Below are 72,089 nucleotides of genomic sequence, written 5' to 3' on the forward strand. Positions count from 1 at the left end.
AAAGATCCTGGAGATAAGCAACCCATCTTTTCAAAGAATTACAATTTTAATAGCACCTTGGACACTTCCACAACCCTAGTTGGAAGAACTTAGCAGGGGTTGGAGAAAAGAGCCAGGGTAAAATGTTAGCCAACTAGGTCACCCTATTTCAGGAAGAGCCCAGGAGTTCATAGAAAGTCCTCTTACTACCATAGGGACTTCAGTTGGTAAAGACCACATTTAGCAGACTTAAGGATTATAATGATGATGATGATAACTAATATTTATTTAGTACCTACTATGTGCTAGGTACTATGCTAAATACTTTACATTTATTATCTTAGTTGATCCTAAGACAGTTCTAAGTGATAAGGATATGATTATCCTTATTTTACAGTTGAGGAAACTGAAGCAAACAGAGGGTAAATGACTTGCCTAGAGCCATACACCTTTCAAGTGTCTTTGAACCATCCCATACATTTTCTCCCAAAGAAAATACCCAGAGAAAATCTGGGTCAATCAAGGTTAGATCCTAAAAGGCAGGAATTGAGGATTCACATCTTCTCAGCAGTCCAGACAGTATATTTCTTGGGATAATAAAGGTTCCTTTGATCTCCCTTTTGGTAAATGCAGCTGTGAACTGAATGAAGTGTCCTCAAGACTGGCTGAAAGGCAGAAGACTGTTGGTGCGCTTCAGGAAGAAAGTGACTCCTCCCAGGAGACATTATGAGGGGATTTTGGGTAATCTAATTCCTTAAATTCTTTTAAGGATTTTTTCAACTGAGGGCTGACTAGGCCTCTAAAGCAATAAGTAATAGCTTACGCTCCCTTATAAAAACTGAATGAAATAAATGCAATGGGTCCAGGGTAAACTGAATTGATGACCAGGGCTGGAGAAATTGAACCATTACATAGTCATGCAATTTAGGGTTAGGTAGGTAGTCAGTGGAATAACAAACAGCAAGGATCTCTCCTGGCTCTTTCAAGTTTGTCCCATTCTGGATAACTAAAGATTGAATGCTGAGAGTGGGATTGTTGTTAATTGTCCTTTATTCTCAAATAGAACCAATGGCATCATGAGAATGAAGTCTCAACTTGCAAGTGAATTAGATTTAAGTGAGGCAGAGCTTTGTAAAGTCATCAGTTTCACTCTCTCCCCCATAGTTGTGGAAGTCCAGGGGCAGGACATAGGTCAAGATGCTTGGGGATGACCCCTTAAGTATGGGACCAGAAGAATGGAGATAGAGTCTGGAAATACATAAGGTTAATGTCGTGGATCAAAGAAAATGGATTTAGAGAAAAGTGAAATACTGAGCATAAATAGCAAGTACCTGACTCAGGGGTATTATGCTCAGTTCCTCCCTAGGTCTCAGGGGTTACCTCTTAATCATGCCAAAAATGGAGAAAGCAGCAGAGCTCTGGAGAAATAAGTTTCCCTCTCTAATCACCATAGATGTGGCTCCTATCCATGGATTTGAAGGCCAGGGGAAAGGTATTGTCTGACTTCAAGGATGCTCAGACCATCACCAATACAATAAGGCTATACCACCCCTAAAAGGAATACTGCAAAATCACTACATCTTCACCCGTTCTCAAGCAATGAGACACATTACTTGAGAAAGACATGAGAAGTAAGAGCATGCAAATAAGAGCTGACATCACAGTAACAAATCTGTGTTACTATCTGGGTTTGTATATACATATGTGTCTGAATTTCAACAGTCATGTTTAGGTAAAAATGTGCGAGAGTGGGACCTCATAGAGATTACAAGGATGTTTGGAATTGCTTGTGTATGCTCAGGAGAAAATATGCACTTGTGGATTCATATAACTGTACTTCTAGACTTCTAGGTTTTATGAGGGCAAAGATCAGGTTTGTTTATCTTATGCTTCTTTCCCAGTGCTCTGATTAGATTTTAAACAAGTATTTCTTGAACATACTTGGAAGAAAGAGATAAGAAAAACTACCCAAGTGTATGAGCTACCCAGGTACTGAGGTCCCAGAGACCATATTTGCTCAGTTGACCTCATTGATATAATAAATCTCACATTTCTATAGTACTTTATTATTAGGGTAAGTGGGTTTTCTAGGTTGGACAGCTGGGCAACCTATTCATTCCCCTGTTTATAGGTATCACCTATAAATAAAGGTGTTGCTTTTACAGGAATCTACTTGCTTTTTTTCTTTCCATTCAGCTACCATTTGCCTCAGGTGCTCCTCAATCTGGGGGACTTTTATTCTCTGGTTAAGTGTGATCATTGGACAAGCAAGCCAAATTTCATGCCTTTTGTGTCTCCTTCCAGACAGGCCTATGGGATCCAGTGTACGCTCTTCCTGGCAGAGGAAGAAGATAGGGCAGGGTAATTCACCTAAGCATTCCCTACAATGGCCTTACCCTGACTAGCTAACAGTGTTAGAATGAACCAAAACCCAGCCATCAAGTATCTGAGGCAGACTTTGAAATCAAGTCTCTCGGTCCAGTAGTGTGTCTATTAAGCCACCAGACCAAAGTTGTGCTGATTAATCTCCAAATCACCTTGCCCCTCTCTCAGCAGTTTCAGTCCCCAGAGCCCTGAACTAAAGAATTTAGGAAGATAGAACTTTTGGAAATTTCAATATATTTTGATATTATGCAAAAGAATATACAAATGAACACCTCTTTTACAATCAGCATATGAAATGTTAGTGTGTGTGTGTTATCAGACTGCAGTATTAGTTATTTACTTCATGTTCTATTTGAATTAAATATTGGAAGTTTTAGTATGATGTAACACTTCATTTCATTTTGGTTGCTGGAAATGGGGGATTAATTCAAAGAATTTAACTCTATGATTAGTCATTGAATACTATAGACTTGGAAGTAGCTATCTAGAGCCATATTAGGGGCTCAAGGTATTCCTAATGGCTAAGGCAAAATGGGCGCATGCACCCACATACCTACATAAGAACTACATACCTTGAGGCATACATGTACACAAATTCATAGCAGCCAGACAGGTATCATGGTGTGATGGAAAGAATACCAGCTTTGGAGTCAGGAAACCTGAATGTAAACCTGGCCATAACAGGATCCTATCACATTGGGCAAATCATTATTTTTTGAGCTTCAGTTGCCTCAACTGTAAAATGGAGGGGTTGGGGGATAGCTAGAAGGTGCAGTGGATAGAGTGCCAGCCCTGAAGTCAGAAAGACTTGAGTCCAAATCGGGCCTCAGACACAATACATCCTAGCTGTATGATTCTGGGCAAGTCACTTAACCCCAATTGCCTTAGGAAAAAAATGGAGGGGTTGATACTACTGAGCATGAACCCTAAGGAGGTCAGAGACAAAAAAGAAAGGATTACCTTTTTATCTTTTTATCTTGTGGGTAGAAAAAAAAATCTTGAAACAAAGTGTATGCCTATTAATTGGGAAATGGATGAGCTTTGACATGAGAATGTCAAATTATTATTATTATTATGCTGTAAGAAATAATAAATATGAGGAATTCAGAGAAACATGGGAAAACTTATAAGAATAAAGAAAAAAGCAAGCAAAACCAGAACAACCAGAATACAACACAATGACTACAATAATGTAATCAAAAACAATACTAAAAGGCAGTTTAACTCAAATTAATGGAAATAACAAATTTTGGGCTTAGAAAACAGAATGTACAAGCTTCCCTCCTCTGCTCAGAAAGATAGGAATAGAGTATTGCATATCCACCTATTACTCAGTTTTGCTTTTTTTCTTTGTCATACAAAATTCAGTGAGGGAGGAGGAGAGAAGAGGTATTGGGAAATAACTGTGGTGTAGAAAATAGAAGGCATCCATTTAAGTTTCCCCCCCTCCCAGAATGATCTGGATGATCTCTAAGGTGTCTTCTATTTCTAGTATTCTGTGATTCTCTACCTATGGAAAGAAATGGTCCTCGGGAAGTTCTGGTTCTGTACCAATGAGTTCTAGGAACAGGGCTTGAAGACACACACTAGAGGGTTCTTCCAAGGTTGGGACCCTGTCCAGCAAAACCAGAAAGACAAAGGCCCTGTCACATGTATTTTTGCAGTAAGGCTTAAATCGATTTTGAGCAGCAGGATTCAACCCTCTTCCATGGATATAAAAGCAATGTACCAAGTTAAACCATTCCCTCCTAGTGCTGGAACTCAAATGGGGCTTTGGTTGCAGCAGGGCCACCCCCTTGTGGTAACAAGTGGTCATTGAAACAAGGAGGTGGACCTTGGGAAGATGAGGACCACTGTGGCTGAGTCTGGATGTTACTATTGGCTCCCAAGATGCTAAACTGTTTTTCTCACATTTTCACCTGTAGCATCGTTGTCACATCCCTACTTTCCTAAGGTTACAGAGAGAGACAGAGATCACTTGGGAATGGGGGAGCCAAAAAGAATTGAAAACCTGAGGTTGACAGTTGTAAACCTGCTCAGCAAAATTGCTCTTCTTGTGAGGTCTGAAGGAAACACATCAGGAAAGCGTTTGGAAAGCAATGGAACTGAGAGGATAATGCCCGCAGATACAGCCAACTCTTATGGTCTTAGGACAGATGCACCAGTGTGTAGAATATTATGGAGAATACAGGATTCTCTTCTTCTCTTGATATTTCCTGTGACTTTCTACTTTCTGTCATGTCTCTACTCAGCAGCCCTCCTAAAAAGTTTAGGAGGAATAGGGAAAAGGATGATTTTTATTCCCTGAGATCAGCTCCAACAAACTGTTTAGTTGAATAGAGAAATTTAAAACCATTGACCAACAATAGATGTGAAGATTTCAATTATACTCATCCCCCAGTGATAACCCATAAACAGGGACAAGCTGAATGGCAAAAAGTGACAAGAAAGAAAAAGGAAGAAGGGGGTAAGACAGGAAATTAGCTCTCTAACCCTATCTTTTACTACTAGCATTCCTATATCTGTAAATCCTTAGTCCTAAAAATCTAAAATATACATTTCTGCTCCTGGCCACAACTTTTCTCATCATCACTTGGACCTCCACCTGAAATGCCCCTCCTACCTCCTCTTTATCTAATTCCTGTCCCTACATCCCAAACTCAAAACAAAAACAAAGGAACTGCCCCCAGGGAGCCTACATTCTAACAAATAGGGCATTATATATTACATATATATAGATAAGTAGAATAAAAGGTTTAAAAATGATAAAAGATACATCAAGCAAAGAATATGCTCTAAGAATAGTTGAGGAAAAGAGCATCAAAGTCTCAAGGATGGGGAATCAGGTTGTCCTTAGTAGCAATCTTCAAGGGAAGATTGGACAACTACTTATTAGGAATGTTGTACAGAAAGTTGGACTAGATATTTTCTAAGGTTCTATGTGATTCCAAGATTCTGCCTACATAGGACATAGCAAGCACTTGGTAAATGTGGATGGAAAGGTTAATGAGATGCCAAAGAAAGCCAGCTGCCTTTCTTTTTACTTTCCCTGTATTAGGATCAATCCTTCTCTTACCCAGTAATTCTTCTGTCAGAACCTCCCCCTTTACAAAGGAATAAGGAGACTTTAAGGGAAGAATAGAGAGAAAAGGGTTTCCTCTGTTCAAGATTGTGGTGATGGAACACTCCAACATGTGTCTTCCATTCATCAATCCATCCGCCTAATCTAATCATAGGAAATATGAAACCTCATAAACTCCTCATATATCTCTCTTATAAAAGCTCCATGAAGGAAAACTGAGGTAGGGAGAGGGGGATGAGTGGAGTTAGAGAGAAAAAGGCAGGAGCGGCTGAGTCTGGAACCCAGGTTTCCAAAGCTTTCTCCTTCTATCATGCTAACTTCATGCTGGAGTATCTGTCATATCTCCCCAACTAGATTGAAAATTCCTCAAGGACACAGACCATATCTTCTGTCTGATGATTCTTTGTGTCCCCAGGCTTTTTTAAGTGTTAAGAAAAAAAAGAGGACAATCAAAGAAAGGGAAAGATTCTTAAATTTCAGTGTAGATGAAACAATGCTTAATATATAAAGGAGACATAACAGAAATACTCAGCTCTTGTTTTGTGATGAAGGTCATGGGGACTGTGAGACCTCATAAATCCTGAATAGCTCCTTCCTGTTTTTTACATGTTCCATGAAGTAGGGAGGAGGGAGGAAAGAGATAGCATCATGAAGTAAGGAAATCAGGGGGACAGAATAGAGGGACAAAGAAACAGAGACAAAGTTGAACTTTTGCAGGAGGACCAGTGCAAAGAATGTGAATTTAATGGAATGAAAGGAGAGGGGCCTTTTTTTTAACCTTTCTATCCATTCCACCCTATTCTTTCCCCAAAAAGGATCCCCTCCCTTAAGTAGTTGAAGACTTAATTTGCACTCAGTTCTTTCCTCTCCCATAAGACACAAACTTGGGAATAGGAGACCTCCAGCCCAGAAGGAATAGTACAAAACATCCCCAGGAGTTTTTTTGTCTGTGATTCTGGGATGAGATGGAATTGGGTATGGTTAGAAAGTTCCTTCCTCTCAAAAAGGTACGGCAATTTTGTCTGCTCCTCTCTGCAGCCATATCAAGGACAGGGCAAGGAGCTGAATGTACGGAAAACCAGCAGTGTCACAGACTCAGTTGGTCTCTAGCAGTGGGACTCAAGTTCTGTGAGCCTGAGGAGTGCTGCCCGAGTAGTGGAGGGAGTGGGGGGTGCTGTACACAGCCGCTGGGGCAGGTCTTCTTCTGGGCAGATGAGCTGGCGGAGTCTCTGGAAGACAAAAGCAGAGGACATGAAAGGGTCTAACACTAGGGTGAGACACCCTGCCTCTCCCCTATATCAGATTCAGTCCTCTCATCTCATAAACTCTTCTCCCAGAGTCTTCTCCAGATCTAATCACATACTCTGGCTTTGCCCCTTGCCGTGCCCAACAAGTCTGCTGCCATATTCTTTAAACCCACCCTCAGCTTTACTTCCTAACTTGCCTAACTTGTTTTGTTGGAAATGTAATCTCAGGAATCAACAGTGTGTCATGGCAGTACCCAGTAAATAAATGTAAATTTATTCTATTTGGAAGGGACATTGACATGCATACAAAGAAGAAGATGAGAAAAAGAACTAGAAAGTGAAGAATTGTGTATATTTAGGAAGAAGAAGCTAGGGAAGAGAACAGGGTGATGTATAATCACTACCTTCAAATATCTAAGTGACTCTTTTCTAGGACAAGTAGATTTTTTTTTTTGCCTGTCTCCACAATAATTGGAAGTTATGGGAAGGTAGACTTTAGGTCCTCATAAGGAAGAACTTCCTAGCCATTAGAAATATCCAAAACTGAAATAGGTTGCATGAGTGGGGACAATAATTTCTTTTTCATTGAAAGTAATCAAGAATGAGTTGGATAATCTGTCAAGGATGTTGAAGAGAGAGGATTCGTATTTCTGATCTAGGTTGGATCAGATGATCTCTAAGATTTCTTCTAATTATTAGCCTATGATCCCTTAATACCAGCATTGATCCCTTAATACCAGCAATACCAACTCTAGCCACAAAACTTCCAGTTTCTATAAGTCCTACCCTAAGCTTCTTAGAGTACACCTTGCCTACCTCCCCTTGCCCTACCCCTACCTACCTCTCTCAGGGAGCCTTTGAGAGTTGTCAGTTTGTAACCACTCCAGGCAGGGATGCAGACCATGGAGGACAATGCCAGGAGCCAGCCCAGAGCATCTCCCCACCATGGGTAAGTATACTTCTTATTGTAGGTCAGTGGGGTGTACTTGGCCAGAGAAAAAAGGAAAGTGGCCTAAAATAAGGAATGGGAAAGGAAAGAGGTCAGTGGAGGGAGAGTCCCTGGATCTTTGGGATCCCCACCATCTCCAACTTCCTACCTCCATCACAACCATTCTATAAAGCTTGTATGGTAGGAAAAGTACTCCCCCTGCTTGTCAATTCATTCTCTGTTAATCAATGGCTCTCCCAACCCCACCACTTTCTGTATTCTGTTTTTATTCTATTTTCTGTTTTTATTTTACTTTAATTTTACTTTCTTCTGGAAATATTTTCTGATTAATTCTTTTTTGACTAAAATTACACTAGTATTCCATAATCCACTTAACTTGTAATATCCATTGTTGATGCTATATTTATTTGAACTTATTTAAGTGCTAATGTTGATCATGAGTCACTCTTATATGTGATTTTCTTAAGGGATTCTCTATTATTTTCTCAAGGATCTTTCTCTGTATCTCCCAACAGTTCAAGGCTCCACCACAGGGGATGCTAGACACATACTATTAGCAGAAATGTAGCAGCCATATATATATAATTAATCTTCCAGCCTCAGATATATGACTTTTCATATCCTCAGCTCCTTCCTCTTACATATGTCAGGAACTCTTTGATGAGCCAACATGGAGGGAGAATTAGGATCTATACTGTAAAATGTTTTGAAATCATCATAAAAGTAACTTCGTGGAAGGAATGATGTCCCCTCCAGAAACTATTTCTACTTCTTGAGCCCTCTCCCCTGCAACCTGACCAACTTCCTCTGAGGTTTTCTTACTGTGCATACAGCTGGAGTGAGGAATATCCAACAATATTTGATAACAGGCCATGGCCGATAGCCAATCATGTCTTCAATATTATCATAGAATCTCTCAGCTCCTACGAGAAGGTGGGAGGGACAAAAGGGTGAAAAGGGAGAATTAATTCATTTTTTGCCTTTGCACTCAGAGGCATAAGGGGAGGGGCCTTCAGGATAGCAGTTGCAGGGCCCAAAATATGGGCAATGCAAAGGTAGAATAAAGTTATTATAGTAAGGGGTAATGGGTCTAATCCAAAGCAGAAACAACATTATTTAGATTTCTAACATAACTTTCTGACTTCCATGGTGGTTAAAGGGAACAGATGAGGGAGTCTCGTTAGATATCTTTCCTCAGAGAATTTTGAGGAAAGAACAGAGAACTGTATATTTAGGATGGTATAGAAGCTAGAGTGATCCCTGGAATGGCCCTTCCAACCCTGAAAAGTCCAGACATTAATGATCTTGCTGGAAAGATTCTGGAAAAAGCTGATTAGCAGCATTTCCCTTGAGATCTGAGTTTCTCCTCTGATAGGGAACTCTTAAGTATCACTTACCATATACCCAGGCCACACACAGTGTCTCAAAAATGGCTACAAATAAGAGGCACATGCCGCTGGCCGCATAGTAGTCAAACAGCTGAAACACATACATTCCACCCTGGCAAAGAAGAAAGAGAGGGAAGGGACTTCTGTGGGATCTGTCCATCTCCACACCCACGGGACAACCCCTAACGCAGGCTATTTAAGTCCAGAGGCATAAAAACTGAGCCACTCTTCTCTTTCAGTGGACTCAGGTTAGGAGAGGTCACTGCTACCATCATATAGTCATTTAGCCAGGGTAAGATTACAGCTGAAAGCGTCTGAAAATTTGCCCAGATATCCTAAGGGCCAACTGGTTCTTTTCTTTCTGAAGGGCAGTAGACATATAGGAAATCCCTTTTCATTATCAGAGGATCATAGATTTAGAGTTGGAATGTACCTTAGAGGCCTCCCATTAAGTGGTACTAAGACTCATCTATTTTCTACTTCCTTAGATCATCACATAGAATAAAGCAGTCCCTTCTTCCCTTAAAGTTTGATTTGGGTAAAGAGAGTATGACTTAGCTTCAGGACCAGCTCTGAGTCCTAAAGCCTCCTATCTCCAGGATAGGGAGGTGAACTATCTCCAGCCAGATTCCATGCCGGATCTGACATTCAGCCCCTCCTTCTTCCAGGATCACCCAAACCAACACCTTTCACTACATTTCTCAGGACACTACTCCTAGAATAGCCTATGGTGGAACCTACTTTGATTTCTCGGAGAAAGATAAGGGAGCAACAGCACCCTAAGTTCCCTGGAAAGACCCAATACTTTAAGAATTTGGTGAGGATTGCCCTACCCTGGCTCTGATCTGATGTATCCCACCCTGGAGCTCCACTGGCCTCTCACCTCAGTGAGCATGATCAGCCCGATGAGGTAGGAAAGGACAGAAATCACCAGGATAAGAGTTTCCCGTCGGTTCTTCTTTCGAAGTATGTTGGGGTACATGTCCACCAAGGCCGTCACCAGGCTCTCCACACACACAAACTGGATGGGAGAGCCAAAGAATTAGGGAGGAGGATCCAAAGATAAGTTTCATCAGCCCACTCTCTCCCCAGATTAGCCAGCTTCTCAAACAGAACTCCCAGTCCTCTTCACATAAGCTGGCCTTGTGCTTCAGTAAGTCCTGGACTCCTGTCCAATGATGCTAGTGCTATTGGAAAGGGAAGCTGCTCTCCTGTCATTATCTCTTCCATTCTCCCCATTCGAGTTTCTACAGAAGATTCTCTCCTCCCATGCCTTCTCCCACCCACCCATTTACCCACATGTTCTCTTCCTCTCTCCCTCCACTCTCCATCTCTCTCCCCTTCTCTCTCCCCCTCTCTCTCCTCCCTCTCTCCCTCCCTTCTTCTCTCTGTCTCTCTCCCTCTCTCCCTTCCTTCTTCTCCTTCTCCTTCTCCTTCTCCTTCTTCTTCTTCTTCTTCTCTCTCTCTCTCTGTTTCTCTGTCTCTCTGTTTCTCTCTCTTTCTGCATGTGTCTGTCTGTCTCTTTCCTATCTATGTGCCTGTTTATCTCTTTCTCACATGCACCTGTTAGTCTTCAAGTAGGAGGTGATGAACTATACCTGACTATCCAGCCCAAGCAGCACAACCATGAGGAAGAAACAGCACGCCCAAAGTGGAGAGAAGGGCAGCATCACCACAGCCCTGGGGTAAGCGATGAATGCCAATCCAGGGCCTATAACAACAAGTAAAATAAAAGAATTTGGTCCTGGACAGAGGATGCTCCACTCCAAAAACATTCCTTTTTAAAGCAGATCTGGATGTGCACAAAACCTGAACCCTCCAAATTTGAACCATCCCAAGAAGGAAGCAATATGGCTTAGTCTGATTTGAAAGCAAAAGCTCTGGGTTTGAATAATAAATCTGCCACAGGTGTGACCTTTTATAATTCACTTCCCTTGGTCCCAGTTTTCCAATCTGTCAAATGAAGGGATTGGACCCTATAGTCGACTCTAATTCTGAAATCCTAAAATCCTAATTCTCTGCCTGGCCACTACACTCCCAAGGGATCAACTCCCACTTTCCCCAGATTCTACCCCTACAACTAAAATACCAGTTAGAGGATGAAGAATAACAGAGCTAAAGGGGGGATTTTTTAGTGATTATATTTTTAATCTAACCTCCCTCATTTGACAGATAAGGAAAATTGAGACCCAGACAGATGAAGTATACTTAGAGCTGTGACAACACAATAGCTGCCAATGGCAATACTAGGACTACTCAGGACTACTTCACATAAGCTGGCCTTGTGACTAGGACTACTTTTGACTCCTAGGCCACTGCTCTTTCTATTACACTATATGACCTTTCTAAGTATCATTAGCCCCACCTATACATCATTTCTACACATCTGATTCTCAAATCTATTTGTCCAGCACTAACCTGTCTCTGATCTCACATCGTCAATGACTATCTCATGGCAGATACAAAGCTGAATTAATTATCTTTCTCCTAAATCTTCCCCTGTTCCAAACTAATACTGTCAAGGGGAAAACCATCTATTCAGTCACCCAGGCTTGCATCCAGGAGGTCCTCCTAGACTCCTCCATCTACCCTGCCAATCATTTCAAGTTTTATCATTTCTACCTTCACAATGGCCCCCTCTCTTTTCTGACATTGCATCCTTTTTTGTCTAGTTTATATGTCTAGCATTTAGCATGATATCTGGCACATAAAGGGTACTTAATAAATGCTCATTGACTGCACACTTCCCCAGGCTGCCCTTTGGTCTCCCTAAACCTCAAACTGATATTCCTCAACTTGACTACAGTTTCCCCAATCTGGCAGTGTTTTGGACATTTTTGAGACTTCCATAGGAAAGTTCCAGCTGGCAACTCTTCCTGAATAGGGATAAGTATGCTGATGGAATCAGGGCTAGCCCTACTTCAATATCTAGGCGTTCTCTCTGCCCCATCCGGGGCAATGCTACTCACCTGACTCGGCCACCTCAGAGATGGGTACCCCCTGCTCCTGAGACATAAAGCCCAGAATGGAGAAAATAGCAAAACCAGCCACAAAGCTGGTGCCACTGTTCAGGAAGCACAGTGAGATGCAGTCCCTGGAGGAAAGGAAGAGACAGAAGTGGGACAAACACAGCTAATCAGCTTCCTGAAAAAGTCCAACACCCAATTACATTCAAATGTCAAGGAACCTATAATCACTCTGAGGGCAGGGGTTTACCCAGTCTTGGTTTATTTAGAGGAGAGGGAGCTATTGGGAGGGCCTTGCATATGTTAGCTACTTAAGAGTTTGTTGAAGTGAATCAAAGGAATCAATTATTAAAAATAGTCCCTTCAATATCCAAGTGTTTCCCTGGTCCCCAAAACTGGAATTATTATCTCTCCCCACAACTCTTGAAATGCTTTGCACCCTCCAATGTGCTTGGATTCCATTTTAAATCAGTTATTTGAGCACAGATTGTGTACTACATGGAAAAGAATTCATAACCTAATGGCCAACCAGTTGTTGATGAGCTAGAGTTAGAGTTCTTAACTATTTTTGTGTCTTTAAACTGGTAAATCCTATGAACCCTTTCTCAGAATAATGTTTTTAAATGCATACAATAAAATATATGGAATTACAAAATAAACCAATTGTGTTGAAATATGGCTATAAAATCTTTTTTTTTTCAAAAAAGTTCACAGACCCCAAATTAAAAATCTCAGACATGAATATGAGACATCTGTAAGAGAGGATTGATAGAAGACAATATAAGTCAGATAGAATGAGAAATGGATGAGCTACCATCTTCACTAATTAATGGTTTGACCACATTCTTGGTTTCTTAGATCCATCAAAGTAAGAAAAGAGATTATAGAATTTAGATGGAAAAGACCTCAAAAGTCATCTAATCCAAAGCCCTCATTGCGTAGGTGAGGAAAATGAGTTTCAAAGGTGATAAGAAGCAGAGTAAAAATAGGAAATGAGACCCTTTGATTCAAAATCCAAGGCTTTGTCCCCATTGTGTACCTATAGAATTTCCCTACTGGACTATAATCTAGAGATCGGGGTCATATCTTTATTGACCTTTGCATCCTCTGGAACCTAGCACAACACCTTGCTTACTTAATAATTGTTAATTAGATTGAACCGGAACCTTAGGAAAAAGAGCTAGTTTTGATTTGCCCAAGGCCTTAAGATATTGTCTAGCTATTCCTTCTTCATTTCTCGCCTCCTTGGGCTGTCCTTACTGAGCTAGTAACATCCATGAGTTAGTCCAGTCCGACCTAAATCTCTGGCCTGTTCTCCCTGTGACCACTCCCACGTCTCTTCCATGAATTCAATAGTACATGTCCTACCTCCATATCATCACACAAGCCTTTTCCTGGGCCCAGAAAGAATTCCTTCTCAATATCTTCTTCTCAGAGCACTTATTTACCCTCAAGGCTGAACTTGGGTACTATCTTCTCTAAGAACCTTTTCTTGATCCCTCAGTTTTCCTTAGTTTTCATGTATCTCCTCATTAAAATACAAGTTCCCTTGTGGTAAAGACTGTTTTGTATCCTCAGCAACTATTAAATATTTTACACAAGCTCAAACACAGATTTAAAGCTAGAAGGAATGTCAACTGGTTCAACTTATTTTAAGGATGAAGAAACCAGAGAATTAAGTGAATTGCCCAAAATTGCAGGAATAATAAAGATGCGATTTTAATAGTGAGTGCTTCATAATATCTTAAATTTCAATTCAATCAGCTTTGTGTTTTGATCTAGTACATAATGGATGCTTTTTTAATTTAAAAAAATCACAAAGTTATTCCCTCCATACTAATGTTCTTTGCTAGCAAATGCACACTGGATGCCCAAGGTCAGCCAGCTAGTATAAGAAGCCGAGCTTTTGATGTTTTTTTTTTAACTCCAAGTTCTATTTCATGGATTATTCAAAACTGAAGATCAAAATGCACTTCAATTTAAGTTTAGAACAAATCATATGATTATTTAGATAATAATTCATTTTACTTCAACTAATATTAAAACTTATTTGCTTTAACAAATAGATACTGTGATAAAAGGTGATACAGAGGTATGAGTATGCTAATAAATATTTAACAACCAGATATCCAAAAAACAAAGATTATATAGATAAAACTTTTAAGTTAATTTCAATTATTAAAATTTTTCTATTATTTTCTCTAAGTCTAGATAATCAACAAAACAATAAATCATGCCCTGATTTGTAGTATTTGCCAATTTTGAAAGTAGAAATTTCACTCTGAAAATTTACTAATAATAAAATTAATTAAATTAAATTAATAATAAAACGAACCATTGGAAGCTAGCTTCATTACATCTCTATAGCAGGTATTGAGGGATAGACAGAGAACTGTCTCAATATTATCCTCTATAGCTGACTTACAAAGCCAGTGACTTAGACTTAATTGCTGTTAACAACTCTATAGGGCAGCTAAGTGGTACAATAGATAGAGCACCAAGTTCAGATCTGATCTCAGACACTTACTAGTTGTGTGACTTTGGACACATCACTTTAACCCTGTTTTCCTCAGTTTCTTCATCTGACATGGAAAAGGAAATGGCAGACCCCTCCAGTATCCCAGCCAAAAAAACACCAAATGGGGTCATCAAAAGTCAGAAAAGAGCAAAATGAATGAACAACAAAAGCAATTCTGCCCAAGTCTTTGCCCATAAGTCTTTGTTCAGGAACCTCACATCCCACTGACCCCTGCAAGCTAGGCTGCTCTTCCATTGTTGTGGTTTCACAGATCTTAATGGCTACCTTCCCCTGAAGAGGATTTCTTTCACCTCACCACACATCCAGAACACATAGGAGAAAGACTGGGAAAATTTACTAAATTGATAGATTCTTCCAAATTTTTCTTGGCATAATACCTTGCTAGAAAGACAATTCTGTTACTGTGGGCAATGTAGTGGCTAGAGAAAGGCTTCAGAATCAGAAAAACATGGTTTCAAGGCTTGATGTACACTGACCATTTGAACCTAGACAAATCTCTCATTGCCTCCAGGCATCCCTCAGTTGTAAACTGCCCAATAGTTACTGATCTGTAACAGGCAAAGGGGTTTCCACACTGAGGAATTTCCCTAAACCATGAAATCATAGGCACAGAGTCAAAATGTATCAGTACCCAAAATGTGTAAAGTACTGAACACTGAATTCAGGTTTTAAATAGCCAGTCACTGTTCAACTCAACAAATTGTTGACTTCTCTCTAAAATCTTGCTGTTCTGCATAGATAACTGGGTTCAACAAAACTGTTTTAAAGTAGTTCACTTAATTTTGGAAGCATAATTTGTTTTATCTGTGTTGATTAGTAAATTAAAAGGGTTTGCAGTCATTTTATTCTTTAAATTATCTTTCATTATTTCTTCTTATCTTTCATTATCATTTGGTTAGGTAAATGGCACTGTCAGAGACACAAAAATGAGTTATACCTAGTCCCTACCCTCAGGAAGCTTATAATCTAATCATAGGAATAATTCAACAATAACTTTAACATGTGTTCAACCATATTAGGCCATGATGATATTTGATAGAAGTAAAATAGAGGAGGGTTAGAAACTAAGGGAGAGAGAGAAAATCTCATTTCATTCACGATAGGGGAATGGAGAGCAACAGGGGTAATAGAAAGACAAAATACATCTAGAGACTCACTTCCCAAGTTACCTGTAACAGTTGTTGTGGTACTTGTTGTAGCTGCCCAAAGCTGTCAGACACCCCAGACAGATGGCATAGGAGAAGAAGATTTGGGTACCTGCATCCATCCATACCTGCAATGAAAGGGCCAGCACAGCTAAGCAATAACTACTAGATAAGAAATTTGGCTCTAAAACTACACATAGAGATATTATTGAGCTTTAATGATGTAAATAAAATACTAGTAGGATGAGAAACTAGCAGATAAGGAATAGAAACCCCGAGGAGTCTGCTTATAATGAATCCTTGACTCTGTTTTCTAGAAACAATGTGTTGGACAGGACCCAAAAATGATCAGAATTTCCTGAACACTCAGGTAGGGAGAAAGGAAAGACTTGAGTGGGGTATTCCCAAGAATTAATCCACAGTCCTAAGTGTTGAGTTTTCTGAGTTCTCCTAATTTAGGCTTTTAGGGAAGGAATAAGAGGAAATCTCCAAGCAAAAAGAAATGTCATCATATAATCATAAGAGTTAGACATGCCTTCCTCCCTTCTTTACACAGTTAGACTATGGCTATGGAACATTGCATATACTGTAGAACTCAATTCGACTGTTGGCTTTGCTAAACTTAAAAAAAAAAAACATTCTTTGTGACAAAGCTTACTTGTTAGGGAAGAGGGGAGGAGAAACAACTAAGTTTCAAAATACAAATAATATAAAAAAATTATAATTAGAGAGAATTGAGATCATTGTAGTTGTCTCTCTCAATTCCCGGTTCCTGAAAAAATGCCATACCTTATCCCCAACCACATTTTGTTCGACCATGGCTAGCCTAATTGGAAAAGGTTTGAGGCAGAAGCTCTGGGGATATTGCTCCTAAAAATAACCTCTCATTTCTGCAGCATTTAAAGTTGATAACTATGTACTTTCTTCACAACAAGTGTTTATTCGAGTGTTATTATCCTCTTCTTACAGAAGATGAAAGCAATCATTATCATCCTCATCATCATCACTAACATTTAGTGTTTTAAGCTTTATAATGTGTTTTTTTTAATAACTATTCTGTCATTTAAGCCTCACAACAGCCCTGTGAGGTAGATGCTATTATTATCCCCATTTACAAATGAGAAAATTAGGACAGGGGAAAGTTAAAATGATTTACCCAGACATATCACTAAAAAGTGACAGAATCAAGATGTCAGACTCTAAGTATCATGTTTCCTCACTTCCCAGTTACTTGCAGCATCACTAGTGTATTAATATCATCCAACACCCACCCACCCTCCCTTCCATATTCCCATATGAAAATAAAGGGAAGTAATCCTCAAACAGAGAGGGTCAAGGGAATGGACAAGATTTTTTGATGTAAAGGGCTTTACTCTTTGAATGTAGAGGAGGTGGGGGAGTTGAGGAAAGAGAGCTGGGAGATACAGGGAAGGAAGACAGGAATAGCCCTCTAGATAAACACTGGGTATTATTGTTACTGTTATTATCTCAGCTGGCTGGCACAGCCTGTGCATGTTATGATTCAGCTTTAACAGCTAGAAAAACATCCCCAAGAGTGTGTAGGTCCTGAAAAACAGGACTAAGCAATCCTACAGCCTTGCAGGAGACTGGGGTCCTGTTGCTATGTGGACCCTCCCCCAGGCATTTCCTGACTTCAGAGGATTTGAGTTCTCAATCTGAATGTTTCCTTACACCATGACAGTCTAGGCCTATTACCCTATTACAAAAAAACATTCAAACTGTTGACTCAAATGACTGAAGCATATCATTTGACCACAGAGCATATTCACATTGACCTAGACCTCGTTCTTTACACCCATCTTGACACCCCTTAGGTCCTGAATCACTGTAAAGTTCCCCAAATATCTCTATTCCTCTCCATCCATCAGTAATTCTTCTTCTTGTTTCTTTCCCACATTAAAGCTGCCCAATCTTTGCTTTTTTCCCATTTCCTTTCCATTATGTAATTTTAAGCATCATCCACTGGCTTGCTACCTTCTTCTCTCCCCAACACCCAATAAAATTTTCCTTAAACCTCCCAGGATGACATTTTAAAAAATTTCTTGGGTTCTACCCAGCCTTTATTTTTGTACCATTGTAATACTTGATAGGTAGCATCAGTGGGTACTCCTGGGTATCCTACTTTAGTCTCATCCCTGTGGAAATGGGCCCCAAAAGAGCCAAAAAAGGTGATGAGATGATGATGGCTCTAGTCTATTGTGCCTATTGTGCTCACCCTGAAGGTCCTTCATTGGTTCATGCGGGGTTCTCAGGGCCAGAAGTTGCTGCTAGGGAAGAGAAAGATCAAAGACTGGAGTTACAGATGGGCAGGGAGTCAGGATTGAAAAGGAGCTAGAACCACCATGGTTATGATTTCTACATAGATGGTGGGGTGGAGACTAATGGAATGGAAAGGTACAGTAAATAGAGGAAAGATTTCAATGAGGGTAGGGTAAGAAAAGGGATCTTTGGATTGATTTTGAATGGCAAAAGAAAAAAAATGAGAATGAATAGAAAAGAAATCTTGGCCACAGTGAAGCTCTCAGGTAAATTTGAAACGCCTTCAAACCGAGCTTGATGTTAAAGGTTTAAAAAGTGGAACAAGGAAAGTTTAAGTATAAGTGGCCTTAGAAATGCCAGAAACACACTGCATGTTCCTTCATGATGCTTTGAAATACTTTTATTTTCTAAAAACCTTTCCACAAGATTTAAGGATTCATCCCAGAATAACTGTTTTGGCTCAGGAAAACAAGCCTGACCACAGATCTCTGGCATTGATATCAGAATCTTGGGCAGATTTCCAGGGACTTAAGAAGACATTGCCATTCCCTCCCCAGACCTAAAAGTTCAGTATGAGATTTTCCGACTAGATACCAGGGAGATTCCTGACTACCTTCTGAAATAGTCTGAACGCTGGCTGTCTAGAAGCAGCTCCCAGGGGAGGAAAGAACCAAGAAAAATCATGCTGTTTCATTTCCCCACACATGCAAAGGTCTAAGATGAGACAAGTTATTAGGGAACAAGAGACCCAGGAGGAGAGCCAGAGTTCAGAGTTCAAGGCTCAGATCCAGCCCCTGTGACAAGGGGCCCCCTCACTGTGTGCTTGGCAAGCCATCAACCCTCTGCACAGCTGCCTCGTGATAAGCCTGCCCAAACACAGGAGAAGAACAGTGGTCAGAGCAGGGGATTAGGAAACCACAGGGCAAACTGTTCACTCCCCACTCACCTCCCCCCCCCCAACATACACAGGCTCCTCATTTCCACGGGAAGATATTGGTTTTCTGAAGCAAAAACCTTGCCAGATAGTAGTCACCTTGAGCAGAAGTGGAAATTCTACAGTGAAACTTCATGGAATAGCCTTTGAGTTTAGGAGACACAGGAGGAAGGGACACCTAATTATTATTGGTACTTTACATTACATATTCCAGTTGAGTCTCAAAATGCCTCAGTGAAGCAGCCAGCATAAGTATGATTATCGGCATTTTACAGATGAAGAAACAGTCTTATAACACTTAAGGGACTTGGAAATGGTGGAGGCAGGATTCCAATTCAGGTCCTCTGACTCCAAAATGCAGTGATCTATTAGATTAGAGGCAGACAGATAACTCAATTGGTAGAACATTGGATCCAGACTCAAGAAAATCTGAGTTCAAATCCAGCCTCAGACATTTACTGACTGTGGGATCTTGTGTTAACCTCTGTTTGGCTTAAACCATTGGAGAAGGAAATGGCAAACCTCTCCAGCATCTTTGCCAAGAAAACAACACAGACAGTATTGGTATGTTGTGGTCCACGAGGTCACAAATAGTTGGACATGACTAAATGACTGAATAACAATATTAGATTTCAGAAAAGTTACCTGAAAGAAAGGATAGAAATCCTTCAAAGAAGTGTATGGTTCTGAAGTAATTTGTAATTTTTGAACAAGGAAATCTTGTTTCTTTTCTTTGCAAAAGACAATCTCACTCTTTAGGCCATGTGGGACATAATTCATAGCTGATATAAAATTCCTCTTGTTTTTACAATAGCTTTACTTTTTTCCAACAAACCTGCCTCTAGAACTGCTTGCAAAGAGCAAAAAGAAATGTTAGGGTAAAGCACTATAATGGGAGTCTGGACAGTTAGATAACTTTGAGTAAGTCATTTATTTACTCCCCAAAGACTCTGAAATCTATGAAATGAGGGGTCTGTACTAGGTCATCTCTAAGGGATTTTCCAGCTCTAACATTCTATGATTCTAGGAGTTTCCCCATGTCCATGCTTACTTATTTTGCCAAACAAGGGAATAAACAAGATAACAGTGTAAGTGAGCTGAGCAAAACAATAGAATGATCGAGGTACCAGATAATTAGGTCCAGAAAAAAAGAAAAGTCAGTTTTATCTGAGACTAATAGTTATTTACTAGTATAAAAAAAGCTGAGTGTCAATGCAACAACCTATCTAATTATCCAAGACTGAATGAATTTAGGAAAACAGTTAAGACCCCAATGTTAAGTGCTGCTCTCTACCAGAGGAGTTAGCAATTGACTTATCTTTGAAGGCCACCAGTGCATCCAGAAACCAAGAGACATGATATCTAGTCATGACTTTATATCTCAGAGGAGCTCAGATTTCCATTCCTTTGGGTCTCACTTTTCCCCAGTTGTAAAATGTGAGAAAAGATTCCTTGAGATTTCCATTTCAAAATTATGTTAGGAGGATAACATGAAATAGAGAATGTGAAAGTACATGTGGATTCTAGGGGAGGGAGTTGGGGAAAGGAGGGGAAAAGTTGGAACAGAAGGTTTTGCAAGGGTCAATGCTGAAAAAATTACCCATGCATATATCTTGTAAATAAAAAGCTATAATAAAAAATTAAATTAAATTAAAAAAGAAAGAAAGTGCATGTGGATTAGTGGGCCTCACCATTTGCCTTGCTACTAAACTCTTGGATTTCCTAGATTGGAAACTCTTGGATTTCCACTTCCCCTACAGCTCAAATTTTATGTTTTCTCCCTTGAAAACAGGGATTATCTAACTTTTGCTATTTGTATCCTTATCATTTAACACAGCAGGTTATAGGGCCAAGTGGTTTTAGGATGCTGTAACTGAGCATTTGGTAGGGCTTGACAATCTTGCGTCTCCCTCAAAGGCTTGTAATTGGTTACTACCAGCTTATCTAAATAGTAATGCTCAGTCACAGCATCCTAAAACCCACTTGGCCCCACCATCTGCTCTGCTACTATGTCTTCCAGATACGCAGGTACCGTGATCAGACCTGATTATATAGCTAAGAATCCTCATACTTTGCCATCTACCCAACTGCTGACTCTTAGAACTTCTGACCTGTCTTTCAGATGACCTCTTCTGGGCATGTTGCCTCTCTCATTAATGAATGAGTTCCTTAAGAAAAAGGACTTTTGCATTTTTTAAAAATACATTTGTATTCCCAACATTTAGCACAATGCTTGCCACATAGTAATTACTTAAATGTTCTTTCATCCTTTCAAATTATAGAATCTGGAGCAGTTAGATGGTGCAGTGGATAGATTACAGGGTTCAAATCCAGCCTCAGACACTTAACACTTACTTGCAAAATTGCTTAATACCGGAACAAATTGCTTAACCCCTATTGCCCTCGACAAAAAAAATAATCACATCAAATTATAGAATTATAAGATTTGGAAGTGAGGAGAACTTAGAGATCACATAATCCATCCTTTTTATTCCATAGATGACAACAATAAAGAAGCAAAATCATTTGCCCAAAATCATATAGGTCATACAGGGAATTGACAGAAGTCTCTAATTCCAAATGCAAAGAATCATATACATTGCCAGAAGGATGTCTATGAACCAATAGATATTTTGGGCCATCACGATGCATGAGAACCATCTATTAAGATCCAGAAGGGTTCTGATTTGCCTCAGTGAGGAAGATAGGTAGCCTGACAAGATCAGAGATCCTTAAAGTATTATCATTAGTATTTCCTCTCCTGTTTCCATCTCCTTTCCTCTGAGAAGAAAAGGGGACAGAGGAGATGCCATTCTTTTTACCTGTGTAGGTTACATGATCTCAGCTCCCTGGTTGAGTGTTTGAAAGTGAAGATAAGAGACTACAAGTGCTAGGTTGCCAGCTGGAAATGTCACACTCCCAGGGAGGTGCCAACTAGATTCAATTATGGCTCTGGTATGGACACCCTACAAGGAGGTATTCTTTCTGCCTGTTACAAAGACTTGTCTATGAATTGAGGTCAAACAGTAACTACAGATTCAGAACTGAGCTTGGGTCACAGACTGGGTGCTAGACTGGAAAAGCTTGAATTAAATCTCTTAGGAAAAAATGGCCTCTCTCTACTTACATCCTTGATTCCACCCCTCCTCTCTCCCCTGAGGACTTTCACCTTTGATCTCTCTATTATCTCAAATAATTCCCTCCCAGGTTCCCAACATCCTCCTGCTAAATGAAGCAGCAGTCATGCAAACTTGAAATCTAGTCATCTTCGATTCTTCACTCTTCTTTGTTCCACCTTACTAATCGGTTGGCAAGATCTAGTGATTTTAATTCTCTAATATTTCTCACAGTCACTCTCTTCTCTACAACTACAAACCTAGAATCCTAGCTTGCCAACAAATGATGTGGATGTTGATGAAGGGGAGGAAGAAGAGGAGAAGGAAGAGGAGAATGTTAGTTAACATTAACATAGCATTTTAAGGTTTGCATCACCTTATCATATATTATCTCATTTTATCCTCACACTAAATCTGGAAGGTAGGTTCTATAAGGCAGGAAGAGGTCAAGTAATTTGCCCAGGTCACACAGCTAGTATATGGCTGAGATAAGATTCAAATTCAGGCCTTCTTGTCTACAGGTCTGTCTAATTCTATTTACAAAACCCCTAGCCACTTCTAATTCAGACTCTCAGCAACTCTTCTCTAGACCATTATAATAGCTTCCTAATTGGTTTCCCTGACTCAAGTCTCTCTCCTTTTTCCAATTCATCCTCCATGCCAAATTGCTATTCCTATAGCATAGATCTATCTATATCGCTTCCCTGCTCACAGTCTCTGGGATAAATCTCAATCTGGCAATTAAAGACCTTTACAATCTGGTTTCAACCCATCTCTCTAGCCTTGTACATTCCTATCCTTCACACATTCTTCATTCTAGCCAAATTGGACTAATTGGACTGCTCGACACTGCCTCAATAACCCATCTCAATATTTCCAAACTGGAATTCATTTTATCCTTTAAATTCATCCTTCCTATAATTTTTCTGTTTCTATTAAGGACATCCCCATTCTTCTGGTCATTTATGTTTGCAATATTCAAATCATCCTTGACCATCCCCCTCATTCAATAAGATGCCAAGAATGATCAATTCTACTACTCCAGCATTTCTTGACCTCTTCTCTCTATACACATTAGACCCCTCTAGTTCAAGCCCATATTACTTCTTACTCATACTATGTTAATAATCTCTTTATTAGTATCCTAGCTACCATGATCTTCACTTTCTAATCCATTTTCCTCATGATTGCCAAAGCAGTGTTCCTAAAGCATAGGTTCTCATAATGCCATTCTCTTACTCAAAAATTTTTAGTGGTTCCTTATTGCTTCTAGAATGTAATACTGGTTGTTCATGAGGATTTCCTGATACTTTAGGCTTCTACAATTTTTCTCCTACTTTTCTAGCCTTATTTAATATTTCTCCCTTTCACCAAAGGACCTATTAGCTGTTCCCCAAATTTATCATTCCTTTTCCTGTTTCCTTCTCATAGGCTGTCTAGCATTCCAAGAAGGCATTCTTCTTCATTCTTATCTTTTTGAACCCTCACCTTCCTTCAGATCTCAGGTGGGTGCCAAGTACTCAATGAAGCCTTATTGATTGCCTCAAATATTAGTGTAGTCTTCCTACTCAAATTAGGGTGTTACCTCCTTGAAAACAGATTCTGTTTTTTGTTTTGTTTCTTTGTGTACTAAGTGCCTAACATAACTCCTTGAACATAGTGAGTGCTTCATAAATTTTTTCTTGAATTGAATTGAAATGTCTACCCCAAACCATCATTCTGATATTCTCAAATGATGGTTCATGTTCATTGCACAGCACACAGCTACTTGGGAAGGTGATGAGATGTGGGCAGCAGGAAAAAAGAATAAGGATAATTTCCTGCATATTTAATTAATCACAGCCCACCCCCAACTTAAATCCAATTCACTTGCAAGTCATGACATCTACTTCTTGATATCATGGTCTTTTTCAAAAATGAAGAACAATCAACCTGTGAGCACTAGTAGCTGTTCCACTGGGGACCCAATTGGCCAGTTTCAATTGAACAATGCAGCTCCTTCCTTCCTTCCTTCCTTCCTTCCTTTCTTCTTTCCTTCCTTCTCTTCCTCCTTCCTTGCCTTCCTTCCCTCCTTCCTTCCTTCTCTCTTTCCTTCCTTCCTTCCTTCTCTCCCTCCTTCCTTCCCTCCTTCCTTCCCTCCTTCCTTCCTTCCCTCCTTCCTTCCTTCCTTCCCTCCTTGCTTCCTTCCTTCTCTCCCTTTTCTCCTTCTGTTTACATGCCCTTACCAATGGGTACTCTGCTCAAAGGAATACAAATTTTGATCACTGAAACCTAACAAGATATCTTGGGGTTTATTTCTTTTTTATGGGTCATGCCTTAAATCCAAATCACTTTTACTAGCATTGATTGGCCAACAATAGGTCCCAGGTCAAGCCCCACTTGGTCTTTGTTCAGATTCTGATGGCTGGGAGTATAAACAGCAATTATATATGTTTTGGCCAGAAACCCTCAGGATCTTCTCTCCCAGATTGGTTTTGTTTTATTTTATTTGACTAGTAAAAGAAGCCATTCTCTTCCTCATTTCTTACCTATCCTTAATCATTGAATGTATGTTGCCTCAAACCAACTCAGTCCCTTATCCAGGCAACTTCAAAGTATAAAACATTGAGGATGAAAATTAGACCTAGGAGCCTTTTCTCTGCCTCCCTGATAAAAATGAGGAAGCAGGAAAAAAGGGGACAAGACACCAACTTGGACACAGCTACAAGTAGGGGGTTAGAGGGCAGCATCTGACTTTTGGCACTCTCCATCTGCTTTATAAACACCCCACCCCTGACATCAGAACAGCAAATAAAATCTATTGAAAAAAATAAGAAGGCCACAGAGATCTGAACTGAATCCTTTCTCAGCCCCCCTCTTGCTCGGACCCTTTAATCTCCTTTGGAGGTACTTTTGTCCACTAAGGCTGCCTTCCCTCTGTCCCACCCTGCACCCTGTAGGGAAAGACAGGCATGAGTGGTATTTATTACAGAATAATACTTCTTGTGCCAGAGAGAACTAAAAGCAGCCTCTAATTTTGAGGTTACAAGATTAGGAATTGCCAGTCTAAGGGGAAAGTGGTTGAGGGCGGGGGCCCAGCAAGAAGGGGGTGATGAGGAGAACAAGACCCCTAGGACATAGGAATGGGTCAAATGGGCAGAGGAAAATAGCTCTGAGAATGGGAAGTAGAGGAGAAAGGAAAAAGGAGGAAGATGTCAAATCAAAAGAGAAAAATGGCATAAGGGGAGGGGAAGAGGAAGCAGCTGTCAAAGAGCAAAGTCATGGTTTCCAAGGCATTTATAGAACCAATGTTAATCCAAGCCCCAAAGCTCTCTGTCAGCTATGAGTCAGACAAGGGAAGCTTCCAGACACTACTTCCTACACCATTTAAGATCCAAGAAAGTAATTGGAAAGGAATCTCCAAGAATAGACAGATAACCTTTGAATGGTCCAGAATGGGCATGGAGATTCCTGCACCTGAATACCCTTACCCTGCATGATTTCCCTTCCTTAGGGCTCCTTACCTGGGGATCCCAGAGACGAGTGAGATTTGGGTACAGGTAGAACTGGATCCCCTGGGCAGCACCAGGTAGAGTCACCCCTCGGATTAACAGGACCACCAGCATGAGGTATGGAAACGTGGCTGTGAAGTATACTACCTGGAACAAGGGAAGGCATCAGTTTGGAGGCGTTAAAATGAGGAGGTTTTCAAGCAAAGATACAGGAAGGCATCAAGCTAAGGAGGAAGGAAAGTGAGGGCCGGATATTTGGAGATAAGGGGCAAGGAAATCTCCCCCATGGGAAAGGTCAAAGAGGTTTCCCCCTCAGCTGTTCCCTCTCTACATACCTCACAGCTGCTCAGATCAATCTCCCCTCCTCTCTCCTGCTACCTTTCCTCCACATTTTGCTCCCTTCCTAGAAAGGATTCAGACATCCACCAGCTATCCTCTATAATTCTTCTATCCACCTCCATTCATTCATCCTTTTTCTCCTAAAATTCACTGTGTTTTGCTAGACAACATGGAGTACACAAAGACATAACACAAAATTGCAAATAAGGCCACCATCAAAATTCCTCCTAAATCCTGAACTAACTGGAACTGGTGATGTTACCTCCCTTCTTCTGCAGCAAAGACAGCAAAGACTGTCTTCAGGATAGTCAAGCAATCGGATGGGGAAAAGACCTAGCTGGGTCCCCTAAGTGGAAAGTTATTTGATAGGCTCAAAATAGCCAGTGATACCTCATTCATTCAGCAGAAAGTTACTCTCAATTTTAAAGTTGTTCCCAGAAGAGGAGGGGGCTGGTTAGTATCTCTACTGGGGATTTTACCAGGAAAATGTTTCAGGTAGTGGGAAGTCTGCTAGGCACAGAGTGGAATAGAATTTTGATCTTTCCCCTTCCCACCCTGTGATCCTAGGAAACTCAGCTTCTCTAAAGCTCAGTTTCTTCATCTATAAGAAGGGACTCTCTTCCTGCTGGGCCCCAGTCATTATCTCTTGTCTTAAAATTATTGTGAGAATCAGTTGAGATAGTGAATATAAAGTGCTTTGTAAACCTTAAAGTTGGCTATTATTATTAAGAGGGGGGAAGGATGTAAACTGTGTACAAATTGTACTTAAACAGCCTATTTGATATATTCTCAAGCTGTCTGCAAATTAGAATTTCTTTGTAATTTCTTTTTTATTTTCTTCTAATTCTAATTATCAAAGACCTTATTTTCTTCTACCAAAAGTATGTAGGACAGAGTGGAAAGAGTCATAGACCTCAGAGGAAGGGAGATGTCAAGGGTAAGAGTTAGCTGGGCTTTTTAGCTTCTAAATCTAGGGCTCTTAAACTTTCTTCTGTCACAAGACCCTTTGGCAGTCTGATACCCTTTTTCAAAATAACACTTTTAAATAACTGAAGGAAATGCTAAATTTCAGCTAGAATTTAGTTAATTACAACAATTTTATATTTAAATACCTTATTTAAACAATAGCTTACATATTTATATAATTTGTATAGATAAAATTATAGTTTATATAGATTATATATTATCTAGATTACAAATTTACATAGTTTATATAAATAGGTTATATAGATTACATATTTAGATAGTTTGTACAAATTAAACTATAACTTATATAGATTATACAGCTAATTATATAGATGTATATTTAATTAGTTTATATAAAGTAAATTATAGCTTATGCATATTATATATTTTAAATCATTTATATAAACTATAGCTTACACAAATTATACAGCTAATTATCTAGATTAGATATTTATGTAGGTTATATAGAATATACTATAGTTCATGTAGATTATATATTTAAATAATTTGTACAAAGTAAACTAAAGCTGATATAAATTATGTAGTGAATCATAGATTTTATATATATAGTTTAAACTGATTAAGCTATAGATTATAGAGATTGTACAGTTAATTATATAGATTACATATTTACATAGTTTATAAAGAGTAAACTACATTTATGTAGATCATACAGTTAATCATATAATGATTAGCTAATTATATAAAGCTATAATTTTCCCCATACAATTAATCAGACATCTTGAAATCTATCTGTAGATCTGAGGTTGAGGACCCCTACTCTAAAGTATAGCCTGTTAAATACCTGGTGACTGTAACATTCAGGGAAGATGATGAATCCTAAAGTTAAAAAATATGGGAACTCCTCGGATGCCTACTTTGCCTGTAGATTTGACTCCTTTCCAAATGCAGAAGTAGCAGATAATCCAGGCGAGCAGAAGGCACAGGGCCAGCTCCCAGCGCAGGCTCCCCAGGTGCTGGATCCCTTCGGAGATTTTCAGGACCCGCCTCCTGTGGAGAGAAAAATTGAAGCTGGCTCCAGTTTGGGATGACCCATAAAGTTTTGCAAACCCCATCTTCAGAACAACAGCTCAATTACATGAACTCTATCTAACCCAAGGATTCATCACCGAGGTCACCAGCTGTGGTCCCCCAGACAGCCACAGGGGAGTCTCCTTTGCCCAGATGAAAGGCAGGGAACTGGAAGGTCAAGAGGGACAAATGCAAACTTCACCATAGCAAAAGCCCAAGGGAGCACTGGGAGAGAAAGGGGGTTGTTATTGGCTTAAGCTAGGAAGAAGAGTCTAAAATTTTATTCTCCAACCATGTGTTAGGATGTTCTGAATGCATCCCCTTCTCACCTCCAACCCTTGGAGTCCCTTGCTTCCTTCAAAGCTTGTGCATCTTATATGGGGCTTTTCCTGACCCCTCCAGCTGCTAGGATCTTCAAACTAGTTTATTTTTGTATACTTATATTCATACTTCTTATCTCCAACACACACACACACACACACACACACACACACACACACACACACACAGAGGCACATAAATCTAGATCTAAGAAGGACTTCAGAAGCTATCTAGTGCAACTACTTTCTTTACAGAAGAGGAAACTGAGACCCAAAAACCCAAGCTCATACAAAGAGCGAGTTTTAGAGATAAGAACTGAACACAAATCCTCTGCCTCCTAAACCAGTGCTTTTCCCACCTTTCCCACACTGGTGTAAAGTAAGCTCCTTGAGGGCAAAAACTAATTTTGGGGGGCATGTATCCCCAGTGCCTAGCACATAGTAGGAGCTTAATTAGTGTTTATTTAGGAATCAGATTGATTTTAAACAAATGGAGAGAGAGAGCTGAAAGTAGAGGCATATAAAATAGGCAGCTGCTTAAAGTCTAGGATGAGAAGAAAAGGGTTGAATAACATCTAAATTTATGTATTTTATGCCAGAAAATCCTACTTTCTGTGATATTTCAGTATTTATTTTCTGGTGTCAAGTTGCATATGTTATGAGTAGGATCGTGATTTTCAAACCTTGTTTAGGATATACATACTTTGTTCTGGCTTGGCTGAACATGTCGTGGGTGCATTTCATGAAGCGGGTGCTTTTCTGCTTAAGAAAGAGAGTGCACATAACCCACAGTATATGTGTTCGGGTCCATGAAGTCAAAGGATCAGTCTAAGAAATGGAGGGGAACTTGGAGGCCTAATCTTATCCTCTTGTTTATAGATGAGAGCACTGGAGCCAAGAAGGGAAATAACCTGCCCAAGTTTACATGGGCCATTAAATGGAAGAATTGAGATTTGAACATAGGTGCTTTGATTCCAAATCCAGCACTTCTTTCCCCTACCCCATTCATGCCTCTGTGTATGTATGTGTGTGTGTACATTTGTGTATGTGGTGTATTAATAGTAAGAATGAACAAACACAAAAAGGGGTAACAGGGCAGGCAATATCTCTCAGCCAATCATAAAAAAGCCTGAGAAATGCTGTACTAAGGGACACAGCCCCTTGATCCATGTTAACCATAATGGGAAAAAATTAACTGAGAATTAAAGAGGAATCACTCTTTCATGATTGACACCATGGGGCAGCTAGATGGTGCAGTGGATAGAACACTGAACTGAGAGTCACAAAGACTCATCTTCATGAGTTCAAATCTGGCCTCAAACACTTGAGCTGTGTGACGCAGAACAAGTCACTTAACCCTGTTTTCTTCAGGTTCCTCATCTGTCGGATGAGCTGGAGGGGGAAATGGCAGACCACTCCAATACCTTTGCCAAGAAACATCCCCAAAAGGTCATGAAGAGTCAGACATGGCTGAAATGGCTGAACAACAGTTGACACCATGACTGTTTCTTCCCGGATCCCTCTTTCCAACAAAGCTAAGGTTTCACTTACTCCCAAAACTCAATGACAGGAGAGGTAGCATTCTCAGCTGTCACATTCAGGGAGCCATTGGTCCTCTGGAACTCCACACAGTGCTCTGCCCAAGAAACATGTAGGAAGGAAGAAGAAACATTAGGCAGGTGCTAGGCAAAGCTAGAAAGACTGAGGAGAAAATTAGGGAAGAGGAGAAGCACTAGGGGGAAATGGAGCTAATAAATATAGGAGCTCCAAGCTGAATTTATGACCACCTTGCCCCCTTCTGCACCACAATCCCCAAGGCACTTCCTCTCCATAGACATTCACAGATAGTTTCATGGCAGCCATGGAGATGGCAGCTGCTTCCCTATGTTTGTGGACTTCTCACTTGAGATAGTCAGATGGAGTTAAGAAAAACATTTCCTTGACTTAGACCCAAAACGTTTCACCTCATGAGGACACAGCCTCATGGACAATGAACAATCCAACAAAGCAGCACCTAGAAAACCTTGAGGGGTTACATGGTACTAGGAATGCCAATTTCCTAAAGGGAAATAGCTATTAATAAAGAGAAATCTCTAGTTATGATGGCAACATTGGTGTTCTGAGTAATACCAGATAAACTGAGAGAGCTGTCCACCAGGAGTCTTCTGGAAGAATCACCAAGTTTTGTCAGTAAAAAGGATCCCCAATTAGTCCAAAAGCACAGAAGCCTGAACAAGAACTTGGCTACATCAACATATGGCCCATAAATCTCCCTAGTGAGAAACTCTGTGGATAAACTCACTAATACATCTATCAAATCAATAGGCACTTATTGAATACCTACTATGTGCCAGGCAGTGGGCTCATAGAGTAACTGCAGCAAAGCAATTACTGCCATTTAATGAAGGAGCTGTCATGGATGACTTCAACATTTATGCTGGTAGCCATGTAGTTGGCTCAGGATTGGAAAACTGAAAAGAAATGGTTTTATCTGCTGGCTTTAGCATCGCCACAAAATTATAAGCTCTATATGCTTCCTTCTGAATACAGCAGGGTTGGAAGTAGAAGGAGAATCACCAGTATGACCAAGATTAATTAACCATCTCACTGATTTCATCCTTGCTGAACAACTATAATTAAGAGAAGTCTAGGCAATGATATCAGGTTCTATCCTGAGGACAGACCTTAGTTTGATTGTGCTTCAAAATTGGTGATTCTAAGATTAGGTTAAATGCATTTGATTGACTCTCAGCCTCAAAGCAGCCAAGCTCATACACCAAACTGCCTGAGGAAAGCCACAAGCAACCACACTCTTAGGAGATAAAGAGCTGAAGAATATTCGATTTCTGTTTCCATACATAAGCCAAAGGACAAAACAAGTGTACTATGAGGATCAAAGAGAATATTTTGAGGGAAGTGCTTTGTAACCATGAAGAGCTATTTGTTTTCTACCAGTCTATTAGCTTTTTGATGAGCCAAGGAAAAATATATTCCCAAATCACATAATATTAGAGCTAGAAAGGACTTCAACATCTGGTTCTGTACCTGAAAGGAATTTCTATTATGCCATGTATAGAAAATGGTTATCCATTTTTGCTTTTTATAAGAGGTCTAGAATAGCCTTTGTTGACATCATGCTTTGCTTGTTGGACTTACAAGTATGATGGAAAGAAGAGGAGAAAGACATGGGATCAGGAGATTCAAACAGCTGTCATTTAACAGCTCCAGGACTTGGGGCAAGTTATAGAACTGCAAAATTTCTAGTTGCAAAGGACCTCAGAGGATGCCACCCAATCCAACATGGATTTAGACAGAACTTCCTTCTCCAATGTCCTCAACAAATAGCCATCCAACCTTTCTTTGAATCTACTACTCCTTCAGGGAGACCATTTAAAAAAATCTAGGGGACCTGAATTCAAATCCAACTTCCCACTTACTAGCTCATGTGACCCTGAGCAAGTCACTTAACCCCAACTGCCTCCAAAAAAAAATAATAACTCTAATGGTAAGGAAATTTTTCCTGTGATCCAACCAAAATCTGTCTCTTTGCAACTTTCACCCATTGTTCCCAGTTCTGCTCTCTGAGGTCAAATTGAATGACAGTCCCTCAATAGGTTAAAGCCCTTTTCTACATGACAATCCCTCAAATATTTGAACACAGCTAAATAATCCCAGTTCCTTGTGATTCTCATAGAGAAGGGAAGTAACATAATATATAATGTATTTAAAGTATTTTGCAAACTTTAAAATGCTACATAAAGGTCAACTATTATTACCCTTATAATTATTATCATCAAACTGATCTCATATGGCATAATCTCCAATCCCCCATGACCCTCCTCTGGACCCTCCTAAAATTTGGCAACTCGAACTAAATACAATATTTACATGCAGTCTCTGATCAGAGAACAGGGAATCTATTACTTTCCATATTTTGGATTTTGTTCCTTCTTCAATGCAACACTCTTTTGGCTTCCATATCATGTTTTTTATTCTATTTGGCCTCTAAGGGAAGAATTGGGGGCATTGGGCAGAAATCACAGAGATTCCAATTTAGAACGATGTAAGGAAAAACTTTTTGACAGATGGAGCTGTCCAAAAATGGCTCAAGCTGTCCCAGCAGATAATTAGTTTCTTCTCCCTTGGCAAAGGCCAGATGACCATAATGTTTGAAGAGAAGAGTACTTCCCATTTTTTTGTTGAGGCCGTTATTTTTGCTTTGGAATCTGCTTTAGTAAAAGCCAATTTAGGAGATGGAATTCTATAACTTTTAGTCTTCTTGTATTGTACTCCTGAAGAAGGAATCTCTATTCAAAAAACTGATACTGGCTCAGTATTACAACGAAGCCCACCATGTTTGAAAATGGAGCAACTATGAGGCCTGAAGAAATAACCTCAACTATCCCATGACTTAATGAGTGCTTTCAGAATAAATATGAATTATTTTACCTAATAAGTGGGTAGGGAATAAATAAAAAGGGACCATTGACATTGTTATCTTTCATTTCTTACTTCCAGGAGGAGATAATGAACTTAGAGACATCATCCCTGTGGGTCTATAAAGTCTCTAGATTGATACTTTCATATTACTTTATTCTAATAGTTTCCCTTCCAAGAAGGCAGTGATGCTGTCACGAGTCCATGGACATTTCATAATTATTGACTTTTGATAAGTGTAAAAGAGGAAATCAAAGAGAATGACTGGGAAGTCAAACTTGAATGTAATTTTGCATTCTCAACCTCATCCATGAGTTCTACATATTGTTAGTTTCTCTGGCACAAAAATCTTGACCTAGCTATGTAGTAGGGCTAGATGAAGACAATTTTGGAGCTATGAAAGTTTCATAACCTATGTGGCCTTCAGGAAGGTGGTATTGCCTGAGGATGCCTCAGGAAAGCTAAAATTTTGTTTTTAAAAACAATTCCTTTATAAATAACAAGACCTATGCTGTCTCATTTATGATCCAGAGAAGGGACTTAATTTTCTTAAATTTAAAAGAAAAAGAATTTTATACAAGGGATTCTTGTTCAAGTATAAACTTGATGAGAGGACTATTGGGATTCCTTCCAGAACTGAGATTCTGTGATACTCTGGAAATAACCATTATTAATTATATTGATATTTTGGTTATAAAGAGTAATACTTTACTTATCCAGCAACTTTAACTCTCTAAAACAAGACTGAAAACTGCACAGTAAATAAAAGGAGCATCTGAACAATCAAAGAGAAATCAAAAATGTTCTTGTCCTCAGGTTTTCATTCAAATCTTAGTTACTCCTACTTAAAACAATTCTAACAAGCCTATTTGGTTTCTCATGTCACAGCTGCTTAGGACAAGTAAGTACTATTGAAGAATCATTGAAGGCACAAAAACTAAAAGCAACCAGAAAAGAAGGTTGCAGGAGAAGAGATAGAAAAACTATAAAAATCAGAAACAAGACTTTAAAATAAATTTCAGTTTGGATCCATTTCATATGATAACAAATTTATCTAAAGAGCCCCCAAAGACAGAGCATAGTAGAATTCACATTCAAAATGAAGCTCAGTTATAAAGAAAATGTTAAATGATGTTAATTATATTTTTCAAGGAGAAATGAAAAATGTAATAATTGAGGTAATTAGATGACTAGAGTTAGTCAGTGAATAGAGTGTTGGACCGAAAGTCAGAAAGATCTGAGTTTAAAATTCCATAGACTTGGGATATAAAAAGTCCTTTACATCCAGAAAGAGAACTATGGAAACTGAATGCAGATCAAAGCACACCACTTTCAGCTTTTTAAAAATTTGCTTTTTCTTTCTCATGGTTTTTCTCTTTTGTTCTTATTTTCTTTCACAACATGACAAATATGGAAATACATTTAAAACGATTCTATATATATAATCTATCTCAGATCTCTTGCTATCTTGGAGAAGGGGAAGCTAAGGAAGAGGAGAAAAGATTTAGAACTCAAAATCTTACAAAGATGAATGTTGAAAACAATCATTACATGTAATTGGAAAAATAAGATATTATTGAAGAAAAAATAAAAATAAAATAAAATCCAGTCTTAGACATTTACTAGCTAGGTGACTATTTGCTTCCATTTCTTCAACTATAAAGTGGGGGTAATAATAGCACATACTTCCCAGGGTTGTTGTGAAGATCAAATGATATCATATTTGTAAAGCACTTAGTATAGCCCCTTACACATAATAGGTGACACATAAATATTATTATTATTATTATTATTATTATTATCTAAATTCAAATCCAGCCTCAGACACTTATTAGTTGTGTGACCCTATACTAAACCATTTTACTTCTATAAACCTCAGTTTCTTCATCTAGACAATGGGAGTAATAATTGCACCCTCTCCCTCCCAGGATTGTTGTAAAGATCAAATGAGATCTTATTTGTAAAGTGTTTTGCAAACCTTAAAGCACCATATAAATACTAGCTATCATTGACACAGGAGGAGGATTGGAGAAAGGAAGGCATAATAGAGTAAGAAGACCTGGGGTTCAATTCTCCTCCAAATAACTTGTTCCATGTGTAACCTTGAGTGAGCTACTTCCTCTCTGAGGCCTAAGGAAACAGATTCAAAAAACCCTCATCTTACAAGAATTGGTTTCAAACTAATGGATGATTTTGAAAGATCTTTGCAGCTCTAGAGCTTGTGATCCTAAATGATCTCTGACTTCCCTTCCTCAGTCTGTGAAATATGAACACTGATACTAAGAGACAATCAAAATATCTTTGCTGCTGTTGTTGTTTTTAGTTTGTTATACTCTCTGAGACCCCATTTAACAAAGACAGTGGAGTGTTTTGCCATTTCCTTCTCCAACTCATTTTGGATGAGGAAACTGAGGCAGAGTTGGGTGATTTGAGGCCATATTTGAATTCAGGTCTTCCTGACTCCAGCCCTGAAGTCTAACCATATTGCACCACCTAGCTGTCCTCCCATAATTTTAGGATGAAACAAAACAAAACAATCAAACTATATTTCACACACAAACAAATAAATAAATGGATGAATATCCCAAAATTTGTCAACTCACTCACTTCTCAATGATTCACCAATGATTTTCAGGAGTGACGTGGGGTTTTCTTCTCATAGCACAAAGCTAGACTATTATATTGAATATAAATCCCCAGGGAGCACAAACAGCAATAACCATTTATTTATATATAGCACTTTACAATTTACAAAGGGTTCTTGCTTTTGTTAGCTCATTTAATCACCATGACAACCCTGTGAGGTAGACAAGAAAGGCATTATCCTCAGATATGCGAATTTTTGTTTTTGTTTCATGGTTTGTTTTTTGTTTTTAGGAATAAAGAAACTGAAGCCTCAGAAAATTAAAGGACTTGCTTAAAGTTTTTCTAGCTAGGTCACAGACCAAAGAACTGGAAGGCACTTTAGAGGCCATCTAATTCTAAACTCCTCATTCTGAGGAAACCAAGGCCACATGACTTGTAAAGAAAAGAGGTGGGATTTGAACCAGGTCTTCTGGTTCCGCAGCCAATGTTCTCTCCACTATATCATACTGACTCCTTTAAGAGACAAAAGTAGAATCCTGGTTTTCAAATCTTCATAAAATGTTTTTTTTTTCCCAGTATTTTCTCCTGTCTCCCTGAAATAATCTGCCCAGTACTAGGCATAGTATCATTATATAGCTGGTAAAAAAAAAATCACTTTTGTCTAATATCAGTGGCTAGATCTCCTTTGACAACATAATCTTAGAGCTGGACAGGACTTAATGGATTAACTCTCATCCAATCCATATAAGAAGCTGCCCTACAAGGTACCACCTAATGGGGAATTACTGACCAAATTGTAGTACGTGAGTGTAATGGAATATTACTGTGCCTATAAAAAATGACAAAATGAACCATTTCAGTGGAAACCAGGAAGACCTCCCTGAACTGAAACAGAGTGAAATGAGCAAAAGAGTAGAAGAATGTTTATTATGATGACTATTATATAGAAAAACAATTTTGGAAGATTTTAGAACTCTGATCAATACAAGGATAATCCATGAGACCAGAATCTTGAAAATAAAATATACTTCACCTCCTTCAAGAGAAGTGGTTGACTTAAAATGCAGAATGAGGCATAAATTTCTAGACTTGGCCAATTTAACAATTTGTTTCACTGGATTGCATAATTATTATAAGGATATTATTTTTTAATTGTCCAGTGGTGGGGGGAAACAGTGAAAGAGGGAGAAAATAAATGCTTAGAAAAAAATATTTTAAAAGCATCCCATACATGACAAGTAGTCATCCTTCCTTTGCTTAAACGACTCTAGTGATAGAAAACTCATTATTTCTTGAGGCAGCCCATTCCACTTAGTTGCAGTTCTAATTGTTGGGAATGTTTTTCCCCCTTATTTTAAGTAAAAATCTAATTCCCTTTCCACACAACAGTCATCCAAATACTGGAAAACCACTATCTAATTTTCTGCCCTCTCATCAACATTAATACATCCCATCCTGTGAGTCTTTTATTTGTCCTAGTTCCATCAGTCAGTCGCTCATATGGCCCAGTCCAGTTCCTATCCAAGACAACATTAATAGAATTTGTTAGGGGCAGCCCTTGGGGAGGAAGAAGGGAGGATAAGAGGTAGTTTGTATATGAGAGAGAATTACCTGTGTTCCACTCATGGTCACAGCTGCCCCAGGGAAGGTCGATGGTGAAAGAGCTGAAGAGGTAGAAGAAAGCCCAGGCCAAAACTATGATGTAATAAAAGTTGAGGAGAATGACAATCACCTGGGAGGCATAACCAATGCCTGGAGAACAGAGCAGACAGAGGACAGAGAAATAGACCTGAAATGAAACTTAGAGATCATGCAATACGCCCCATCCCCAAATGACTTAGATAGTCAAGGAAAAAAATCAAATCTAACTTCTCTGCCTGCATCATCACCTCAGAATGGACATTAGAGCTTGTGAGGACTCATCATCTTCCCAACTCTACCTTGAAGAAAATTTTGCTTTGTAGTGCTAAGGCCCTACATGAGCTACTGATTCCTTCTATTCTGTTCCAATCTCCAAAAGTCAGTTTCCTTTTTCCTTTTCTTCAAAAACATGACCTTTGCTTCATTGGTTTTTCCTCAGCTTATCTCTCCAGCTGTTTTTACCCCAAAGACATTCCCTTAAGTTCACCAATTCACAATGATTGTTAACATTTACAAGTTGCAGCATCATATACACTCAGGAAATAAGTTTATACAGGTTTGCACATAATTTGAATGCTAAACAGAAGGTAAATGGCACAGTCTCCCTATCCTTTATCCCTTATTCCTACTGCTTTATTCCTAATGTATTTTTCCTTGACCCCCTCTCTAGCAAAATCAGGCTTGCAAAATAAACTGTCTGAGTTCCAACTGGAAATATTCATCCCTTCTTGACCTCAATGTTCTTTCTAAGCACCAAGTTTTCTCAGGCCAGCTTTACCACCATCACTTTGTAACCCTGGAGTTGGACCCTCTTTGGTACTTACCTTCAAAGATAGGACAGATCTTTCTCCAGGCTGTGACACCTCCCTGGCTGGTATACTGACCCAGTGCCGTCTCCAGGAGGAAAACAGGAATGCCACAGGTGAAGAGGAAGATGAGGTAGGGTATGAAAAAGGCACCTATGGGGAATGGGTTGGGGAAAACATGTATCTTATACCTTGCACTGTCTCCAATCGCATCATTACACCCCCCCCCCATTCCTCTATATCATGCAGCTCTGAACTCTCATTTGTGGCCTTTGGTCCTTGCAACCCATTTTCCATGGCAACTTTTCTTGCCATGGTCCCCACCCCACCCACAACTACCTAACTTCAACCTAGGACAGGCAGAACACAAATCCCTCAATATAAATGGGAGCTAGTTTGCACATATCTCTAACACAGGGAAGTGGCATTGTGGGAAAGAACAAGGCAGATACTACCCTTTCAATCCTGAGGGTTTTTTCACTGTGAAAAGTATTTAACCTCTACCAAGTTTTTTTCATACAATTTATTATTTTTAACATGTTAACATGCTGTTAAAAGTTTTATAACATACAACTGGTAACCCCTTTTAAGGGTTGCTGCTGTTTTCAATGGCTGAAATCCCAATCCCCTCTTGTCATTCTTTTCATGAGTACTAGATGTAACAAATATTTAGACCAGAAACATAGTTATTTTTCCACCAGCTGCCATGGAGAATGAGGTGATATGGAAGTGAGACAGAGGATTGGAGAGAGGAGGAGGAGGAAGAGGAAGAGGAGGAGGAAGAGGGAGGAGGAGGAGGAGGGGGAGGAGGGAGGAGGAGGAGGAGGAGGGAGGAGGAGGGGGAGGAGGAGGAGGAGGAGAAAAACAAGAACAAGAAGAACAAGAACAAGAACAAGAAGAAGAGAAGAAGAAAAGAACAAGAACAAGAACAAGAAAGGACCCTTGGACCATGGACCCTTAGATTTAGTAACACTGGCTTCTTCTGCCTATTGAACTAGCTTATTCATCTCCTGACTTCTGGCATTTATTTTCATCTATACCTGGGATGCTCTCCCTTCTCATCTCTACCTCCTGACTTCCCTGATTTCCTGTAAGTCTCAGTTAAAATCCCACCATCTGTAAGAAACTTTTTCCTAATCTCTTTTAATGTCAGTGCCTTCCCTCTTTGGCTTGTCTCCAATTGATCCCATATCTTGTTTGTATGTAGCTCTTTGCATGTTGTTTCTCCCATTAGATTGTAGCTTCCTTAAGAGCAGGAAGTCTATTGCTTTTCTTTGCATCTCTATCCCTGAGCATAGTTGCCAGCACAAAGTGCTATTATTATGAAATGTCAAGAAGACTCTAACTTGCAATGGTCAAGGAAGTTTCCTCATCTGGCAGTTCTCTCTACCTTTGAATCACATGTTCACCCTACTAGTAGGGAACAAGAGGAATTTGGCCAGAGACTAGGTGAAAGAAGTTATTCTTTACCTCAATTTTTACCTAGCTTTAATCACTGAATGAGTGGTTGCCTCAATCAAACTGAGTCCTGTTGAAGACTTTAGTTTAAAAAGCTCAAAATTTCCCAATGCAAGCAGGGCTATCTACAGTCATCTTGATCTGTATTTGGCCACTGGACCCAAATGGATCTAGAGGGGAAAGTGAGACAGGTAACCTTGCAACAGCCCTCCCTCACTTAAATCCAATTAAATCCACTTGCATATCATGGCATCACCTCCCTGATGCCATGGCCCTCTGAGAAGAGGGAATAAACAAAAACAAGAAGCACAAAGGATCAAAGCCCCAAAAGATATGATTCTATAATTTTTACTCCTTATCCTAAGTCTCCAATTCCTATTATACATCCCTGATGCAGACTCTGGAAAGGAGAACCCTCAGCACTCTGTTCTTTCCCAAGACCAAGAAACAAAAAGTATTTTCAATGAAGTACAATATGTCCGCAAATCGATCAAAGTTAGATAGAGGGGGTTAAGTCGAAAGCGGGGAACAAAAAGTGCCTGATAATGTCAGTTAGCCTAACAAGGCAAGACTGGCCATATTGTCTACAATACAGTACAGGATAGGGAGAGAATTATTTGCCTACTCCCAGTTCCTCCCCTTTTCATCTTCTACTCCAGACTCTTTTCCAAGAAGTCAAGACAATATTTAACCATCCAGTCCTGCTCTACTTCCCTCCTTCCTAGCCTCTTGAAAGAGTGCTAGAAAGGCCAAAGTCTAAAACTGCTGGGTAGAGCAAGGCAAGGATAGGGAAGGAATGACCAAGTTAGAACAGAGTCCAATAGGCAGGTATCCTGTCTTTAAAACACTTTAGGGAAATGTCAGCAAGAGAATTTCTAATGGAAATGGAGTTGACTCAAGGACTGAAGTGGGGTTTGCACATACACTCCATCTCCAACATACATATTACATACTATTTCAAACAAGCCTCCTCTTAACCTAAAACTAGGCAGTCTTTCCTGCCATCATCATTACCACTACTCCTTCTACCATTACCCAAGAAGAGTCCCACCACTAACTCTCTTTACTAAGAGAAGCACTCCCCTGAAAATAGGGTTGCCACTGTCATAAACAGATCCTAAATTCTATAATTTTTTTAGGGGTAATCCAAAGACAATGAATGAGAACAAAACAAGGCCACACTTCAGGTCTGAACTTTATAGCTCAAGTTTCCATGACTTTCTCAGAACTCTCAAGTCTGGAAATCCCAACCCTATTGGAGAAGAACATTTTCTTTCTCTTTCTTTCTTTCTTCCTTTCTTTCCTTCTTTCTTTCTTTCTTTCTTTCTTTCTTTCTTTCTTTCTTTCTTTCTTTCTTTCTTTCTTTCTTTCTTTCTTTTTTTCCTTCCCTCCCTCCTTCCCTTCCTTCCTTTTTTCCCTTCTTTTTCTTTCACTCTTTCTTGCTTTCTTCCTTCTTTCCTTCCTTTCTTTTTCTTTCATTCTTTTTTTCTCTCCATCCATTCATCTATCTAGTATAGACTGATGGGATGGAGAGTCAACTGCAAAACCACTTCACTAAGTTTTCTGAGTCAGATGCTCTATTCCCTATTCAATTGTCTCTCCAATTGTGAGCTAGCTAGAAGTTGTGATTCTTAGGGCTTTGCTCTGATCTCTGGAAATTTATAACATAAGAGAGGCAAAAAGCCCTCACCACTCCTGAAGTCCCAATCCCCTGAATGAAATTAAACCTGAGAAAATACTTAACATAAACCAATTTCTGTCAAACAGAGCCATTTTCAGGGAGTATTAAAAAAGTACTGGACTTGAACTTTTGGGGACTAGGGTTTGAATCCCATTCCTAATGTGTAATTGCTGGCTGACTCCAGACAAGTGTGTTTCAATTTCCTAATCCATCAAATGGATATAAAAATATTTGTACTACCTATATTTCACAGGTTTGTTGTGAAGAAAGCACAACTTTGTAAACTTTCTAAGCATATGCTATTGTTATTTCTAATCAATCTAACCAAAGTCTAATCCATCATTCCTTACATAATGCTCCTTTCCCCTTGAAAATGATTTCAAGGGCCTAAGATTTGCTTCTCATATTTTCACCTCCTTGGGGTGGGAATTGAGAAAGAAGAGGGATGATAGTATAATCAAGGGGAAAAAGGAAGTACAAAGATAAATTTTGCCTCCAATGACCACCTTGTTTACCTTCAACTATGCACATAAACCCAAAAGGCTCTTTATACAGCTAATTTTGTCCTATGTGGTTGAGCAGGCAAGAAGGTTAGCAGTCAGTTCTAGTCATCAGTAACCATTTCATCAGGGTGGAGATCTGGGAAGGAACACAGGAGCACAGAAAAGGACAGTGACTTGAGTAAACTAAAAAATAAACAGGAAAACAGAAATACCGATACATGTTCCATGGTAATATATGTATAGAGAGTCTTAGGTTTTTTTTGTGTTTTGTTTTGTTTAGTATTTGAATAGTGGTTCTTGGAGTTTTTCAATCCTCTGACAACTCCCCCACTCAAATACTTACCACTTTACTGCCAACAAAAGCTTTTTTAAAAGTCTATAACTGGTCTTTTTTCTTTAGTATAGCAGTAGATCTTTAAGTCTGAGGAGTCAGGGAAAGGGTATAAAAGTAGAGATAGCCCTTTCACATAGAATGCAGTTTGTTAACAAATTGTCAGTTTCCACAAATATCAAAGATTATTCTGCAGTGACCTTAGGAGACTCAAAAAGACTCAGAAAAAACATAATAGATAATCAAGAAAGTTAGCTCACTCCATTGCCTCCCAACCTATAACATAAACTTTTCTTATATGAAGGTAGATTTCCTTTTTCTAGGGAAATCAGGATGACCATAGAATGAAAAATAGTTCTGTATTCTTCCCACTGTGAAATACCATTCTCTCCGGAGGCAAGCTTGCTGGTGGGAGCTTGATATACTTGGAAAAAAGAAGGGATCAGTTGACTGGGGATAAAAGCAGATAAACTCTCTAAAATCAGCAACCCATGCTCCCAAATGAGGAAGCTACTTTCACTCACCTATGGTCCTCATTTGATCAAAGATTTTAGAGTAAATCTTGACAAGGTGTACCATCTCTGTTCAGCCCTTCAGACCAACCTTTTTAAGGTTGGGACCAATGGACTTCTGAATACAGAGTTAAAGCCTATTTTTTCCAGAGGCTTTGGATTTCGATAATATTCTCTATTCCCAAATCCTACTTTTCCAAAGGTTGTCCCAATGTTTCTACACTATGACCCACAGGAAATTCTGATTTAGACCCAAATACTCCAAGGCAAATGGATTCATTCTGTACTTTCCTTCCCTTTCTTCACCCTATTCCTGACAATTCCAGACCAAAGATCATCCAATTCCAAAGAAGCTTGAGGAAATCGGCTTCACCTCCTAATCCTCTTTCTGCCAATGTGAGGGGCTAAGCGGGTTATTCAATCTCAAAGGTTCCTGAGCTCCAATTAAATCCTCCAAACTCCCAGTACAATTTCAACAGCTGAGGTAGTTAAGCCAGGTTTTCTCTGACAAAGCCATAATGGTTCTCTAGGTAGAGGGAGACTTTGAGGGAAAGAAAACTAGAAAAGATACCCATGATCCCAGATGACAAGGCCATTTTTCCAGGGTGGGGGAACTCCTGTCTATCTCTACACCTTTTGCAAAAATGTCAATCAGTCTACAAGCCTTGGAGCAAATGCCTAACTTCCACAAAGAGGCTGATCCCCTCCTGCACCTATACTCATAATCCCTCTTATCCATATTATACCTACTTTACACATCTTCCACACCCTCAAGTGCTAAGTATTTGGAGGCACATACCAGGATACATACCAGGTCAAATTAATTCTAGCTATAGCCTACTTCTAAATCACTAAGAAAAGAGAAATATAAAAGACTTCATTAGTCCAGCCTGGCAGCTCTGCCTGTGGCAAGATATAATTACTCCCAGAGGATATTTGAGCCCCTGCATTCGGTGGAGTAACCCAATAAATTCCATCTATTACTTCTGTCTATCCTATATCCATAACTTCTCCAAACATTTCTAAAAGCCTTGCTTTGAACCCTTCCCTAACTTGCCCTCTATATGGTAACCTATGAATTTGTATAGCAAATTAAGCCATGTATCCATGCCTCTACTTTAGGGTTCTCTAAGCTAGCGCACCATATGAAAGAGAGCAGCAGGAATCAAAATGAGCTATCTTGAAACATCTTTTCATTAATCTGGATTTCTATAAAAGTTGAGAATTAAAGCCAAAAAGTGGAGAATTTTTAACCAAACTACGGATAGAAGAGATTATGAAAGACAAAGTAGACAATTTTGATTATATAAAATATAAAAGTTATTGCACAAACTAAACCAACAAAGATTTAAGACAAATTGTCAAATGGAATAAATATTAATATCAAATGTCATCAAGAAAAATCTGGGTACATACAGGGTACATACAGAAATTGATGCTACCATACAACACCTAAAGTCTTTTCCTAATGGATAAGTGATCTAAACAATTTTCTAAACAAGGATTGCAAATTGAAACAATCTGAGGTTTCACATCATACATAGTCTGTAAATTGAAAAAGATAAACAAAAATGGATATAGTCAATGTTGTCAGAACTGTGGAAAAACAGGTATGCTAATATAGTTTTGGTGATGTTGTGAGTTAATTTAACTGCTCTAGTTATCAGTTAAGAATGTTGCAAGAAACATGACTAAACTATCCATTATCCTTTGACCTAGAGATCCTACTGCTTGACTTTTACACCCAAGAAGGTCAAAGATAGAAAGAAAGGTACACATTAATATATTTACTTTTTTGTAATAGTGAAATCCTGGAAACAAAGTTGATATTTATCAATTAGGAAAGAGCTAAACAAATATGTTACGTGAATGTAATAAAATATTACTGTGCTATAAGAAACTGAATATAAAGAATAAAATACTACCATGCTATAAGAAACTGAACATCAAGAATACAGGGAACATGAAGAGTCATATGAACTGAAATGAGTCAGAACAAAGAAAACAATGTACACAATAACTATAATAACAGAAAGAAAAAATGAAACTAATTATAATAATCAAACTTGGTTCCAAATAGGATGAAAAATAATGTATCTCTATCTTCTTTGTAGGGGTACAACACTATGAGTGTAGAATGTTATACATACTGTCAAACTCAGCATATATTATTTAGTGTCACTTAACTAGTTCCCCTCCCCCCCCAAAAAAAAAATATATATATATATATATATATATATTTTTAACAAATTATGGCTTAAAGAATAAAAGAGAGAGGGGTCTCTTTTATTAAGGAAACATTAAGAAATGAAGGTAATCTGAAAAAAATATATGAACCAATAATTTTTGTTGTTGGATTATTTTTTTACCCACTCAAAGTTCATAATTTATACTTTGCACATTTGCAAAAATAATAAAAAAAACTGGAAGCAATGTTAGTGGGGCTATGGAAAAATGGGCACACTAGTAAATTGTTAGTGGAATGTGAATAGGTCAAACCATTATGGATATTGATTTGGAATCATGTAAAAAACATGATTGAATTGTACATGCTTTTTGACCTCAGAGGAATAAGAAACAGAAATAAAAATCCAACATAAAATGAAGTGCTGCTATGCTATAAGAAACTAAAACTATGAAGACCACAGAAAATCACGAGATCTATATGAATTGATGTGGAATGAAGAAAAGCAAGGAAACCAATAAGCACAATGACTACAACAATGTAAATGCTAGCAAAAGGAAAAAAAAATCCAAAGCTAGAAAGAAAATGGATTCTCATTGATTTAGGAATAGCTGGAAAAGGGGGAAGGAGTTATTAATGTTATCAAATTATATTGTGCAATTAGAAATGATGAATATGAGAAATGTAGAGAAACAGAAGACTGTATAAAACAAATTAACATAATGACAAAGGAATATTATGCCCAACTACAATAATGTAAATGGTTTTTTTAAATCACCAAAAGGAAACAAAACTATAATTAATTGTAAAACTAATAAAGATCCTGCAGAACAGACAATGAAATATGCCTCCCTTCTCAGCAGAAAAGTGAGAGACTACGGGATCAGAATGTTGTATACAATGTTAAATGCATCCATTGTATCAAGTATTTGTGCTTAACTGTTTTCCTCTGGGAAATAGGAGAGGGGAAAGATTGTGTTTTTTCTAGAACTCACTGCTATGTGATCACAAAAGACATCAATAAGGCACAGTTAAAAGTTGGAGGGGAGTCTAAGGAGACAGAGCCATGATTTTTTTGTGAAACAAACACTCATTTAGTTGAAGAGAATGCTCTGAGACACTAGGATGTCCTGAAATACTACAATTCCTTTGCCCACTTTAATTACATTTGCTAAAAGCAGAGAGGCAACATCACATGCTGTCAGTCTCAGAACTGAGAAGACCTGAGTTCACCTTCACCTCTGACACATGCTGACAGTATGAGCCTAGGCAAGTCACTTAATTCTACATGCCCCAAGCAATTTTCTGAATTGCAGAGCTCTGGCTTAACCTCACTAAGAATTCCCTCTTATATCAAAAAATCTGTTCCAGACAGAAAAAAAATGCTAAAATTAGTTATTTCTATGTTTCTGAAGGGATGAGAGTGCTGTTCTTCAACTCCTCTAAATTTAATCAAAAGACAAAGCCCCAGTCACCCATCAAAGAATTATAGCTCCAAAAAGAGAAACACTTAACCAGCATGGCATGGATACCCCACAAAAATAGAGTCAAGGATGACACTCCCCACCTCTGATCTGTGGTGACTATTTCTAAAAAGCAAGAACCCCCAGGTCCAAAGGTCACAATGTTGAAGGTAGTTCAGTAGTTCAAGAAAGTACAAAAAAAAAAAAAAAAAAGGACAAGTAATCTCAGGATTTTAGGACACCTAAGGAATCATTGAATTCAAGAGATGAAAACTTTTCCCTCCATGGGAGTCAGTGGGTGCTCACCTCCCCCATTCTTGTAGCAGAGATAGGGGAACCTCCAGACATTGCCCAGCCCAATGATTTCCCCAGCTACAGATAGCACATATTCCAACTTGTTGTTCCAGTGACCCCGCTCTAGTGTGCCTTCCTCTTCCTCCTCCTCTTTCTCCTTTTCCACGACTGAATAAGTTGGTATTGTCTTTCCATTGCTAGTTGCACCAGGGACCCTGCTATCCATCCCACCTGAAACAGAGATAGAAGTGTTGTTATTGGTAGGAAATCCCTAGAAATAATATTCCTTCTATTCTCCCAAATACATATGAATGAGAGAGAGAAAAAGAAAAGAGAGAGAAGAAAAAGATGAGATGATGATGATGATGATGATGATGAAGGAGAAGAATGAGGGAGGGAGGGAGTAAAAAGGAAAGGAAGGAAGAAAGAAAGAAAGAAAGAAAGGAAGGAAGGAAGGAAGGAAGGAAGGAAGGAAGGAAGAAAGAGAAAGAAAAAGAAAGAAAGAAAGAAAGAAAGAAAGAAAGAAAGAAAGAAAGAAAGAAAGAAAGAAAGAAAGAAAGAAAGAAAAAGAAAGAAAGAGAGAGAGAGGTAAGGAGGGAGGGAGAGAAGGAGGAAGGAAAAAAGGAATGGAATGAATGAACAAAAAATGAACGAAGGAGGAAAAGAAGGAAAAGAAAGGGAAGGGCGGGGAAGGAGTTCTACCTGAATGGTCACTTGTTTTAAAGCATTTCCTACTGAGAACTATCTAAATGTTCCAGTTGTTGAGAATGCTCCAGTTGAGATCAATCTACATCCTCAGTTTCTCTACACTTGTAACTTTTCCTTCTTCTTAGAAAAGCATTCATTAAACCCAAATGTTCAAAGTGAATTCACCACAGATTCTCATGGATTACATAGAGCATGTGAAGGGGTCACATGACCACAAAAGTTGTCTAAGTTTTGCTTTCCATGCAGGAACTAGTCTGCTAGATCTTGCAAGATGGGGAGAATTGAGGTACTATTGATGATGTTTTCCATTCTGGAAGCCACATTTTAGGAAGGCCATTGATAAGATAAATATCATCCAGAGTGGAGCGAACAGGACTATGAAAGGTTTACAGATTATACTAAAGAACTAGGAGTTTATTTTAGAGAAGAGAAAGCTTGGGCAGAAGAGCATGATGATATTTTTCAAGTATTTAAAAGACTGTCATGAGGGCAGTGGGTGAGTGGCAGAGTGGGTAAAAATGCCTGGAAGAACTAAGCTCAAATCCCACCTCAGGCATTTACTAGCTGTGTGACTCTTGGCAAGTTATTTAATCTTTCATCCTCAGCTTTCTTGTCCATAAAATTGGGATAATAATAATTGGGATAAAAATAACACTTTTCCTACAGGGGATCAAATGAGATAAAATTTGTAAAGCAGTTGCAAAATTCAACCATTATTATAGTTATTCCATTTATTTTGCTTGGCCCCAGAATGCAGAACTTCGGAACAATGGGTTCAAATTGTACAGGGATAGATTGAGAATTAATGTGAGAGAAAAAAATCACTTCCTAACCACCATGGTAGTCCAAAAGTATAATTGGTTCTTCATTTTCACTTCATCTTCACAGAGGTTGGCTGACTATTTGTCAGGTATGTTGCAGAGACAGATGTCTCTATGTTCAAAGGTATTTGTCTACTGAGGTCTCTTCCAGCTCTGAAATTCTGTTATTTCATGATTTTATTCCCAGATCAATAAAGTATTTTGCCCTTATAAACCTAGAAAACTCCAACCTTATGTTTCCCTAATCTTCAGCCAGTGAGAAGAAAGAAACTAGAGGAGAACATGATTTGTGAAAGTACAGTGCTCTGAATGTAATAAAGCTTATATAAATTAGCATGGCAACTGGTTTCTTCATGTCTTTCAATGCTAAGATTTCGTTCAATACTAAAAGTGATATAAGCACCAGTCTTTTTTTTTCCTTTATGGTATGGTGTGGGGGAAAAGAGATGATACGATAGGGCATAAAAGGCACTATTTGGAAATAAGTTGGAGGATGAAAAGAATTTGAGATCCTCAACTTTCAATACACTCAAGGGATAGTTGGTTGTTAGTCCCTATTTCTAAAGGCCAATCGGTGTTTCTAGGATATAGAAAAATATGTATTATTCCCTTTTTTCCACCATACCTTTGCCAAAAAAGGACCACTGGGTCCCCCAGAGCAAGTTTAAAAAGAAGGTATGAGAGCTTCTAAATTATACATAGAGCACCTAGACATGACCATTCTTAGAAATGTCCTTTCCTCTACCCACAGCCCTCTATGGGTATATACTTGAGGGCCTCTATTATAAATATCAAGTGAGGATTCTAATAATTCTGTCCAGCCGTACTTCTATAAGAGAGAGACCTGAAGGAAAGGAACAATACATATTTTTCTATACCCTAGAGGCCTTCCAGTATCTCTTCTGGCCCAAAAATATAGTATTAGGATCAAAAAAGCTATCAATGTTCATCTTGACAGAAACAAGATCCATGCTTGGTGGTCATTACAGTTTATGAATAAAAAGAGGGGTTTGGGTGATTGATTATGAGAAGATTAGGTAGGAAGGAAGGAAGGAATAGCTCACTGAAGCACTTTGGTCCTCTTTAGGTACTGATGTATGAAAGCTCTCTAGCTTGTCTTTCCTTTCCCTTTTTTCTTGATGGACTTTTCTCAGTCCCAGAAAGGAAAAAAAAAATACTGTTGTTGCTAGCTTTATTCTTCTTTACTCTTTTCTTCAATAGCTTCTCTCCAGTAAAACAACTCTTTTATGAGTCTCTAAAGGTTTCCAAAGCTCTCATGCCTACCTGGAGCCAATCACTGTTCCATTTCCTAGAGAAGATCAAGACCTTAGGGGCCAGAAATCAATTAATCCTTAATTACTTGGTGAAAGAACTCAGATGCCTTCATCTCATTTTGGGATTTCTTCTCTACCAAATCACATTGTCTCCAAATCAAACAGTCATAAAAAGATATATATGTGTGTGTGTGTGTGTGTAGGTGTATATATATATATATATATATATATATGTATAAGATAAAAAATACACATACATATATATGTATATATAGTGATATTTAACATATATAAAGATAGAGATATAAATATACATATGGGGAAAACATATTTAGAAGAAGGAAGGGGGTATCATATGTTTTCATACACATTCCCACAAATTATTTTTTCTGCCTCCTTTTTAAAAAGAATTTTATATGGATTCAAGAACCTAAGACCAGAACCTGATCTACAGAGAGAGAAAGACAGAGAGAAAGACAGAGAGAGAGGAGAGAAAGAAAGAGAAAGAGAGAAGAATCAGAGAGAGAGAGAGAGAGAGAGAATCAGAGAGAGAGAGAGAGAGAGAGAATCAGAGAGAGAGAGAGAGAGAGAAACAAATAAGGAAATGTTACAGACCTTAAGGAAGGAGCTGCCAGGGGTCCAGCTAAGGGGGAGAAGAAAAATCCAAGGGGGAAGGTGCTGGCTATTTAAAGTATGGGTTGAGAACGCCTCTGCTGCACTGTAATTCTAAACTTTGCCCAACCCACATTCCGCCCTCCTGCCCCCCCCCCCTCCTCCCCACAGCCACCAACCAACTACCTCGATATGAATGATCTCCCAGTTCGGAGTGTGAGTGTGTGTCTGTGTGTATATGTTCTGTGTCATAGATCATTCCAGGTGCCCTATGTGCTTACCTGGAGGAAGGGAAGCTCTCCTAGTGGGTCTGTATGTGTCTACAAAGCACATGTCATCCTCTTTCTGTTTCTCTTTTTCTACAGTCCATTTTCTTCACCTACTCCTATCTGAATTCACATCACCAGAATCATTTCTTAAAGTGCCTCTTGGGATACTTTGTTGTAAAAATGAAAGATGAGACAGTCATCTCTATGTTATAGAATGGCCAATTAGGTGGAACAATGAATATAGTACCAGATCTGAAGTCAGAAAGATTCCTCTTTCATAATTCAAATCTGGCCTCAGACACTTACTAGCCATATGACCCTGGGCAAGTCACTTAACTCTGTTTGCCTCAGTTTCCTCATCTGTAAAATAAACTGGAGAAGGAAATGACAAATCACTCCAGTATCTCTGTGTCAGGCACAACTGAAATGACTGAACAATACACAGACCAAAAAAAAAAACATATAAATTACAAAACAAGTACTGGTTATGTGCACAAGTTCTTTATTCAAAGAAAGTTTTAGCACAAATATTAGGTATAAGTATAAAAAAGTAATTGCAGATTCTATAATTGAAGATCTTGAGATATATATATGTATATAGATAGATGTTTATGCAAGGAAACATCAAGGAATTACTAAGTAGACTTTCAATTAGGCAAGAAACTTCTTTAAGATGGGAATTTGAGAACATTTTGAATGAAAAAGGGAAGTTTGGAGGGATGGGAAGAGACAGAATGTGAATATATTAAGCATTTACTGTGTGACAGACACTTTTTACAAATATTGTCTCATTTGATCCCCACCATAAACCTGGCAGGTAGATGCTATGGTTATCCCCATTTTAAAGCTGAGGAAGCATGGGGTTAAATGGTTTGCCCAAGGTCACATAGACACTGAATAACTGAGGCTGGATTTGAATGCAAGTCTCTGGGACTCCAGCCCTAGCAGACTATCATCCAGTGTGCCATCTAGGAAAGGATATAGTGTAGAAGAAGGCTTAGAATGAGAGTGAGATACCTGGATTAGTGAAGAATTGAGAATGAGCCTCAGAGAGGAGATAAAATCTGGCCTCATCATTCAACTGAAACTGTCTTCTCTAAATCATCAAATAATTCTTAATCGCCAAACCTAACAACCTTTTCTCAATCCTCATTCTTGACCACTGTGAGAGTATTAATTACCTTATTCTTCCAGATATATTCTCTTTACTAGATTTTCCTGACAACTGCTTTCTCTTGATTTTCCTAATACATTTCTGGCTACTCCTTCTATGTCTCCTTTGCTCAATCTTTATGCAGTCAACAAATCAGCATTTATTAAGTGCTTACTGTATGCCAGGCACTGAGCTAAATGCTAGGGATACAAAAACAGTTTTTAATGCTCAGAGAACTTACATTCTAATGGGGGGAAGACAACACATAAACTGGAGCTAAAAAAACAAAAGTGGGGGAGAATGATGGAGTTACTCAAACAGGAACATAGTGATGAAGTCCATAGGAAGCAAAGCCTACAGAGGCTAGGAGTATTCCCCCAAACACCTGTCCTTGGTCCTCTTCTCTTGCCTGGTATGTCCAATTACCATTTTTAAGCAAATGAGTCCCGGCTTTCAATCCTAAACTCCCTCTGGGGCAGCTACATGGCACCATAGTGCACAGAGTGCTTGGACAGAAGTCAGAAAGACTCATTTTCCTGAGTTCAAATCTGACCCCAGACATTTACTAACTGGGTGAGTCACTTAACCCTGTTTGCCCCCGTTTCCTCATCTGTAAAATGAACTGGAGAAGGAAATGGCCAACCATACCAGTATCTTTGCCAAGAAAATCCCAAATGGGGTCACAAAGAATGATTTAACAACCAAAACATCCTTGCCCTACTCGATCTCTACTGTCGTATCACTAATTGCCTTTGGATGTCCCAAATTGGCTATCCTATAGGCAGGCACATCAAACTTAAAACACGCATAACAGAACATTAACTTTCCCAAAAAAATCATCCATTCTTCCAAATTTCCCTATCAGTGTTGAGAGCATCACTATCTCCCAGTCACCCATGTTTACTACTTTGTCATTGCTCTCTCTCACTCCATATATCCAGTTTTCATTTCTGTCACATCTCTGATATACACTCCCTTCTCTTCACTTATGGGGACTTTCATCATCTTACATCTTGAACAATATTCAAATCCTTTCTCTACCTGCATCCTTTACTCAATAACCAAAGTGATTTTACTAAAACACAGATCTAATCATATCACTCCCCTACTCAATAAATTTCACTCTCTCCTTATTACTTCTAGGACATATGTGTGTGTACATAAAGAAACATGTATGTATATATAAGTATATACATACACACATATATATATATACATAAACATATGTACATGTGTGTATGTATATCATCTGCTTGTTTTTTCACAATTTTTCCATAATCACTTTCCAATTTTTTTTATACTTTACTAGTATATAGCACATAGAATGTGCTTAATAAATGCTGACTGACTGGAAAGGATAACAGAAGAATAATCAGAGTATTCTCCATTTTTCTGGTCCTTCTGTAGGACCAAATTCACACTTTGTCTTTCAACCTCCTCTTCTCATTCTATAAGATTTTACAAATTTGTAAAGTACATTGATGGCAATTAACAAACTCCTTTACACTTTCAAGGCTGGCAAGGATCAAATAGGATAGCCCAACATCACCTTAATTCTATCTTCTATTAATCTCCTAAAGATAAGCATTTAATTAAGTGCCTAATTTATTCCAAGAACTGATGAGAGAAATATGTGAGAAAGATGCCTTCTTCCACTATTACCCAGTTCAGTTGATATAATCACATAATGTAGTCACAAATGATAAGATTTTAAGGCATCTATACCCTGGAATCCCACAGTGAGGTTCAAACTTCTTGGTCAAGTAGGGAACAACTAGCCACATATTTGGGACTTTAGATAGCTGGATAAATTTCAGCAGCTCCAACTTTAAGAGTTGGAGAAGTTCAATCACAAGAGCAAGTCATGTAGGAGAATACTATGGAAGGGATTTTCTCCTCTTTTGGTCCCCAGTATCAGAGCTACTATCCCAGTAGGAGACAATGCATCCAATCAGGATCAGAGACACAAGCTATCTTTTCCTGAATCATACACGTGTTTCACTATGAGCCCATTCTTTCCATGGACACTGTGTATTTATTCAAGAGTAGCTGGGCTGGGGTGGGAGATAACAGATTATAACCACTCTTCTTACTATACCATCTTAGTAAATGGCTTTCCTAAAGGAATAAAGTATACTGTCATGATTGTTCATGGGAAACACACCAGGTGGGGCTCATAGTTATAAGCTCTAGTAATAGGAGTAGCCACCCAATGTTAAACAATAAATAGGTACCAAAGGGAAAGGCAGGTCTGGGAAGTAAATAACTAGTTAATAGTTTACTTAAGAGAAAAGCAAATATGGGTGGTAAATAATTGATTTTTTAAAAAGTTATGTCTAAAGATAAGCTTTAGATTTCTAGACCATGGTTAAAATAGAGGGATGACTGGCCTCAGGGATGGAATTCATTTAACAAGGACTAATAGAAATGTATTTGCATAGAATCCTGCATATATAATCAAAATAGCTTTAAGCTGAAAAAGAAAGGGGAAAGAGAAAAATGACCTATACATATTCTATAAGCTTTAAATACCTACTGTTTGCCAGACACTGCACTAGATTGTCTTATAGATATTTCATGCGTTGATCTCATCAGCAAATTGTAAAATGATGATTTGTTGACATTTTTCTCAAACAACCTTTGTGCAAGTATTTTTATTCCTACGTGGTGAGTACATGAGTGATTCTCTAATCTGGATCCCAAGAATGAACATGCAACAAGAGATCTGTTCTAATTCATCTCAGATACCTACTCTGAGAAAGGCACTGTACTACTCTAGGGAGTTCTCAAACAGATCTGTGATCTCACTGATTTTGGAGTTCTCTCCAGCAATGTTGATTACATACCATCCATACCCATGTAAAAGTCAATAAGGAATTATTAAGAGTTTATTATGTCCCAGACACTGTGCTAAGTGCTGGGAATACAGACACAAGCAGAATGTAAGACAGGCCTTGCTATCAAGAAGTTTATGGGCTAATAGAGGAAGGCAAAAGAAAGTTGGAAAGATTTCTTTCTAAGAGGCAGAGGTGGTAATGAAGGTACACCATGAAAATACGAGGCACTAGAGGAAATCTTTCTGAATATTATAAAGAAAGTCCAAGAGGAGAATCTCAGTTAGACAATAAATGTCCAACCTATGGGACTCTTGTCCATGTCCTCCCAAAAGTTTCCCACAAGGAACCTACCCAATGTGCTGGAGACCTTCTTTTCTTGGAGAGCAATCTCCATTCTTCACTTTCATTACATCACCAGCACAGTTTTTGTCATATAATCAATCCTTTCATGACATCCTTTACTCTTGGCTAGGGAGGGGATTTAAAAGCAACAAATAAAATAATCCTTGCTATCAGAGGTCTTACATAATAATTATAATAATATTTTAATATTTATGTAACAGAGACATAGGAATACCTCTTCCAAAGACCTGTTTTCCAAGCTAAGGCTTGGGGAAGCCTGGCCTTTAAAGAAAGGGGTTATGTTCTTTCTTATAGTCTCTCACTCTTTATGCCAAATCATTTAAATATTAAGTTTTCCTCAAATCTGACATCTCACCAAAAGGAAGGTTTTTTTTTTCCTAAAGCCAATGTAGGAAAAGGATCATCTATAAAATAACTTTATTTTTTCCACACAAAAGAAATTCTTTAAACACAAAAGACTCACAAGCTTACATTAAAAAAATCTTTTATCATTACAAAGTAATCTATAAATTCTGTCATACTCTTTCCAGTGATTGATATTTAAAATATCAAAGCATGAAACATCTTGGGGACTGTGAACAGTATTTCACCTACAACTTAAGACCACATTCACTATTTAAGCAGCTTTCTCAGAGTTCATATTTTCTGGCAAGTCATATCATAACTTGGGCACATGCTCTTGGTGGAGGTCATTTCCTCTGAGTACAGGGATTCTGTTGGGCAGCTGATATTGACTGTAGAACCCAGGAACTGATGAAATGACCACAGGGCTCAAGAAGTCCATCACTCATTTCTGTTCATTCATCTGTATTCAAGAAAAGAAAAGCAATGCAGAAGAGACTGTGAAGACCTTGAGATGCAATCTCAAACCCACCTGGATGATCCCATGCTCTTGCTCCATGTGCCAAAGTTGCTGGAGAGGTTGAGAGAGCCCCGCATTTGCAGGAATTCCAAGAAAAAGGCTTATAGGGTCATCCAGCCACATATTCAGAAGAGAAGAGAAGGAAAATAAGAACAGAATTCTCTACTCTGTCCTCTTGTCACTATGTCCTGCCAGCACTCAGACATGGATCATTCCAACCACCCACTGCATTTGTTTTTACATACATACTGCTGAATGAAGACAGAAAAAAAAACACCCAACTATTCTCATTAGTCCACTAAAATCTATGGTTCATATTCTCCACTGAGCCCTCATTGCTACTATATCTCCCTCATCAACTCACTGGCCCACTCCCAACAGTAGTTCTTCCAAACCTTTATATCCCTTCTCAAACTTTCCATGGCTCCCCTTTCTCCCTTTCCCCAATTCTCCCTTGCCTTATATTTTACAGGAAAAAAAATGATCATTCACCATGAACTCCCTCTTCTCCCCTCTTCTTCATCTCCTATCACTCAGGTGCTTTCCGCCACCTTTTCCTCCTTTACTCCTGTCTCACATGATCACCTTGCATTACTCCTTACCAAGGCTAACCTCTCTCTACCTGTTCAAAGAATCCAATTACATCCTGTCTCCTTCAACAGACTGTCCCCTCTGTCATCCTTACTCTTTCACTTATTTTTCAATCTCTCCTTGTCTTCTTTCCTATTCTTATTTCCTACTGCCTAAAACATGCCCATATCTCCTTCATCCTCAAAAACAAACAAACAAGCAAACACAAAAAAAACACTCTTACTTGGTCCTTCCACACCTGCTAATGATTGTCTTATATGTCCTGTGCTTTGTGGCTAGACTAGAAAAGATTATCTACAATAGGTGCCTCCACTTTTTCTGGTCTCACTCTCATCCTAATCTTATAATCTGGTTTCCAATCTCATCATTCCACCCAAACTGCTTTCTCAAAAGTAACAATTATCTCTTAAATGCCAAATCCAATGTCCTTTCCTTTCAGTTCTCCTTGACCTTTCTGTAGTCTTTGTCTACTGAACTCTCTCAACATCTAAGATACACTCTTGTTTCTAGATTTTTCAGATCACCATTTTCTGCTGGGGAGCAGCTAGGACCACACTGCACCTAGAGTCAGGAAAACCTGAGTTCAAATGTGATCCACCAAATCAGACCTGACTTCAGACACTTACTAGCTATCTGACTCTGGGCAAGTCATTTAACCCTGTTTGAGTTTTCTCATCTGCAAAGTGAGTTGGAGAAGAAAACAGCAGACTACAGCAGGATCTTTGCCAAGAAAACCCCAAATAGGGTCACAAAAAGTCAGACAATAAAAATTCTCTCCTACCTCTCTGACAACTCTTTCTTATTCTCCTTTGTTGGATTTTCATCCAGATTATGACTTCTAACTTTGGTGTCCCATGGATTCCATCCTAGATCCTCTGTCCTGGATCCTCTTTTTCTTCTACCTTTATACTACTTATTTAGTGATCTCATCAGTTCCCATAGATTTAATTACCATCTCTATGTTAATGATTTTCAAATCTATTTCTCCTGTCCCAACTTCTCTGCTGATCTGGAGATCATTGCATTCCCAACTGTCTTTTAGACATCTTGAGATGAATGGCTAGTAGACCCCTCAAACTCAATATATATCTAAAACCAAACTCATTATCAATTACCCTCAATTCCACCCCTCTCACCTTCTCCATTATTTACAACCTAGAAGTCATTCTGGATTATACACACACATACATACACACAAACACACACACACACCCCACAACACCAATATATATACATATATATATATTTATATATATATATATATATGACTACTTTCCTCCCCTGAGACCCCTTTAATGCAGCTCCTTATCACCTTACCTCTAGACTATTACACACACATACACACACACTCCCTACAACACCACTATATATATATATATGACTACTTTCCTCCTCTGACACCCCTTTAATGCAGCTCCTTATCACCTTACCTCTAGACTATTGCAATGGCCTGCTGGTGGGTTTGGCTGCCTCAAGTCTCTCCCCGCAATAATCCATCCTCCATTCATCCACCAAAGCATTTTCCTAAAGCACAGATCAAATCATGTCACCCTCCTACTCAATAAATTCCAACAGCTCCTTATTTTCTCCAGTATCAAATACAAGACCTGTGATATTCAAAGCCCTTCATAACTTAGCCCTTTTTCTTACATTTTACTCCCTGCCCATATGTTTTTGATGCAGTGTCCCTTGCCTCCATGAATAAAATACTCCATCTCTCAGCTCCAGGCATTTTCTCTGGCTGTTCCCCATGCCTAGCATACTCTCCTTCCTCATCTCTGCTTTATCAAACTTCCTTGAATTTCTTTAAGTCCAAACTGAAATGCCATCTTTTACACAAAACCTTTCCCAACCCCTGTTAATTCAAGTGACTTTTCCTCTCTTAATTATTTCCTACTTATACCATATATAGTCTGTTTGTATGTATTTGTTTGTTGTTGTGTCTCCCATTCCTTTCAGAGAAGGAACTGTCTCTTGCTTCTTTTGTAATTTCAGTACTTGGCACAGAGCCTGCCATATAACAGATGCTTAATAAATGTCCACTGGCTGACAAGTTGTCTCTAAATTCTACTGAATAGATAATGCTTCCTGGCTCAGTGGTCAGTACTCCTTGATTCAGCTCCTCCCACTTAATGCCATCAAAAGGACCAAGAGATTGATGCTTTATCCCCAAATCTTTCAGTAGCGATATATGTCCCCAGAAGTAGCCAGGAGAGTCTATTTCAGCCCTAACCATGATATCTCCTATAGTATATGCATTAGAAAGAATGATAGACTGTGAAAGAAAAAAGAGATAATGAGTCCTGTACATTTAATTGCCCCTAAAGAGACTGCCATGCACTGAGGAATCAGTTCCCAGACAGAAATATTGAAACAGCAACAGAGCCACAACAGGAAGGAACAAAACCAAGAATTTGGCCCTTGTTACTACTACAAGAGTGATTAACGTTGTAGGAACCATGTGCATGTACCAGGGAGCAATGCTACTCAGGAACACAATGGGGAGCTGCAAATCTGGGAGGGTCTGTTTCTTCGAAAGAGATACATGTATTAGGGAACTACAGGTACTCAGAAGCAGCTCAGACAGGGACTAAGGTACATGGATTATGGAGGTGGTAAGAGAAGGTAGGAGTTGCCCATGGTGAGGGGACGAGGGCTGGAGAAGATAGCCAGGAAGGAGGACAACAAAGGTTGTATAAACTGCCTGAACCTCTAAGGCCTTCCCAGGTCCCCAAAGTACCTAAAGAGAAGTTCAATCTTTTACTTCTGGCAGAATGAAGTTTCTTGAAGATAAGAAAGATTGCCTGTGTAATAGTGAGAAGACTGTGATTATGGTCTAAAACACCTCTTCTTTAGATGGAAACTTAACAACAAAGGTACAGCCAAGGCTGTCATATCGATGCTCTAGTCTGAAATGACCCCCTATACACAATTACAATTATTCTCAAGAGTAAAATGGTCTTGCCCAGAGATTCAGCTTTCAAACCATGATTAGAGCACACTACTGAATGGCTGCACAAATGTCAGGTACTTTTAGAAAAGGCCCAATGAGGCTTTATTTGCTAGAGAATCTTTGTGGACATCCCTTTGACATTCTATCTTCCTGGAAAATGGAATTCCCCTGTTAAGAGCACTCAAATGTCTAGCCTCAGGATATACACTTTGATGATACTGAGAATGGAGAGCATATTTATGCTAAGTTCCTTACTTTACCTTCAAGTCACAAGGAAAACAATTTTCCAGCTTTGTATAAAGTAAGGACTGCAGAGACCTGTGATTAAAGGGGCAGTGACTATACATATGAAATTACTCTAGGCTCATAGAAGTGCTGGGGGTCGGGTGGGCAGGGGGGAAGGAGAACAGCCAGTGACACACTGATATTATTAAAAGTATACCTGGCTAAGCAGCTAAAACAGACTTTTGCTACTCCATACTGATCCCCTTTAACAAGAACATAGGGGGCATGTAAACAAAGAAAACAGCTACAAGTTACAAAAATGGGATTCATGGATCTTCAAGCAACCTATTCAGGTATGAACTACAGAGATCAAAATAGGAATTAAACCAAAACATATAAACTACTTTTTTACTCACAAAACAGGTTTGCCATCTATATAATTGTCCATTATATGTGCAAAGAATCAAAGTTCAGGTTCAAAAGTCAAGACAGGAGTTACACTGAAAGAGTGTGGCCCCAAATGGTATTTTCCTTCAACTGTGGACAATTTGGATACAGCTAAATGCACATAAGAGAATCTAGTATTACTCTCCTAAAAGTTGAAATTTTAAAAAGCTGGAGACAGGATCTGGGAAAAGCCAATTAATGTAGCCCAAATACAAGTAATCTATGACTATAAAAAATGATTTAGATACTTCAGACAAGAGAACTCTATAAGAAATGTGAAACCTGTGCTTGGAGCATTCAGGGAAAACTCACCTGCTACTGACAAAGGATGCAAGCAGCTGACCTGGTGTACATAAGCATCTTTACTCTAAAAAGGAACATCCTAGAGCAAGAGTTATCAAACATATAGCCTTCTGGCCATATATGGCCTGCAACACTCCCAAATGCAGCCTGCATCAGAATAAAAATATAATTGGGAAATAGTTAACAAAGTTAATAAAAATATAACAAAATAAAGATACGGTTACATTTTTTTTTTTTTTTTGCTAAGGCAATTAGGGTTAAGTGACTTGCCCAGGATCACACAGCTGGGAGTGCTAAGTGTCTGAGATCAGATTTGAACTCAGGTCCTCCTGACTTCAGGGCTTGTGCTCTATCCACTGGGCCACCTAACTACCCCGATATGGTTACATTTTAAAACTAAATCAACATGCAGCCCACAGGAAATCTTTTGTAAAAATTATTGGCCCTGTCTCTCTTTGAATTTAACATCTTTGTCCAAGAGGTAGGCCCTTTGGTTCAGGTATCATACCTATGTAGGTTTATTCAAACAGCAACCAGAGGACTTCTGCTATGGCCAAAGTGTTCTAGTATTAGTTTTTGGCTTTGGCTTCTTTGCAAGAATTTATTTCAATCAAAGTTTGGATTTTGAGATCTGACTACCTAAGGAGGTACTTGACTTGGAGGAATTAAAAAGTTTAAAAAATCACTTCCAAGGAGATATATACACCCACAGTTTTTTCATTGTTGAGCATGATGGGGATGACAAAGAGACCCAAGTGGGTAACTCACTGGAGTCAGCATGTGACCCCTGTGTATAATGTCACCAGAAATAAGACCATAGGCTAAGAGCCCCCCTGCCTATGGATTTGTACTTTGGCATCTCTAATATAGAGATTCATAACTAGTATGCCACTCACCTGAAAAATCATTTGAGGGAAGCCTATTGCCTAGCATTAGCTTCAGCTCAAATGAGTGTAGAAAACTGTAATTAATAGTATAATGTTCAAGGATACTGTCAGAAACTCCAGTCAAGGGAACATATCTTGCAATAAAATCTTAGCATTCTGAGAAGATGCAAGATCATATATTACTGGAAAATTACTCTAAGCGATTAATAGGTGAGATGGTTAGCCATTTTACAAAAGAGCCCGCAGAGGATGGCCATAGCCCATGAAGAAGACACACCACTACATAGAGCCTATAGGAGAATGAAAGATTCCTTGGTTGTTATAGTTATAGAGGACCAATGACATCAGGAGGGTCATGTCTTGACTTGCAAATGAATTGGATTTAAATGAGGCAGAGCTGTGCAATTTCATCAGCCTCATTCTCTTCTCCATTCAGTAGTTAAAGGCTAGGTAAAAACTGAGATAACAGATGGCCTTACTTTGCCTTCAAAAGGATCAATCAAGCAGTGGAAGACTTAGAATTAAACAAATCAGGTAATATAACATCAATAATTCTTAGTCATGAAACATTTATTAAATACAAAGGCAAAACCAAAAATAATTATTGTATATTGATCTATTCATAAATCACACTCTTTCATCAATGTGCAGAGTATCCACAGGGAAGAAAGGATATAAATTTGTAGAAATCTAGCTGAGATGCATAGGGAGAGAAAATCATGAGTCTGTGTCAATTCACAACTGTGGATTTGTCTGGGTGTCATTCTCCATAAGAGACAATGTCCAATTGATGCATTGTTGGTGGAGTTGTGAACGAATCCAACTATTCTGGAGAGTAGTTTGGAATTATGCTCAAAAAGTTATCAAACTGTGCATACCCTTTGATCCAGCAGTGTTACTACTGGGATTATATCCCAAAGAGATTATAAAGAAGGGAAAGGGACCTGTATGTGCATGAATGTTTCTGGCAGCCCTTTTTGTAGTGGCTAAAAACTGGAAACTGAATGGATGTCCATCAGTTGGAGAATGGCTGAATAAATTGTGGTATATGAAAATTATGGAATATTACTGTTCTGTAAGAAATGACCAACAGGATAATTTCAGAAAGACCTGGAGAGACTTACATGAACTGATGCTGAGTGAAATGAGCAGGACCAGGAGATCATTATATACTTCAACAACAATACTATATGATGATCAGTTCTGATGGATCAGGCCATCCTCAGCAACGAGATCAACCAAATCATTTCCAATGGAGCAGTAATGAACTGAACTAGCTATGCCCAGAAAAAGAACTCTGGGAGATGACTAAAAACCATTACATTGAATTCCCAATCCCTATATTTATGCACACCTGCATTTTTGATTTCCTTCACAAGCTAATTGTACAATATTTCAGAGTCTGATTCTTTTTCTACAGCAAAATAACGTTTTGGTCAGGTATACTTATTGTGTATCTAATTTATATTTTAATATATTTAACATCTACTGGTCATCCTGCCATCTAGGGGAGGGGGTGGGGGGGTAAGAGGTGAAAAATTGGAACAAGAGGTTTGGCAATTGTTAATGCTGTAAAGTTACCCATGTATATATCCTGTAAATAAAAGGCTATTAAATAAAAAAAAAAAAAGAGAGAGAGACAATGTCCAAAATATATCCCCTCAGGGATATATTTTCTGTTTCTCTGTGCAGTCACTTCTGGCTTACAGCTACTTACTAGTAACTACTCTTGGGTGGCTGTAGAAGTGTTACACTCTTTTAGTTAAACAAAAATCCTTGGGTCTATAGAGCTATTTTTGTCTGTTCTCTTGTTTGTTCTTCATTTTTCGAAAAAGATCAATGATATAATTTAGCTAGGCTTTCAGCAAAATTGTTTTCCCATTCAGGTTTACTTACTTAACTTTCCTGGGCTTTCCCCTCTTCACCTGTAGGTGACCAATAAAGACCAATGAAGACAAACTTCTAAGACATTTCTACTTTTCAAGATATTGGTGGTAATAAAAAGAAATAAAGCTTAATATTTTCTTTCCCCAGTTCACTCTTCAAATGGCTGAGGATTCTTTTTTTCCTCCAATCAGCTCAGCTCTTAACACCAGCTGCAAAGCCTAGTATTTCCCATTCATCTTGTCTTGACTGTGGCTCAAATTGAAGTAGATGTGTTTTTCTCTCTCTCTCTTATAATTCTCCACTCTATTTCAAGCCTTTTTGTTTCTATCTCTGACCTTAACTCCACTTGTTATCTAGTCCCTGCCTCAAAACATGGTCTCATTGTGTAAAGTGAGATCTCTATTTTACAATGTGAAACCACAATTTACCCATGGACCACAAAATCCATTAAAGATAAACAATGCACAACTACTCCATAACTATTTTTTTAAAAAGTTCTAGTTAGGCTCTTACAGAAGGCCCTTTTAAAATTCACATAACACTCATATAAATGAGTTGCTAGGAAGGAAAGATACTTTGGCTATCTTTGATTTCTCTAAGAGATTTTCTCTGAGGCATTACTTTCTCTCAGGTACACTCAGAACTTTCCTCTGAGAGAATTTTTTTCTCAATATTTGTCATGCAATACAGTATATCCTTTCCTTTCCTATATCCTTCAATGGATCAAAATGTTCATATACAAAGAGGCTATCTACAATGCCTCCAATGTAGTTTTCAGAAGCTGCACATTGTTAACTAGGAAGAGGATATAGCAGGAAAGTAAACTCTCATCCTCAAGATTGAGTAAAACTCTTCTATCTCACTCATGGGGAATTACTGTAATCCTTCTTGTGCATGTAGCATTTATATATAGCATCCAAATAAATCCAAGAACAAATATAAGGATGAGAGAGAGAAACCCCAAGTTATACAAAGACCCAGAATAAATTCTGCACATCTAAATCCAAATGACCACAATAGGGAATTCCACACATTAAGGAGTGGCACCAGATGGGCTCAGTAAAACTGTAAAGAGGGACTTGTTGCAAAAATGGGAAAAGAAATAGTAATAGAACAGCCTTGCTTTTTCACAACTAATTCAGTGAGGATACAAAATGAGAATTGGACTGAATAATAATTAAGAAATCTGAGGAGAAACTATAATAAATGCATCTTTCTGACCCAAGTCCACATGAAGAGCATTCAGAAACCTGTAGGTACTGGAAAAGAAATGCATCCCCTTCAAAAACTGGCTTAGGAGTGCAGCACATGGAAATCTTTCAGAATGTAGACCATGAGCAAGCTAGGTAAACCCAGAACCTGTGCCTATGTTGCTCTGCCTAGGAGGTCAAGAGTCAAGAATCTGCAAAATTCAGTCAAGGAGGGTAGCAATCAGACTGCATTGTAGGTCAGACTATTTAGAAAATGAAAAATGTGCTTACTGGCCTGAGTGGCTACCAAGGTCCTTGAAGAACATGGTACTCAGTATCTAGAGAAAGCACTGGCAGGGCCCCATATAATACAGGTTAAGATTTTTTTAAAAATCTATCATTCCTTACAGAAATATTCAGAGCTTAACAGAGCTTAATTGGAACAAAGTTCCAATTCAAGAAGTAAGGGGAAACAAATGGACAAATAGAAGAGCCTAATGAAAAAGAAATATTACAGAACTTAGGACAAGATATAAACCCAGAAGAAGATAATAACTTCACAATATCAACTAGCAAATCCTCAAGTGAAAATACAGCTTTACCACAAAGTGTATTAAAATTCCTGAGAGAAATGAAGCAAGCACATTTTTGTTGTTGTTATTTTTTAATGATACTATAAATGAAATTATATTTTTGAGGAAATAATTAGATGGGGAATTTAAAAAGTTATCACAAATGGTATATAATTTTGTGCAAGTAACAAACTCCCTGAAAATTAAAATGGACTAAACAGAAATCCATGCGATAACAAGAAATACTAAAACAAAATTTCTTTTAAAAAAATGGAAAAAATAAAGAAAATATAAGAAACACCATCAAAAACAACTGGCATGGAAAAGAAGTCAAGGAAATATAACCAAAAAATTATCAGAATATTTTAAGAACAGGAAGTAGGTACAAGAAAGAGAAGAGATAGAAAAGGGGTATGTGCTAATTATAGAATACTATTTTTTTTTAAAAGACACTACTTGCTCCTCATCTTCTTTATGTTTTGAGGGAGAAGAATGTAGAAGAAAATATAGGAAAAAAGCAGAAGAGGATAGTATAGAGATAAGTTAACAATTAAAAATAATAACTGTGGATGTAAATGGGAAAACTATACCCATAAAATGAAAGAGGGTAACAGAAGTGATTAGACAATAAAGTACAGTGAGACATCTCATAAGAAAAACAACTAATCTGAAGAACAGATCAAGAAGATAAAAATATAAAAACAATCAGGCTACCTGAAAGTTATGATAAAAAAAATCTTGATAATATACAAGAAATAATTAAAGAAAATTATCCTGAAGTGTTAGAACAAGAGGGGAAAATAGAAATAATGATCAACACCTGAAAAAGATCATAGAAGGAAAACCTACAGAAACATCATAGGAAAATTCTGAAATACCCAGGTCAAGGAGAAAATATTACAAGCAACATGGAAAAAACAATTCAGATAAGGCAAAGACACAATTAGAATCACACAAGACCTAACAGCAGTTACATTAAAACACTGCAAGTCTTGGAATACTAAATATCAAAGAGCAAAAGAACTGGGGTTGTGGTCGAAAATATCATACCTAGCAAAGTTAAGCATATCAAATGGGCATTCAGTGAATTGCCAGACATTCAAGATTTTGTAACAGAGACCTGAACTTAATAGAAAAATTGACATATAAGATCCAAGATAAATATTAGTAAATATCAAAGAATAATTAATTATAAGGGACTCAATAAAGACAAACTGTTTATGTTTTATATGTGGAAATGGAAACTGTATATCTAAGATTTTCATTAGTAATTGGGTAGTTTGAAAGAAAAATGGGTAGAGCTGAATATGAAGTGATTCTAAAGTAAAAGCAAAACTATATAAAGAAAAGATAAATAAGTAATCATCTTATATTAATGAGGTGCAAAAGGAAGAATCAATAGAGAGGAATTAGATGAGAGAGAAGGGCTGCTAGTTGTGGAATGCTATTCTCATCAGGAATGAGTTAAAGAGAGACTAATACACATATACACACACAGAGAGAGAAATAGAGATAGGGTATAATAGAAATAGAAGGGTATAAAAGTCTTCTAAATTTAGAAAGAAATAAGAGAGTAAGGGGATAGGAAGGGGGAGAGAATATAGGAGAAAGTTTTGGAGAGAACTGTACTAAAACCAGGGTTAAAAGGAAATAAAATTCTTCTAAATTTATAAAGAAAGAGATTGAGGGTATAGTATAAGGAGAGGTATGGAAGGATGTGTACATTAAAAGGAATGGGATAAGGTATGCAGATGAATGAAAATGGGATAAAAAGGGAAGGAAAGAATGAGGGGAGAGGATAAGGGAATGATCCCTAAGAGGAAAAGTAGATTAAATAGTAAAAAAAAAAAAAAAAAAAAAAAAAGGCAAGGGAATGGGTAGAAGTAAGGCAGAAAAGTGAGGGGAGATAGGAAATAAGAAACACACACAAACATAATAATGAAAGGCAGAAATGTAATTTATTAGTTTAAAAACAGCAAAGATAATGATTGACCTCAAAGATAAAAATAAAATAAATTTAATCAAAAGAGAAAAATAGGAAAACTACACTGTATATCAGCTATATTAGTTTTAGACTATTTAAAATAACTAGATAACATAAAGTCCAAATGTTGCTGTGGTGATGATAAATTGCTTGAATTAGAAAACTATGGTAAGATTTGGACTTATGAAGGAAAGTATTATCAACCTTCAGACAAACAGGACAAACAAGCCTAATGCTGTCTTACATAGATGAATATAAATGTATATGTGTATGTAAATGTGTGATTACAGATATCTATATATATGTAAATCTCTATGTATTATGTATATGTACATATTTGTCTTTGTATGTATACATATATACACATATATATGTGTGTGTGTGTGTGTGTGAGTTAATTGTAGGGGTAATTAGATGGTGCAGTGGATAGAGTACCAGGTCTGAAGTCAGAAGGACCTGAGTTCAAATCCAGCTTTAAACACTTAATACTTATTAACTGTGTGACCCTGAGCAAGTCACTTAACCTCAATTGCCTTGCAAAAGAGACAAAAAAGAATATTTTATGACACTTAAGAATTGTTCAAAATTCAAATTCCAGTATTCATACTTGATTGTAGCCTTCTTGGGGGAAGAAGAGGAAAGGGGAAGTGGGGAGAATAAAATAAAAAAACTGCACAGCAGAGAACAAAAGAAAACCTACAAAGAAGCAAAAATGGATGACTCTGAACATAATATATAATATTTATATAGGTTTTCTTGAAATAGAAATTTATTGTTTTATATTTTTTAATTCTCTCATGTTCTGATATGCATATGGCAATTTTTTCCCTCTATTTTGTATTTAAGCTTTAAATAATTTTTTTTAAAAAGAAAATACACTATGATACTATATTCTGCACATGAAACACATTGGAAAATTAAAAATTTATAGAGTTAAAATAAGGAGCTGCAACAAAATCTATTATAATTTCAGGTGAACTAAAAAAAAGCAAGAGTAGTAAACATTTTCTTAGATAGGACAACAGTAAAATGGATAATTTGAAAAGATAAATAAAGGAACTACATTATATCTAATGGCATCATTAATAATAAATTAATATCAGGATTTAGTATATATACATTGAGTTACATATCATCTAAATACTTAAATGTTAAATGAATTTCAGAATGAAAAGATAACAAATAAAGAACTACAAGAAACTACCAAAAATTACTTTTGCCCAATTTTATGGTAACAAAATTGATAATTTATATAAAATGATTAAATATTTACAAAAAGTATAAAATACTCAAGATAAACATAACAAAAATTAGAGAATTTAATAATTCAGTTTCAGAAAAAGAAATAGGACCAGCCATATACAAAAAGAAACAACTTTCAAGATTAAATAGCTTTACTAGTGAATTCTAATGAACATTTGAATAATTAATTTTAATATTACATAAACTACTTGCAAAAATGAATAGGAAGGAATCCTACCAAGCAAATATATTTTTGACAAATAAACTAGGAAGAAATAGAAAGGTGCGTAACAATTTTTTTTTAAGTGTCAGATATATTAATATGTCAGCTACTGTGCTAAGTGCTAGGGATACAAATACAAGTAAAATGATAGTATTTACTCTCAAAAGAGTTTATAATTTGATGATTGAGGGGAAGAGGAGGAGATAAAAGCAGAGGCAGAGAAAAAGTATACATGTGAAGTCATGGCAATAAAGTCAGCCCAGCTCAGAAAGGAATAAAGCATGACTGACCTAAACCTGTCCCCAAGATGGAGATCCCTGAAGGTACTCAACAATAGGAGAAAAGGGACCAGAATAGGCAAGGGATATTCCAAGGTGAGAAGACCCCAGGTATTGGATGGTTGGAAATTCTAGGTTAAGATGGCAGTTTAATCATAGTGGATAAATCCAGGAGAATCTGAAGCATAGTTAAGAGGGGAATGAAGACAAACAGAGAAAAATACTATAAACGAGTATACTTAATTAATATAGTACAAAAAATGTATAAAATATTAACAAAAATACTACAACAGCACAAACATGACTAGTTTGGTCATAGACCAATAGACTGATTGAATATTTAAAATATTATATTAAGAATAATATTAAGAAAACTTTAAACATAATACACTATTAAAATATTAAATAAACAATGTCAACAATGTTAACAAAAATTAAAATCACATAATTATATCAATAGACACTAAAAATATAGCATTGCAAAGCACTCTTTACAGCAATAAAAAGAGACCCAAATTATTAGAGAAATATTCATTGTTCATAAGTAGGCAATACACAATAAAAGTTACACTAGTATCTTAACAAATCTATTTATTCAATGTCATACCAATCAGACTACCAGAATATTGCTTTATAGAACTAGGGGAAATTTTGTTATCTGGAAAAACAAATAGTCAAGAATCTCAAGGGAAATAATGGGGGAAAATTGGAAAAAATGGAGACTTTGAAATACTACAGTATTTATACATTATGCAGTAATTATAAAAACTATTTGGCTCTGTTTTCAAAAAATAGGAAGATTGATAAGTGGAACAAATTAGGTATACAAGATAACAGAAGCAGAAAAATAGTAGCTTAAAATATTATAAACCCAATGATACAAGCCATTGAGGTAAGAATTTGCTTTTCTGCAAAAACTTTTGAGGAAAACTAGAAAGTAGTCTCATAGAAATTAAATTTCAACCATAATCTCATACCATATATCAAACAAACTCCAAATGCATATGTGTTTTAGATATAAAAGGTCACATTATTAAAAAAAAATAGAAGAGCAGGTAAGGATATAAGTTTTGCAGCTATGGATAGGGTGAAATTCTTAATCAAACAGGTTGGATGGAAAAGATTAAAATTGGAAAGCAGACAATTGTGATTACATAAAATTAAAAGTCTTCTGTATCAACAAAATCATTGCAGTTAAAACCAGAAAGATGTGAGAGAAAAGTGAAGGGGGGGAGTCATCTTTAAATTAAATATTTTTACAAAATTCTAATATTTATAGTATATAAGGAATTTATCCAAACTCAGAATGAGAGCCACTTCCCAAAAGACAAATGATCAGATGATATGAACAGGTATCTTTCAAGGGAAGAATTCCAAGTTATCAACAGCCATATGGAAAAAATGTTCTGAAACACTAGTAGAGAAATGCAAATTAAAACTAAGGCTTTTTTACATATCTATCAGATTGACAAAAAAAAAATGTGTAAAATTATAAGAAGAGGATATAGGAAAAGAGGCACACTAATGTCTTGTTGGTAAAACTATGAACTGGTGCAGCCATTGTGAAAAGCAATTTTGAACCATACCTAAATATATATATATATATATATATATACCCTTTCAGTGATATTACTCTTAGGCCTTAGGCCTATGAACTCAAAAGGTAAAAGAAAGTGGAAAAGGATCTACGTGTATAAAAAGAGTAGAATAACTCTTTTTGGTACAATGATAAGCTGGAAACAATTCTCCCATTGAAAAATGAATGAACAAATTATTCATTATGAATATATAGAATATTATTGTACCTTAAGACATTATTTAAAATAGGTTTTTTAAGGCAGTTGGGATTAAGTGACTTGCCCAGGGTCACACAGGTAGTAAAGTGTCTGAGGCCAGATTTGAACTCAGGTCCTCCTAACTCTATGACCAGTGCTCTACCCACTGTACCATTTAGCTGCCCCAAAATAGTTTTTTTAGAATCTAAGAACTGATGCAAAGCAAAGTGAGCAAACATAAGAACACAAGTTATACAATGATTACAATAATGCAAAGAAAAATAATTCTGTAAGACTTAAAAAGTCTTACCTATGTAAAGACCACAACTCCAGAGAGCCAATAATGAAGCAAATTTCCCAAATCTAGACAAAGATTTGATGGACTCAAGCTACAGAAGGAGACCATATTTTCAGATTGCAAATGCATGGGTTTGTTTTGCTTGATTATATCTCTTCTTAAAATTGGGGGTGGGATTTACAGAAAGAGGTTAGCAGTAGTGTTGTCAAAACACTGAAGCAGTTAAAAATGCATGAAAGAGGAGAAAATTTAAAAGAAAGTCTACTGAAAAGGACAGTTTTGAAAGTACCATTTTTAAAGTTATTTCAGAGAGAGACAGAGAGGTATATGCACTGTACATATATGTATATACACATATATATGTGCACATACACATATATATTTATATTTGTAATACACATATATATTTAAAGTAAGCTATTTGTAATAGATATTTGTAGTTTTATATGTAATCATTTTCTCCTATTCTAGTTTCTATATAGAAATAGTCTTTTTGAGGTGCTTGTTAAATAGTGTTAACAAAAAACAAACCAGCAACATAGCCACAAGACTTAGCTCTGTTAGTGATAGAGAGTTCAGGACATTAAGGAATGACTTCCGCTGAGGAGCTAGAAGTAGTTCTTCATTAGTATTGAATCATGTAGACTTCATGGGTCTCAAGGAACCAATAGGTGAAAAAGGTTTAAAAGGACGCTCCCAAAAGTGGAGAAGAACTTTCCTGAGGTCCGTGAACTCATGTATGAGCTATTCTGTAGTTGTATTGTTAATTCAACCTGTTCTATATTTGTTTCATAAGCCAGAGTGCTGATGAAGTAGGTAGTTAAGGACCATTTGGGTTAAATCAGAATTAATCAGTTCCCTAGGTTACCTTGGGTGGACACAAATCAAAGAGGTTTTGTTAAAGATTTCCCCCACCTTAAAAAAGAAAAACCCAATATTATATCAGGGTTCATTTGACACATAGGGCATACCTACTTTACAGCTGAGTAAACTGATATTTTTAGAGTTTAGATGATTTAGCCAAGATCACCCTGGTCTTAAGGAGGTGAGACTTTGACAGCAGACCATGCCTTATAATTTGCCTCTCAGTATTACACCCTGTGCTAAACACACAATAAAATATCAATATTTATGAATTCATTTATTCAACAAATATTTATTAAGCATACACTGTGTGCTGAGCACCATGTTAGGCAATAGAAAAAATACAGTTTAAATAAAACAGTTCATGCTCTTCTGGGGCTCATAGTTTCAGGAAGAATATGACAAACACAGAACTACAATGTGCAATGTTATATGATGAGGGGTGCTTTAGAGAAGGTCAAAGTACTTTATGAGATTTGAGGGAAAATGTTATCATCAACTAAAGGATCAAGAATGTCTTCTCAGAGGAGATGGTGCTTGAGTTATATTTTAAACCATGGGTGGAAATTTAACAGGCAAAGGGTGGATGGGACAAAAAGATTAGCTTGAGCAAAGGTAATGGAAAGGCTGAAGAATGTTTGGGAGGGAAAGTCATCTGATTTGGTTAGAGATCTTAATGTTGTAGGTGAGGAATAAAAAATAAAGAATGAGAGAGTGGTAAGAGATTGTGAAAGGCCAGATAAAAGATCTTGAACTATATATTTCATAAGCAATTAAAGAGCCATTGAAGATTTTGTGTGTGTGTGCATAAGAATTGCTAGATCTATGCACACATAAAAATTCCGATAATAGTATGAAGAAGAAATTAGAAGAAAGAATGGACAGCAAAAGAACCAATTAGGAGGCAAGGGCAGTAGTCCAGAAAATTATATAAGGGTGATGGCTATGGGAATAGAGTAGAATTGATAGATTTAAAGATGTTGCAGGGTTGGGATGAATTTGAGGGGCTTTGTGATAGCACAAAATAAATAATGGATTTGAAGCTAGATGTGGGAATCAAACGACAGATTGTTACAATATATTTTTGTTGTTGTTCAATCGTTTTTCAGTCATTTCCAATTCTTCATAATCCTATTTGAGATGAATCTTTCTGACTTCAAGTCTAGCACTCTATCCACTGTACCACCTAGCTTTATAATATAACATATGTATATCATAAAAGACATATATATATATATATATATATATATATATATATATAATGTAACATAACATAATGGAGTAGAATTTCAACTGGTGTGATCTTGCATTTAATCATTCTGAGTTTCATCTGCAAAATGAAAGGATTGAACTACAGGGTTTCTAAGGTCCCTTCCCACTATAAATTTATGAAATTGGAGAAGAATCAAATAAGGG

General features: G+C 37.8%; 1 protein-coding gene across 1 annotated transcript; it reads right to left on the reverse strand.

The window, feature by feature from the left end:
* Positions 1-3,533: 3,533 nt before the first annotated feature.
* Positions 3,534-49,537, reverse strand: SLC6A13 (solute carrier family 6 member 13). Its single transcript, XM_031939484.1, has 15 exons — positions 49,474-49,537; positions 46,068-46,286; positions 37,647-37,781; positions 36,793-36,933; positions 29,710-29,794; positions 27,685-27,817; positions 25,514-25,648; positions 15,705-15,808; positions 12,000-12,124; positions 10,629-10,741; positions 9,914-10,051; positions 9,040-9,142; positions 8,465-8,565; positions 7,535-7,705; positions 3,534-6,675 (listed from the first exon to the last, which is right to left on the reverse strand). The coding sequence occupies exons 2-15, from the start codon at positions 46,279-46,281 to the stop codon at positions 6,553-6,555; spliced, it is 1,821 nt and encodes a 606-aa protein (XP_031795344.1). The 5' UTR covers positions 46,282-46,286; positions 49,474-49,537; the 3' UTR covers positions 3,534-6,552.
* Between the last annotated feature and the right edge of the window lie 22,552 nt (positions 49,538-72,089).

Source organism: Sarcophilus harrisii, chromosome 5 (genome assembly GCF_902635505.1).
Source record: "Sarcophilus harrisii chromosome 5, mSarHar1.11, whole genome shotgun sequence".
In the NCBI taxonomy this organism is placed as follows: Eukaryota; Metazoa; Chordata; class Mammalia; order Dasyuromorphia; family Dasyuridae; genus Sarcophilus; species Sarcophilus harrisii.

Coding starts and splice junctions, on each gene's coding strand:
- SLC6A13 (XM_031939484.1), bottom strand. CDS start 46,281: ATGGATAGCAGGGTCCCTGGTGCAACTAGCAATGGAAAGACAATACCA. Junction 37,782..46,067: donor CTGCTACAAGAATGGGGGAG/GTGAGCACCCAC, acceptor CATTCCCCATAG/GTGCCTTTTTCATACCCTAC. Junction 8,566..9,039: donor GTGTGTGGCCTGGGTATATG/GTAAGTGATACT, acceptor ACCTTCTCGTAG/GAGCTGAGAGATTCTATGAT.